Source organism: Monodelphis domestica, chromosome 4, assembly GCF_027887165.1.
Source record: "Monodelphis domestica isolate mMonDom1 chromosome 4, mMonDom1.pri, whole genome shotgun sequence".
Lineage (NCBI taxonomy): Eukaryota > Metazoa > Chordata > Mammalia > Didelphimorphia > Didelphidae > Monodelphis > Monodelphis domestica.
Window position 1 is genome coordinate 380,408,342 of NC_077230.1, and position 72,089 is coordinate 380,480,430.

Sequence of the window (72,089 nt, forward strand, 5' to 3'; positions counted from 1 at the left end):
ATACCTCAGAGTTGTTTTGATTTGCATCTCTCTGATTATAAGAGATTTAGAACACTTTTTCATGTGCTTATTAATAGTTTTGATTTCTTTATCTGAAAACTGCCTATTCATGTCCCTTGCCAATTTATCAATTGGAGTATGGCTTGTTTTTTTTTTTGTACAATTGATTTAGCTCTTTGTAAATTTGAGTAACTAAACCTTTGTCAGAGGTTTTTTAGACCTCTTTTATTAAATACACCCTGACTGAATTTCTGACAAATAGAATAGATGGAATTGTTTGCCATGGTAGTAATTCCTGGGGCTAACCACACTCTCTTTACAGTATCAACTGAAGCCTGAGTCCTAAAATGGCCTTAGTTGTGAATAGCCTGGCAAATATGATTGAAAAATACCTTTGGTAGTATTGGCTTTCCAATTGATAATACCCATATTCCATTCTCTTTCCTAGCTCCAAAATTATGCTGCCATTTCTGAGTCTAGGTATACTCTTTCAAGATCTTCAGATTCTATGACTCAGAAATTCATTATGTAGGCTGGGGCATTTTGTGCTGCATAATAAGCAGAAACATTAACATGATGGTTTCCTTGAGAAACTGGATCTCTGCCAAAGGAATGACCTCTGTAGTATATCACAGACAATTTGTTTAGTTTTATAATAGCAGCCAGTAACTCTGCGGTAATCTCCACCTGAACTATCTGCTTTCTCCCTGATGTAATAAAGCCTCTCTGTTTCCAGATGAAACCAGTTGCATGGCAGATAGAGAATGCATAATGGAAATCTGTATAGATATTAGTCCTTTTGCCTTCAGATTATAAACAGGCATATTTTAGACTACCAATTCTGCCCCTTGTGCACTCATATTCTTGGGTAATTAACCATACCACAGTGATTCAAATTCAGTGACCATTGTGGCCCCTGTAAAACAGATACCATTCTCTAAAAATGGAGATTTTGAACCTTTGACTTAATTCCCCAGAAGTCCTTAGTATTTCTCAAAATTCACTATAATCTCTCCTGTGTCTCCACATTGGCAGGATCACATTATTGGTATTTAACTGGAGGTAATTCCTCCCAGGCTCTCTTTTTTGGGCATGATACAGCAGTCAGCAGTGATGGTGCTGAGTGGGGATGGCTGAATATAGCTAACCAGCCATGGGCATGTGGTTTTTATTTTGTATCCTCTTTATTCCTTGATTTCTAATGATCATTTAATAAACCTCCTAAAATATAATATTTTTGTTATTTGAGATATAATTTTTAGATTTTACATCATAAAAGACAAAAAATCCATAAATAATACAAGTTCAGGATTATCCAGTGGTGTATCTTTCAAATCCTGCCTTGGTTTTTCTATCAACTGGACTACTTCAGTACAGTCATACAGTGGCTCTCCATTTGTAGGCAAATCAGGTAATAGTGTGGTTGGATTTAAAACACTACACCCCTTGATTTGTATGTTTTCATTCTCAAGAAGAACTATGTCATATTTGGCTATTTGTTAGTCAGAAAAAGCCTGAGTGTGATATTTCAACATAAGGACTTCAATTTGGCGTGGAAAAAATACTGTCAATGGATGTCTGAGAACTAAATCTGCAGACTTTTGCACTAACAATGCAGCAGAAGCCACTCCACTCAAACATGGAGCTATCCCAAATGCAATAGGATCTAGTTGTGCACTATAGTATGCAAGTGGGCGATAATTTGGCCCTAAAATCTGTGCAAGAACATCTGAAGCTTTCCCCTTCTGCTCATGAACAAATGGCACCAAAGGTTTTTCATAATCTGGGATACTAAGGGATGGAGCAGATAGAATTGCTTCCTTAAATTTTTTTATTGCCTATAGATGTTCTAGCTTCAATTTGAGTGGTTCATGTTCTATATCAATGGTCAAATCAGTAAGTATTTTAGTCAATTCACTGTACCCAGGGATCCATTGTCTGCAGATCCATACTGTTGTACCCAGTATGGCTTTTAGTTGTTTCTTAGTCTTTGGGGCACTTAGTTTCTGGATGTCTGCTATATATTTTTGGGAAATGTTTCTAGAATCTCCAGATAAAATAAATCCCAGATACTCAACTCTCAGTAAGCGCTATTGAAGTTTAGCCCTGTGATTTTTAAATTTCCTCCATCTTTCTTGGTCTAGCATCCAAGAATGTGCACACCCATACTACACGGGCATGTGCTAGCTAATGCCAAATCAGAAACAACTAACTGCCCCCTGGGCTGTCCTAAGCCAAGCTTGAGCCACCATTGGCACATGTGAGGCACAGGAAGTGACATAGAGAACAGCCTCTGGAGTTCACTCACTTCCTGTGGACAGGGCTAGATGCCGGTTTGATCCTGGAGCTTGAGCTGGGAGGAGGCCCGCAGATAGCTTTCCTTCAGATCAGTCACATGAGTGATAAGGACTGACTCTCTTCCCTGCCTTGGCCCTCCAAGGCCTAAAACTCCCTCTGGCTCTGCCAGAAGGTTGAGTTAACCTCTTTCCTTCTCTCTCTCTTCCCTTCTCCCTCCCCCCCCAATAATTTCTTACTCCTGTTGTAATTAAATTACCATAAAACTCTATTCTGACTTGAGTGTTTCATTCAGGATTTTCATTAGTGAAATCCTTGGTGACCTTTAATTAATATATTCAGTCTTTAATCCTAAAATTAACATCAACAGCCCTAGATTACTTATATCCCCTTTGATACAACCTACACAAAAGAAATTTGCTATCCCTCAAACATACTTTAGTACTGGGAGAAGCTAAAAGTATGTCAGCTACAAAATGAATACGTTTACTGTCTTTGAATCTGATTGTCTCTAAATCTTTACTAAGGATTTGTGAAAAGAGAGATGGGCTTTTGCAGAACCCTTGAGGCAAATGACTTCAACAGAAACTTCTTCCTTGCCAGGTGAAAGCAAATATCTTTTGTGAGTCTTTGTGTATTGGTATTGAAAAGAAAATGGAACATTTATAAGTCTACCTCCATGAAATATCTAGCACTGTTTTAAATTGATGAGATAATTGTAGCTAGACTTAAAACAAGTGGATGAGACTTGTTTTTAATCACATAGTCATTAATAGCCTTTAAATCTTGGACAAATCTATAACAAGGTCTTCCATTTTCATCTATTTTTGGCTTCTTTATTGGGAGTATGGGTATATTGAACTGTGAAATACATGATACTATAATTCCTTGTTCTAGTAATGGCTCTATGATAGGGTTATACCAGCTACTGCCTCTTTGCTTAGGGGATATTGTGCTATGCAAGGTGGAAGACCTCCTTTGATCTTAACTTTAACTGGAGTTGCAGATTTTAATAGACCCACATCTGTAGAATGAGTAGCCCATACCTATTCTAGTATATCATCAGTTTTGGATTAAACTTTCCCTTTTTCTGGTTCTGCCTCATGTATCTAAGAATAAAATTGGGGAAAGATGCAGAGCTCTTTCAGGAAGTTCTAAATTTATATCTCCTGTTGGTGTACATTGAATAGTAGCTCTTAATTTGCATAAAAGATTTCTATCAAGAAAATTCATAGGCAAATTGGGCATTATCAAGAAAGAGTGTTCTACAGATAAAGGACCCAATGATCTTGGGTTGCAACTTCTTTACCCTTTGTGGTCTTCCAGTTATTTCTACCACCTCCATAATTCCCATAACCTTACAATCTCCTAGAGATGTTTGCAGAACATTTATAAGCCCCCGTGTCCACAAGTGCAGATTTTAAAATTAATATTTAAAATACTCCAAGTATTATATTTAATAAGATTTATTAATAATACCTTGAAGCAAAAAGGATAATAAAAGGCTAGAGAAACAGAAAAATCTCACCCAGCCTCGTACCTGGGAAAAAAAGAGAAAGATGGAGGAGTTACAAAAACTTATATATAATAATGTAAGAATGCATGTAAACAGAAAGGGAAAAGCAATTTTGGGACAAGGAAAGAATTCTGGGAGATGGATTCAAAATTTTTCTAATTATACACAAGACAATCATAAATCTATTCCCCCACTTTCAGAGTAACATGAGGCTCTATGCCACTCTGTGGGGAATGGGTTTGAATAGTAGGAGCCAGCACATCTGGATCAGGAAACTGCAGCCCTAGTTTCTGTCCATCACCTTCCATTTCCTCATTTACTCTTGCATCCTTGTTTTCCTCTGGTCCTCCAGTATTATCATTTTTCCAGCATTTTTGTGACTTACTCCACCTTGGTCTCTACATTTCCATTGCTCACATTTACAATTAAATAATTATTATTTTCTACATTATTTCCTATATTATTTTCATTAATTATTTAATTTACTTCATTATTTAAATTATTTCCTCATTAATTTCATTATTTACATAAATTAATTAACTAATTTCATTAATCATCACATCATTTTTACATTCTTTTAATACATTATCATTAACAATATCTTTTCTACAATCATTTTCTAAAATTAATTTAATCATACCATCCTTTTGACACCTTCATGCTGAGCAGCCTCTCTTTAGTAACTCAACTTTCTGGGTATTCCCTCCTGCCACCTGGGAATACTGTAAACCTTAAAATTTCTTAGACTTATAAATGTTGGAAATTTCACCATTGGGAAATTTCATACTTGAAAAATTTCCTATTGAGAGTGGGAACTCTATTGGAATGTGAACCCCATTGGCATGGGAGGTTCCTCCTCCTCCCTTCTTAAGATTACTTTAGGACAGAAACCTTTTGCTGAACAATGGAAAGGGCTTTGACCTATGCTTAAGCATAGAACAGGAATTTCTTTGAGTCATGATTGATTTTAGAATTGATACAATGGAGATACTTGGAATGACAGAACCAGGTCTTGGAAACTGCAATCTCCACCCTACTCAGTCCTAACAGGATTTAGGAAGGGCTGCAGCATAGATCAAAATTTAATTATTCCAATCTCTACCCTACTCAGGGTAACAGGATTTAGGAAGGGCTGTAGCAAAAGATCAAGATTTAATTATTTGAGAATATGACCTTCAACAGACATGTGCAAAGCCACAGACCTCTGGGCGGTCCTGGGTTAAGCTAGAGCCACCATTGGCACAGGGAAAATGATGGACAGTGATTGGTAGATGTGAGAACTGAGGGGAGGGAACTTGGATGGTTTCCTTAAAGATAGAGGGGTCTGAGGACTGAGGGGTTGGTTGGAGAGTTTTGGCTCTGAGTGGTTGGAGAGGTGCTCTGAGAAGCTTGCTCTGAAGGAAGCTGGAGGTGGAGGTCCCTGAGACTGTTTCTCCATTTTGGTCACGTGAGTAATAGGGTCTGATCTCCTTTCTTTGCCTCAGCTATCTAAGGGCTTGGGCCTTTTGTCCCAGCCTAAACAGAAGGGGTATTTAAGCCCTATTCCCTTCTCTCCCCTTTCTCTCTCTCTCTCTCTCTCTCTCTCTCTCTCTCTCTCTCTCTCTCTCTCTATCTATCTATCTATCTGTCTCTAATTCCTTTCTTCTTCCTGCTGTTTGTAATTAAACTCTATAAAAGGTTGACGGCTGACTTGAGTTTTCATTTAGGAATTACATAGCTGAATTCCTTGGCGACCTTAAATTAATATATATCAGTCTTTTAAAGTGATTTCCTTGTCACAATACTTAGGTTTCTCTCCTGTCTGGATAAACTCTTGCATACTTTGTGAATCTGGAGCTTGCTGGGAAATATTGTTGCACATATGATTAAAACAACTACCATTATCATCATTGTTATTAAAGCCATTATTAAATCTATTTACAACATTAAAATGCTGCCTATAGCCATTATATCCATTATTATATCCATTTTCTCGGTTTCCCCTATTTTGAGCTGCAAATTGTCTCCTATATCTACATTCTCTGACCATGTGACCAAGTCGATTGCACAAAAAGTACCTGGGAGGATTTTGTCTGGTTTGCCTACAATTGTATTCCTGCCTTGGAGGTCTGTAAGTCTATATAGCTGCAATAGTCTCAACTTGCTGTATGCCATTCTCCTGGATCTTCTTATTAGTTTCTTTAAATTGCTTTTTTAGTTTCTTTTTATAACTTTGGTCTTATAATCCTCTTGTCTGTCTAATTCATCCTGATAGATGCAAGTTGTATTTCTCTTGAGCTCATCCAGGCCCATGGTAAACCAATTCAGGCAGTTACTCCTAAAATAGGTCTTTACCACTGGGGAGGATTTTTTTTTTGCAGACTGCCTCCAGATGTGACTTACGTTCTCATCAAAAATCAGATCCAGACCAAACCACTGTTCCTCATGGTCAATAATCTGATCTCGGAAGCTAGCTGGAGTCTCCCCTTTATCTTGCCTTAGTCTCTAAAACTTTGACACAAAGTGTCACAGCACTTTGAATTACTTTTCATGGTCTCCAATATAGACTTCCTTGCCATGTCTAGTTGCCAATAATTCTCCAAGGAATTAATCTCCAGATTGTTATACTCTGGCAACCATGGAGTGAGAGCAGTACCAGATTTTAAACTGTATTATAAAGCAGTAATTATTAAAACTATGAGGTATTTACTAAGAAATAGGAAGATAGGTCAGTCTAACAAAATAGACATACAACAAACAGTAGTTAAAGATTACAGTAACATTGTATTTGACAGTATAGATCTAAGTTTTAAGAATACTTACCCTACTTCTGCTTCCCCCCCCTACTTTTTGATGGTCACCCACCCTACTAGCCCAGCTACTTTAATTTGAGGGACTTAGCCAGGGACTCTTAGCAGAGAAGAGATAAGCCACTTCTCTCACCCATCTGCTTGAGTAGTGTTCCTCACTGCTACTTCTGGCATTACTGCTGCCAATCCATTCTCATGGGTTGTTCCAGTCATCCACCCCTGATCTCCTGATCCTCTGGCCCCAGTCCTGGTTCCCTTCCCCAGTCCTAGCTCTGGCTGATGTTGTTGTTCCTTTTGGTGCTGGTAGCTTCCGCTTGTCTTTGGAACTCACGAACTGGGAGTCCTTGAAGCTAATCTCCAGGCAGCTGGTAAAAGCCTGGTGTGTTTTCCTTAGGCAATAATTAGCCTCCTAACTCTCTGTCCATGTGGCAGAGGAAGCAAGCTGCTCCCTAGCATTTTACCCCATGGGGAAGGGAAAGGAAGGTTACTCCTCCAAACAGGAAGTAAAATTGTAAGCATGGCACACTCTATGAAAGAGCAGTACCTTGCCTATTTCAAACAGCTTCCAGTTTTAGGATGTTTTTTTCTTCCTACCATTCCTTGATGCACTGGTCCTTCAATTATCTTGCCTGAGATTCAGGGGAGAAATTCACCTCCTTAAAACCCCTTGCCATTTGATCCTGCAAGGGTTTTATAAAAATCTCTGTATCTCATTGTATTTTGCTGATTGTTTTGTTTAAGATTTAATTCTGTTGTTTTAAGTTTATACATTAATCTGATTAATACTAGTCTGTTACTCTGAATCATTTTAATCTACTGTGTTTTGGCTATTAGATATATTTTGTTACCTTTCCCCTATAACTATACTGAACAAAATATTTTAAACATTCAAAAAATATTTTAAAAGCCCATAAACAATCTTTTCTTCCATTTTGCCTTTGTAAATTGTCACATAGATGAAGGATGGATTCTGTCAACCTGGCTAAAAACCTTTGGAAAATTTAATGAGCTAAATATCTCAAACTGATTTTAAGGAGTCTTCAGACATGATTTTTAGATTTTTTTCAATAGCTCTGACTAATCATTTGCCTGCCTCTGAGTTATTTGTAACAAGAGGTAAAGGATCCATTTAGTAGCTGAAGTGAAGTACAATTATATTCCTATCTCCACATTTGTAAAAAGGGAAATGTATGGGTCATATCACAATCTCATACCAGAGTAACTGGAAGTTGTTCCTAGGGTGTGGTACCCCTGGATGGTTCTCAAGAGGGAGCATCTCTCATTTGTAACTTTTCAGTTTACTCTACCCTTCCACCAGAATTATCTAGATTCTCTGTGACATTTTTTAGATCCAAAATCAACAGTACAGAGGATTGTGTCTTTTCTAGCCTCCTCTGCCACATTTTTGTAATGATGGCAATAACAAATTTTTAAAAATATCTCAGTCAAGGTTGAAAGATTACTACACCTGAAAAACTTGTGACAAGTATCCATAAGTTCATAGTTTGTTTTTTTTAATGTCACACAGCAAATTATGTAAAATATGATAGTGGGTTTGTTTGCTATTGTCATTAAATGGGCTATTATAACTTTGGGAATTTTGATACTTCTTGAATGTGTATTACCTGTTGTACCTGTTCTTTACCTATTCTTTATAAACATTGGTTACTTTGTAAAAAAAATCATTTCACTCACACCGTGGATTATGTCCAAATTAAAAAGGAAATGGATCTCATTCTTTGGGTTAGAAACCTTTATATTCTACCTTTTCTTAGCTGATACAGTATGCCAATGATTGTAAGCTATGTGTTTTTATTTTTAAAACTTTCTTATTATTTTTTTGCTTGCATGTGCAATATAGTATTTGAGTTTTATTTTTCTCTCCTTTTTGTATTTGAAGCATATGCCACCAGTATTGAGAAGACTTTCTTTAACTTTTTTGATTTTGCAGTAATATAAGTTTAAAATACATTTGCCCTAATATCAATGCATACCCCAAAAGCTTTAGACTATAAAAATTACTTTTTTTTGTCTTTCAGAACTGTGCAGTGTTTGCCAATAAAAGCCTTAAAATCTAGCCTTTGGAGGAATAATGGTATTGGGGTTCAAGGAGGTGTCAAAAAGACACTCCCTGGAATGCAAACACTTTACATAGGGAAGAGAAGACAGATTGTAAGGAGGGTGTTTCCATCTTACAAAGTCTAATCTAATAAGCTTGCTCTAATTTTTCTCCCCCTGTAACGGGAAATTAATTTCAAAAGGACATCTGCATACTGAGAGGTAGTATGGTAGCTAGCGTCAGTCCAAGCCAGAAGGAAGCTCTTTTATACTTTGGGAAAGAAAGAAAACTAATGTTTATCATGCAAACTTGTCTTTACTAGTGTACCGAATTTTTAAAAAGTCTTTAAAATTTGAAGACCCTACCCCCCACCCCCAAGATTTTAAAAGGACTCCTTGCACAAAACAGGAAGTTTCCAATTGGTTTCCAAATGTGAAATGGAGCCAGTATGGACTCTTAACATGCAGATATGGTTTCCTCCTACTGTCACTTTCACTGGGATGATACTCACCCTGAAAAGAAATCCATAAAAATGGCTTCAAAGCCCCTCTGACATTTCAATAGTGCAGCAAAACCACAAGTAAACAAATGCCTGCTACCCTGTCATTTCAAATGTAGACTGAAAAGTCAACAGGCATATTTTGTGCAATTTTTAAACAAACTTTTAAAGTTGAAATATCAAATCTGCACAGTGCTGTCCCTTCACAGAAGGCAAGGAACTGCTAGTTCATCATGTAGGAGGTCGTCCTCGGTGCTGTAGTCTATAAAAGTGGGCCTCCTTCAGAATCTGGTTGATGTGGAAGTAAGGGCCTTGGCATAGTGCAGACTGCTCCTGTAAGGACTGAGGGGTATTAGAGCTGGATCTGGTAATTATCTGGTTTAAGCTGCTTTCTTGAACACTTCCCCTGCCTGGACTATTGATGCTGCTGCTGGTACTGCTGTTGCTGCTGCTGCTGCTACCACCACTGTCACTGCTTGAAGACTCTGTATCCCAGGAATCCTGAAAGACAGGGTTTCTGCTACTCCATTTGGGCTGAGGGAGGTGACTGTCTTCTTCATTGCCATTCCTTCTCCTTTTCCTGGGGTGGAGGCGTTGGCTCATGGCAGCTGATGGGGGGCGGGGGGGGGCGACAGCATGTCACCAGGCGGGGAGATCGGTGGGGAGGACTTCGGTTCAGGCAGCAGTAGCGGGGACAGCTGCCTCCACGCCCTCCCCCTCCAGTCTTACCCCCTCACTACCGCCCTCCTCGACGCCTTTGGAGTGGAGTACCCCTCCATTGGACCTGTACCACCACGACTTCCCTAGACTATAAAAATTATGCCATTGATTGTTTAAAAAAATGATAGGACTTTGCTTAATGATTCTGTCTGATTCCAAGAGAAGGGAATACAAAAAGAGCCATTGCAAAGTGCCAAAGAAGCACAAAACTAAACTGCATAGTGCCTATTGAGCACAAAATCAAAAAGACTGATTCCAGTGTGAATGATGTGATTTTGAGCCAAGACAAGAAGACTTGAACTTGTTTGATTGCAGCTGTTTTGATATATGTCAAAGGCAAGTCTTCTTTGTCCCACATTCTACCAAGTATCTCACAATATGGCTCCTACCTGGCTCTCATAAATCTAGTCCCTTTTCTGTCTTCCATAGTGTGGCAAACTTTCTGTAGTCCTGGCTACTGATTGGGTAAGTACATAATTGCTTAAATCATTTTAATTGGGTCCTGATTCAAGGACCTAGTATAGGTTTGTTTTTTCCTTTACTTAGAATTTTTAAACATAAGACTTTGATATTCTATCTTTCAACCAGAAGTTATTTTTTCTCTTTTATTTGGATTTTTTGCTGTTTTTGATTTCTCTTGGCAATCGATTCATATACCTCATGACTCAGCCATACATCCCTAAGTGATCCCTGTGTTTTTTTAACATCTTCATTGGGGAGAATGTATTATTACTCTAAAATGCAAAGTTTAAATTCTTTTGAGAGTAATTTTAGTGTAAGAAACATGCTACCTCTCTGAATCCAGAAAGTGAACTGTTTGTAGAAGGTGCCATGAAGATGCCTGCACAGACCACACACTGCACCAGAAGATCCAGAGTAAACTTTGGGATATGGTGATTTGAACTGTGTGGAGTTGAATGCATTTGTTGGTTTTTTTTTTAAGTATACTCTTATGCCAAAGAGGATTGCCCCCTAATTGGTTTTTTGTCAATATGCCTAGCAATCATCGGTTTGTTCTTTTTCCCTTTTATCTCCAAATTATTATAATTTAAAAGTTGATTATGTTAAATAGTCACTTGGGAAGACTAGTCTCCCAATGATCATCTAGGGGGGTATATGTTATTGGAAATTTGTTGCCCTAAAAACGGCATTTCCCAGGAGCCCCCTGACTGCCTGTCATTATGTACTTCCCATAGACAGGGGATAAAATTCAGTGGGCATTCCTGGTCTGGCCTCTTTACTTCCTTTTGGCGACTGTGGTGGTAAGTGGGGATTTTGAACAGGATGATTAGCCATGGGTTTTTTATTTTGTTACCTTTTTATTCCTTTACTTCTAATGATCATTAATAAATCTCTTAAAATATAATATTCTACATTACTGTAGATTAATTTTAATTTTTCCACTACTCAATAAACAAGTATAAATGCAAGGATCTAGGATCAAATATAAAGTCCTTTGATTTTTAAAGCTTGTCTAACCTGGCTCCATCCTCCCTTTCCAGTCTTCCTGCACCTTCCTCCCCTCCACAGATTCCATGATCCAGTGACACTGGCATAATGACTGCTCCTGACTTCTCAATCTCCTGACCCTGTGTCTTTTCACTGAACTGTTCTTCTATGTGCCTTGGCTTCTGCCAAATTTGCTTCTACAGGAAGCTTTTCCTAGTCTCCTTCAGTGTTAGTGCCTTCCCTCTGACAATACCTTTGTTAAAAGGGACTTTAAGAGAACCCATGGGAAAGAGGGATTGAGGTTAGCTTGATTGTGTTTTTGAATAAACTCCCCTCAAGGCCTTTCCCACTTATGAGGTAGAGAGCTAATGGCTGCCCTCTGTCCCCTTACTAATATGGTGAAGACACAGATAAGCAGAGGGCTCTACCAGATTTGGCTCACCACAGGAATGGAGATTGACTGGTGATTAGGAATTTTGTGAAACCTAATCTTCCTGGGAAATACCACTCTGATAAACCCCCTACTAGAGGAAGACCAATGGCAGTCGGATTAGGACTTTTGCTCAATGCCTAATTCTTTTAGAGAAGCTTCCTCTTAAGCCAATTTACACCCTTAAACTCTTTTCTTTACTTAAACAATATGACTGCTGTTATATGAAAAAAACACTGGAAAGGCTAAATATGATGGGGATAGCTGAGAGGTTAAACAGGAGTCCCTAGTCTAAATGTCCAGACTGTATATGAGTTCCCTGGCTTTGGCCAACAACTGGGACCAGTCTGGAAACCAATTCTTCCTTCTCTCTTATGCTATATTATCTTGAACTAAAGTTAAGGTATTCACTCAAGCCTTTAAGATATGCTTATATTCTTATATTCAGGACTAATGCACAGCCTGCCCTCCAGGGAAAATCACTCTTGGATCAACCTGAAATGTCCAGTCAGTCCACTAAGATCTTGATATGATAAGAATCAGGAACTGTTCACAGACACTCAGGGCATTGAGGTCAATTGGGAAATCTTCTGGGAAATTAGTGGGATTCAAAATCTAGAGCTCTGGGAAAGCTGTTTACCAACAAGGTTAAGAACTGAACCTCCTGTCTGTTGGTAAAACCCCCAGAAGTCCCCTCTCTCCAATATTCTGACTCCCTGCCTGTCAATCATGCCTCTTGCAGTGTTCCGTTTCCTTTCTGTATTACATTCCTCTCTTAACACCTCCCATCTCTCTCTGTCTCTCTCTCTCTGTCTGTCTCTGTCTCTGTCTCTGTCTCTGTCTCTCTCTCTGTATACACACACACACACACACACACACACACACAGAGGTTTGTTTGTTTTTTTTACATAATTGTTAGTCTGTTGTCTCCCCCTCCATAGACCATGATCTCCAATAGGGCAGGGATAATGTATTAGTTATTTCCCTTAGTACCTAGTTATATCCATGACCATTATTACCCTGGTGCTTAAGAAAAGCTGAATAAATGAATATGCTTAGTAGGCAGCTAGCTGTCCTTGGATAGAGCATGGAGTCAGAAAGACCTGAGTTCAAATCCAAATTCAGAGACTAGCTATATGTATCTGGGCAAGTCACTCAACTTCTGTTTGCCTCAGTTTCCTCAAATGTAAAATGGGGATAATAACAGCACTACCTTGAATGGTCATTGGGAGGATTGAATGAGATGATATTTATAAAGCACTTAGCAGAGTACCTGGCACACAGTAGGTGCTATCTAAATTCTTATTCCCTTTCTGAGGCACTTAATAGGTGTCAAGTATATAAATGAGCAAACTGGTTGAGATAAGAGCCAGGAGCAGGGTCCCTCTTCTATGTTTTTTTTGTCCTCCATCTTCCCCTTACCTTCTTTCTCCCTTCAATGACCATCAGGGGCATGTTAGTCTGGGGTAACTTCCCCTGAGGTGGAAGGAAACTGTCATTGCTCCAGAGAACCAGTATCTATTAGAGAAGAAGGAGGAAAAAAGAACTAAGAGTGGGGCAGGGAGAGCTCAAAGCTCTTCTAGGGATAGGGAAGGCAGACAAGAAGGGGATGTTATTGTTGTTATTATTATTATTCTGTAATGAATGAGTTTGCTATTTATTGACTCATAACAGAAGCTCTCTGCTCATTGGCCAAGGCTGTAACTAGAAATTTGATGACATAGCATCTGGAAGCACCTGAACCTAATAAGCAACTACTCTCATTTCCACCATTTACCTTGTTTCTGTCTTTAACTTCTCCTCTCCCAGTTGCCATTAACAATTATATTTTTGCATCATCATTTTCTTCTAAGCCTTAGAAGAACTTTAGAACCTAAAGTAACAGAAACTCACATATTAGAATTGGGAGGGACTTTGGAATGTAGAATGTTAGTGCCAGAAGAAACCCTAGAATATGGAATATAGGAGTTGAAAGGAACTAAATCATAACACACTAGAGACAAACCAGGTCTAGAACACAGAATGTTGACATTAAGAATGCCCTGGACTAGAAAAAAATGACAGCCAGAGTGGAACCAGAACATTAAAATGTTGGTGTTGAGAAAGACTTAATAAAACACTGGGGCTAAACCAGTTCTAGAACAGGGAAAGTTGGCATTGAACAGGTTCTAGATTATAAAACATGATCACCAGAATGGATCTTGAGCATGGAATGTTTGAGATGAAAGAGATCTAGATCATAAAACACTGGAGTTAGGCCAGCTCTAGAACATGGAATATTGGAGACAACAGTGGGGCTCATCTAGCTCTAGAAGGTGGAATGTTGGCATTAAAAGCAGGCCCTAGACCATAAAACACAATAGTGAGAATGGTTCTAGACCATGAATTGTTGAGACTCAGAGGAACCTCAATGGTAAACAATTGGCACTAGAGCATATCTAGAACATGGAATGTTGTAGTTGAGACTTAGATAATGTAATTGAAAGGTATCTTACAACAAAGAACATCAACTATCAGGGCTAAAAGGGACTGTCTAATGCAAATTCATTCCCTGACTCTTTTCCCTCAGTGAGAAGCAAGAGTTAGTCTTCCTGTTTTACAGATAGGAAAAAGAGGCCCAGAAGGAAGGGTGGAGGAAAGGAGCTGAGCTGTTCTAGTTCTCTACTCTGAGGGAACCACATGCTCTCCTTTCTCCTTTCAACCTCTTTCCCCCCTCCATGGTCTGGGTTGGGGAAGAGGCAGTCCTGGGCACAGTGCTGGGAGCCTGCCACCTCCTGGATCAGTTTCAGGGGGGGCTGGTCCAGGGCCCCCACCCAGATCAGGGCACTGAATTTCCCAGAGGGACGGGAGCCTATGGAGTGGAATGGAGATGGAGACATACTGTTAGGGAGCCAGAGCTTAGAGTTCAGAGGAGGTAATGGTGGTGCTGGGGGTGGGGGTGGGGGATGGGGGATAGAATGGGATCCCAGAAGGACAGAGGCACTTCCACAGTGATGAGCTACAGAGCTGATCTCTCTTTTCAGCTGTGAGGATCTTAAAAAGGAACTTTGGAAAATTTACTACCCTATAGATTACTCAATATATAGGTTTCTGCAGAATCCTCAGTAACAAGGTGGAGGGGGAGAGAGGAATGGAGGGTTTAGAGCTAGGGAAAAATCAAATCCAACCCCATCACATATTACAAAGAGAATTGGACCGAAAGTAGGGAAAGACCTGGGTCCAAATCCCACTGCAGAAACTTGCTGTGTGAACTTGAATAAATGCTTTCCTTTTCTGTCAGTTTCTTTTTCTGTAAAATGCAGATAATCCTTGCTATAACTATCTTATGTGAGGAACAAATGATCATATGTAAGCATTCTGAAAACCTTCAAGATGTATAAATGTCAGTTATTATTATTATTATTATCATGAAACAACTGGCATAAAGTTACACAGATTAGAAATCCTCAGAAAGACGGTCTCTGTGGGATCTAGCTATTGGTAATGGTGTGTGTGTATGTGTATGTGTGTGTGTGTAAATCCTGGGGATTAGACACCAGGTGGTTGCCTCTACAGGAATGGTCCGTATGGGATCATAATCAGAATGATAATACAGGGTTCTGGTGAGGGAAGCATTTTAAAATTCTTAGAATCCTATGGAATAATAATAAATAGTTCACATTTCTATAATACTTTACATTTTGTAAAACAGTTAATTTATATCATGTTACTGAAGCCTCATAACAATCCTGTGAGTTAGGGCTGTTATTATCCTCATCAAACAGATGAAGAAACTGACATTTGTATAAGTAAATGATTTGTTATGGGTTGCAACACTAGGAAGTGTCTCAGGCAAGATTCAAACTAAGGTCTTTCTGACTTCAAGTACATTAATTTAAATATAACTATCATGGTTATTAATATTATTATCATCACTATATATTATTAATTATAATATGTTGTTATAATCTAATATATGGTGTTGCATATTATAATAATATATTGTTGAATACTATATTCTGTAAAAGAGGAGGTAAATGGAGAGAAATGGAGGGAGGATTACTCTCCTCTCTTACTGATGGAGAGGGGTAAACAAGGTACTATCTCCACTGGAAGAATATGATTCCAGTGAGATGTAGGAAGGGAGAAGTTGGGGCCCCGCCCTGGCTCTGACATTGCCTGTTTTAAGGGCTCTCCCAACTATGACATTCTGTGTTCTAAGGGACCTGCCAGTTCTGAAATTTGTCTGTTTTAAGGTCCCTCCCAGCTCTGATATTCTGATGTCTGTAGACAGAATTAGGAGGGATGATATCCTGCTAAAATGGTTACATTCCCAAATCAATCTTTAAAATAATTATAATCCCATACATGTGAAACCCAGATTGAATCACTTGCCAGCTCTGGGAGAGGAAGGGAGAAAGGGAAGGAGACAATTTGGATCATATAACTTCAGAAAACTTATGTGAACGTTTGTTATTACATGTAATTGCTAAAAAATCTTTATAATAAAAAATGTAATATGGAAAAATTTTTTAAAAGAATGTTGTTTAAGTGTTAAATGATTGGCTTAATAACAAAAGAATAAATACCTTGAAAACACAATAAAATAATCATCATCTATGCTTTGCTCTTATCCATGCCAATGTGTTCCCCCATTAGCACAGATCATTGAGAATTAACTGAACCACAGAAGGGTAGACTTATAATCTTGGATATCATTTTAGAGAAGAGAAAACTGCAGCTGAGGGAAGAAAAATTACTTTTCCATACACAATAACAGGAGCTTCTTAGATTGGTCACTGAATTTGACCTGTAGTTACATGAGAATCCTGCTACAACCTACCTTACAAACAGTCATTTGGCTTTGCTTGGAGATTTTGGGTGGGGTGAAGAGCTCAGGGGCCAAACAGACCAAGGTCAACTCCTTTTCCATATTAAAACCCTTTAAGTACTTGAAAACCACTCCAATATGACCACCAAATCATCTCCTGGTAAAGTATTTCCAAGTTCTTTAATCCTGAATGTCCTCCTCTGGATACTTTCAGGCCAAACACCAGGCTTCTGAAAGTGGACTGCCCAGAATTAAACCCTTACCTGCCACTTCTGTGAGAAGAAGGGCCACATAATGATGAACTATACAAATTTCTTCCAGGCAATCAGAAATAATATCCATTGGAATAATAAATACAGAAATAATTATAGAATAATAATTACAATAATGATTTCAGGAACTCCAATTTTAGGACAGATGAAAATTCTAGGAATATAAATCAGGCAACTGATAACTCAAACAAAACGAACCCTAAAAAGTATATCTTTTTTTTTTTTAATAAAACCCTTACCTTCCATCTTGGAGTCAATATTGTGTATTGGCTCCAAGGCAGAAGAGTGGTAAGGGCTAGGAAATAGGGGTCAAGTGACTTGCCCAGGGTCACACAGCTGGGAAGTGTCTGAGGTCAGATTTAAACCTAGGCCTCCCGTCTGTAGGCCTGACTCTTAATCCACTGAGCTACCCAGCTACCCCCAACAGTATATTTTAAGTGGAGCTTATCCCCAAACTACTCAGGGGGGAGCCCAAGGAACTACCCAATGATTATGAATATGTACAGAGGGGAGGGGAGAGTTGGGACATAGGAATCAGACATAATCTTTGATTTTCCAGAACCTGATGTCTTACTGTCCATTGTCCCTATCCACTGGCACCCCCCACCCCATACTAATGAGCCTCATGAAACATTAAAGTTTTGTAACCCTTATTATGATTGTCTTTTGGACACTGGAGCCTCCAGGTCTGTATTGAGGAGAACACCTGATTCAGATTGCAATTCCATCGACTTAATCAATGCAGTAGAGGTATCAGGGAAACTCCAAAAGGTTCCAAAGCTTTCCCCTAAGATGGTTTCTGTAGGACCCCTGTCTGTGGAGCACTCGTTCCTCTTGATGCCTAGCTACCCTATTAATTTGCTGGGGAGAGATCTTTTATGCAAGCTTAGAGCCACAATAACTTGCTCTCCAGATGGCTCCATGTCACTGGAATTGCCTGAGGAATCCTTAATTTTGCTCTCTGTACTTCTTTCAGATAGTCATGAGATGAAGGAGTCTCCCATTTTTAAAATCCCAAATGATATACCTGAGTCTCTCTGGGCACATCATCTGCTGATGTTGGCCTACTTAAATAAGCTGTCCCTGTCCTAATTAAAACAAAATCTAGCCCACCTCCTTCCATTCCTCAGTGCCCTATCTTGAAGGAGGCATTGAGGGCATTACCCCAGTAATAAATTCACTAATTGATCGAGGCATCATAATTCCCTGTAAATCTGAATACAATATGGCCATTCTGCTTGTTAAAAAGACAAAACTGGGGTCCAATGGCAAACATCTCTATTGCTTTGTCCAAGGTTTGAGAGCTATGAACAATCACGTTATAAAGAGACACCCCGTAGTTTCCAACATAAACACTATTATTTCTTCTATTCCTAGTACAGTTATATACTTTACAGTAGTAGGACTTGTACTCTGCTTTCTTTTCTATACCCATGCATGAAGATTCCATGCATATCTTGGCTTTCACCTGGAAGGGTTTCCATGGACCTGGGCCTGTTTATCCCAAGGGTTTGTGGACAGCCCTCTGTTGTTTACACAATTCTTAACTGCTGTTACTGATGCCATTAAATTTAAATACAGCTGTTTAATACAATATATGGGTGATTTGCTCTTGGCTTCACCAAATGCTGAAACATGTCAAGAGGATAAGCAAGTATCTCCTTTTGGAGCTACATAAGAAAGGCCACAAGGTATCCAAAGACAAAGTTCAGTGGTGTCTCCCCAAAGTACAATATTTAGGTTTCATCTTAATTGCTGGGTCCCATTTAATTTCTCCTAAACATATTGAAAGTAACCAAATTAAGTGCTCCTACCACGAAAGCAACTGAGGGCGATTCTTGGAGCAATAGGACTTTGTTGGCAGTGGACCCCTTCCTATGGGGAAATCATTAAGCCCCTTATGTCACTCACTAAAAAAAGAAATTGGTCCCTGAACCCCTTAAATTGGAAATGGAACACCTGACAGCTCTTTCCAATCTCAAACAGGCTATCCTGTCTGTCCCTGCTCTAGGCATCCCAGATTACAGCAAGCCATTTACCTTATATGTCCATGAACAGAGAGGGATATCTTCAACTTTGGGGACCTGTTCAATGCACAATAGCCTATTATTCATCCCAGTTGGACCCAGTAGCGTCTGGAGCACCACCATGCCTTAGAGGAATAGCTGCCATAGCTTTATTAGTCACCAAATGTGCCAATCTAGTATTAGGATGCCTTCTGACCATAATGTGCCTGCATGAGGTTGAGGCATTTTTATTAAGACATAGGACACAGGCATTTACCAATCAAAGGATTATGAGATAACCCTATTGAGTAATGAACATATCACATTAATATGATGTAGAATTCTTAATCCTGCAACCTTGCTCCCCGATTTGCTAGCTTCCAGAGAACCTTTACATGATTGTACATCTTTAGTGTCCTTTGTTGATAAACCTCATAATAATTTACTGGATACCCCTTTGGATAATTCAGATTTAATATTATTTACAGATGGTTCTTTGTTTATGAGGGATGGCATGCACTATGCAGGAGCCACAGTAGTTACTGAATTTGCCACTCTGTGGTCAGCTTCCTTACCTTCAAATGTAAGCAAACAGGTGCAGAACTCACAGATTTGAAACCTGCCTGTATCATTGCAAAAGATAAGAGGGCCACGATTTACATGGATTCCTGCTATGCATTCAGCATATGCCACACCATTGGCATGCTATGGTTTCAGAGGGGATTTTTAACATCAGCTGGAAAATGTATTGCCAATGCAAACCTTATTACTGACCTTTTTTTTGCCCTCCATCTTCTTGTTGTTCACTGCTCTGTCCATACAGGGTACTGACCCTATCTCCAGGGGAAATGAATGAACAGATGCCCCAGCAATGCTAGCGGCCTTGGAAGGACCTGAATTAATTTTGACACTAACAATTACTGATGATTTGGATCTATCCCTTTCCTATAATGACAAAGAAGTGGGAAAATAGAAAAAAAAATCTAAAGACAAACAGATTAATGCATTATGGGTATCATCAGAAGGCAAACCCCTGCTCCCTAGAAATTTCTATAACCAAATTTGTTATTTGTTACATCCATAAAAATGGTCATTTCAGCACCCAAAGCATTGTAGACTCTGTTTTTAAAAGTATGGATACCACCTGGAATAACTACAATTGCCTCCAAAGTATGTACAGCTTGTCCTAGCTGCCAGTCCTTTTATCAACATGCTTTTCATGGAAGAGCCTTTGATGGATGTTCTCTCACTTACACACCATTTGAAAATTTATAAATTAATTTTATCTCTATGCCAAAATCTGGACAGTATAAATTTTGGTCATACTCGATCAGCTGACCAGGTGGCATGAATCATTTCCTACTGCTTGGGCCACATTGATTTTTGTTCCCAAAATTCTTTTGAAAGAAATTATTCCTCATTCCAGCCTACCAGCATGAATTGATTCAGATAGAGGAACCCATTTTACAGATTCAGTCTTATCACAAATTTATTCATCTTTGGGAATAACTCTTAAATTTCATACACCATACCATCCCCAGTGCTCTGGCCAAGTTGAAAGAATGAATAAAGAATTTAAATCTATGATTGGAAAATTGTACATGGAGACTCATTTAAAATGGCCCATGCACTAGGGATATAAATGAAAGAAAAGAAAATCAATGAAGACAAATAATCAATGAAAACATTTGCAGAAATGCAAGTTCAAAACATACAATTACAGAAATTTAAAATGCAAAATACAAAATGCAAACTTTTGAAACAATAAAATACAGTTACAACTAACATGTTTTACAAAAAAAACTAAAGTCTATCTAAAGTAATAACTATGGAAAACTCATGGAAGCTTCATTTTACAAATCTTATTTCAAGAATTCAAATGAAACTTTTTATTATGCTAAGACCTTATCCTATCACTAATACAGAAAACCAAAACTAACTACATTAAAACTCAAAATCAACTTATTATATTAATAAATCAAAACTTTGTAGTAATTTAACTATATACACAGATATATAAATATATAGATCTGTACAATTTCTATAACTATGTATATGTTATGTATAAACTATTTACATGTTGCAGGAGGAAAATAAATTTCCTCTCATAAGATAGACTAAGAAAAGTTTAAAGATTTTCTTTAGAAAATTATGTGTTTTTTTATTTTATCTCCTAGGAACAGATAAAGTCTTCCTGTGAGATGAGATCTTATTATTTTAATATGTACACTTATCATTATTTTCCCAAGGTGATTTATCTGTTTTTATTTATTTCTATGGATACTCATCACCTGGTTATGATGTTGTAAAGTTTGTGAGACATGTGTCCTATATGTGTACGTTATTTTGTATTGAATACTTACCAAATCTTTAAAGTCACCTCCTCTGTTACTGTCTTCTGTCTTCATGTTGTTTCTAGCTACTGTTTGTTTGCAACTACAGTGAAAGTGTATAATGTTAGAATGGTGCAAAAAACAAATCTTGGAGTTCATGTCCATAATCAATTCCTCTTCTCTGTGTTGATTTTTTCCTGCAATGTCTTTTTTACAGTTCAATCGTCCTTTCTGCTGTCATCTATGTTTCTTCTATGTTGTCCTCTCCTTTGTCTTGATCTTGATCTCTGTCTCCATTTCATTCTTCTTCTTGAATAATTTCTTCTTCTGATATCTTTGGAGCTGCTCTCCAGGCAGGAGCTGGTAAAAAACTGGGGTGTATTTTCCTTAGGCAAAAATTAGCCTCCTAACTCCCTCTTCAAATGGCAAGGGAAACAAACTGCTCCCTAGTGTTTGTACCTCAGGAGGGAAGGGAAAGAAGTTACTCTTCCAAACCAGAAGTAAAAATTGCGAGCATGGCATACTCTATGAAAGAGCAGTACCTTGCCTATTTCAAACAGCTTCCAGTTTTAGAATGAACCATTCATGAGTACACTGGTTCTTTCAATTATCTTTTTTTTTAAACCCTTACCTTCTGTCTTGGAATCAATACTGTATATTGGTCCCAAGGCAGAAAAGTGGTAAGGGCTAGGCAATGGCAATGGGGGTCAAGTGACTTGCCCAGGGTCACACAGCTGGGAAGTGTCTGAGGTCATATTTGAATCTAGGACCTCCAGTCTCTAGGTCTGGCTCTCAATCCACTGAGCTACCCAGCTTCCACCCTCTTCAATTATCTTGCCTGAGATTCAGGGGGGAAATTCATCTCCCTACAACCCTTTGCCATTTGGGACTGCCCAATCTCTAAGATTCATCCAGTTTGGGATTCCTCAAAACCATGTTCTCCTATGCTATGGGAAATCCCAGAACCCTGACAAAAGGCATCTGAATGGATAGATAAAGGAACTTTAAAGAGATTGGAGGTGAAGATTTTAAGCCTTGTCAGACTTCATTGTTTTATAAAGGTCTCTGTATTTTATTGTATTTTGCTGATTGTTTTGTTTAGGATTTAATTTTTTTGTTTTAAGTTCACATATTAATGTATTAAATACTATTCTGCTACACTGAATCAGTTTAATCTACTGTGCTTTAACTATTAGATATACTCTATTACCTTTCCCCTATAACTATACTGAACAAAATATTGTAAAGCCCATAAACAGCTTTTGCATTTGTTGTGTGTCACATAGATGATGGATGAACTCAACCTGGCTAGCAACCTTTGAAGAATTTAATGAGCTAAATATATCAAATTGATTTTAGTGGGTCTTTAGACATGATTTTTAGATATTTTTCAACAACTCTGACTGATCATTTTGCCTGCCTCTGAGTTATTTGTAACAAAAGGCAAAGAGTCCATTTTAGTAGCTGAAGTGAAGCATTATTATAATAGGCACCTCCTGCATTTGTAAAAATATGAATGGATGGGACATAACAGTCTGATACTCTCTTTTAGGAAATGCTTCTGGACCCCTCAAAGAGCACAAACCCTAAATATTCTACTTGAGGAAGACACCATTGAAGTTAAGTTTTTGATATTTTGTGTTCCCTCTTGTAGAGCTCACACAGAAGACATTATAGAGACCCCCCACAGGAGTCCTATAATATTTATCTGTGGGTAATAACCTGACGTGGAGAGAGGAGGCTAAGGAAATGGGAGAATAATAATGACTCAAAGGCTAAAGTTGAAACATATGGGGAGTAACGCAGATTCCAAGGAAATAAGAGGAATAAGAGAATAGGTGGGCAGTATCAACTCCTTGATACTCCTAGACAAGAGAGTATGCTTTGGGGGTGACAGTGTCACTAGAAAAGGTAAGGAGTCTCAACTCCTTGGTGCCCCCTATAGCAATAGGGGGTCCTGTGGGTGACAACATCATTAGAAAAGGGGGGAGTCACAACTCCCTGGTACCTCCTATATCAATAGGAAGCACTGGGGTGACCACATGCTATGAAAGAGATATAGTGAAGCAAGAGGGGAAAAGGAGAGGAGGGGAAGAGAGAGAAAGAGTAAAAGTGAGAGAGCTAGCAAGAGAGCTTGTAAGAGAGAGTTTCACACTAGGACCCCAGTATTTATTGAAGGTTTTTAGGAACGTGGATCAACGAATACTAACACAACAAAGGTTTTAACATTGGTTGAATTGACAATGACGAGATCAAAGAGTTGGAGATTAATTCAACCCATGCTTTGCAAATGGAGGTACTCCTCCCTGAGGGCTCTAATCTAACTGTGCTATGTAAATGAGGCAGCTCCAAGCTGAGGCAGCATGGCTGCCAAGGGGTCTGACCATGTGTCTGGTAATACAATAGCAATACACCAATCATACTTCCCAGATGCCAACATGCCTGGTATGCTACAGACATTTACTATCACATAGGCACACTTTTGCAGATGGTGATGCTAAGAGTAAATCATCTTCAAAGTGAATAAGTTTATTGTCCTTAAACTGAATATTTCTCAAATCTTTAAGATTTGAGAAAACAATGAAGGACTTTCACAGAATCCCTGTGGCAAACAAAACCATCAATATTTATTTGCCTGCCACTTGAATGCAAATATCTTTCATGAGTCTCTATGTATAGGTATTGAAAAAAATGCAAAACACAAGTAAAATATTTTGCATGACTTGGGATAAATAAAATGATGGTAGCAAGACTTGGGACAACTGGGTAAGATTTTACTACATGATCATTAACAGCTCTTAAATCTTGAACAAATCTATAGACTATTCCTCCTTCAGCATCTAGCTTGGGTTTTTTAATTGGTAAAATTTGGGGGTTATATTCAGAGATGCATGATATTATTATGCCTTGCTGCAATAACAAATGTATTTTCAGAGTAATCCCATCAATGGCCTCTTTGCTAAGTAGGTATTGTGGAATGCATGGTGGTGGACCTCCTTTAGTAAGCACTTTAACAGTGGTTGCTGCTTTTAATAAACTTACAGTCTGTAGCCCATAAGCCTTTTGGAATATCATCTGGTATCTTATAGATGTTTTTCCCTTCCCCTTCTGATTCTACTGTATCTAGGAATAATACAGGTAAAAGGTTTAGGGATTCTTCTGGGAGCTTTAAAGAAATATCTCCTGTTGGTGTACATACTATCATTGCTCTTAATTTACAAAGAAGATCCTTACCCACTAGATTCATTGGGAAATTTGGCATTAAAATAAAAGAGTGTTCTACACTTAGAGGTCCAAATGAAACCATTCTTGGTTCTAGCTTTTTGATTTTTTGAGATCTTCCTGTCACACCCACAACTTCCATTGAACCCACTGCTTTGCACTCCTCAAGGGATTTCTGCAACACAGATTTGGCAGTACCTGTGTCTAAGAGACAATCATAAACTTGTGATCCTATTTTTAGGGTTACATGGGGTTCTGTGTTATTTTATGGAGAATGGGCAGGTATCATAGGAGTTAACACAATAGGATCAAGAAAATTCAACACTTGTTTCTCTTCCTCATTTTCTAATTCTTCATTGATTTCTCCTGCACTAATTTGCCATGTTTTAAAAATCTCTTTGTCATTTTCATTAATTCTTATTCCATTGCCCATACTTCCTAGTCCATTTTCTATACTATATTTTTCATATACTATATTTCATATACTATATTTTTAACTGCATAGGCCTTGGCACACCGTCATAATGAAATTGCACCTTTTTGTATATCAAGTTTCTGGGGATTCCCACCAATTACTTGGGAATATTTTGGATAAGTACCTGTTTTGATATATTCTTGCATGGCATTCAGGTCTGTGGTTTGTTGTGAATTATGGTAGCATCCAGTATCAAAATAATTTGGGTAGTTTGGTCTCCCATACTAGAATGCATTATTAAATCCATTATTGAACCCATAATTTCTATATCCATTTTTTTTCTGAATCCATTAAAGCGATTAAATCTATTGCCTCTGTTTCTCCTGAAGCTTTGTTCAAAGAATTGTCCCCTAAATCTGCACTCTCTCATAAGATGACCAGGTCTGTTACAGAGAAAACATCTTGGGGTTTGTCTGTATTGTCTGGGGTTGTAAATATTTCTGGGTTGTCTATAAGTTCTTAGTGCAACTACTGTTTTTTCCTGCACTTCACTGGATAAGCTCTCTGATTTCTTTGGTTAAGTTATCAATTATATAGTTTTCCTCTTCTGATTGCCTGTCTTTCTCATCTCAGAAAACATAGTTAGCAGTGCTACTAATTTTGTCAAGACTCGTGTCAAACCAATTTGAACAGTTACTCCAAAAATAATTGTGGACTACAGGGCACGCATTTTTCATAGACTGTCTGCAAATGTGATTTACATTCTCATCTGTTCAAGTATCCAACCCAATCCATTCTTATGCATAGTCAATAATTCTATCGAGGAAAGTGGAAGGAGTCTCTCCCACTCCCTGCTTTAGGCACTCAAATTTAGACAAGTGTGGGGTGTTCCTTAAGGATATCCCTGACCAGCAGGGTCCCACAAGGGAAGGGGCTCACCTTTGTGATGGGACCCGAGGAGAGATAGAGAACTGAGAACCAGGGTGAAGAATGAAAGACACGGGACAAGTCAGTGTTTGAATAGGCAGGCAGACCTATGATATTCTCCTTGATAGGAAAATATGAGTATAAAGGAACACGAGGTGGATGAGGAGATTAAGATAAGGAATGTAAGCTGACAAGGCCATAGCCTCGGGAGAGGCTTTAGAGAGGGAGAGAGACAGAGAGATTGCTAGAGAAGACTGAAGATCCAAGAGAAATATTCATGGTCACCTCCTCTGTATTTATTGCCTTAGTCTGTTTAGGGAAGTATTCTCAAGCATGTAGTAACCCTATTACAAAGTATGGACAATGAGGATTGGATGGTGAGGTGAGAGTAACACCTTTTTGGGCGTGTAGATTACAAACCGTGCTTTCCCGCTTTCCCGGGCAATTGTGGCTCCGATCATGTTAATGAGTCTGCCCTAGGCAAGGGCCACATGGCCATTTCAAAGTTACATTCACAAACCTTATTGGTAAAACCTTGTGCTTGGAGATACAGTAATCATACAGTCATTTATGAATTCATAGATGTGAATATGCTTGGGATGCTACAACAAGGTTCCTGGATGTCTGGAATTTTGCCTCATAGTTTCAATTATTGTCTTCCTTGCTGTAGTTAAATCTCTTTAACCCACAAAAGAGTTAACTTCCCAATTAGGATCCTGAGTTGGCCAATCAGCAAGTCAGAGGTTATTATTAGTGTCCTGTATAATCTTCTGTTTCTCCCTTTTTGCTAATAATTCATCCATAAGGATGTCAAAGTCCAAATAAGGAGGATTGCAAAGTTTAACTAAGTGCTTGAACTGCTTTAAAACTCCCTTTGGTTCTTTTTCATATGTTGGAGTATTTTTCTTAAAACTGCCTATATCAGCTTGTGTAAACTTTTTTTTTTTTGTGGCACATGAGATTCACTCTACCACACTCTGGGGACACAACAGGTACATCCCTTAAAGGGAAAATATGAGCTGGTTTTTATCCTAATGCTTCAGTTTCCATTTCTAATTTAGTTGGTTTATCTGAATCAGTTGCACCCTCTAATTTAGTTGCTTCATGTTCTTTAGTTTCTGCCATTGTCCTTTTAGCCTTGAGTAATTCCTCATATTGAGTTTTCATTCTATCAAGTTCAGTCTCTAGATAGTTCACTTTTAACATTAGATCACTCTTTGCAGTAGCTTGCTTGATGCTTGCTTTTACATGTTTAAACACAACTGTCAAAGATTTGATCATCATGTAAAAGCACATGATAAACAATAGTAGCTCAGGAACATAAGAGATTAGTTGTAGGAGTGTCAATGAAAGTAATGGCATTACAAAGTCATAGGAAAGTATATTTTGTATATATTCTGGTACAATAGTGAAAATTAGAGATGTCATATCTAACAGAGAAAATCTCATGGTGATGTCATGTAGCTAATTCACCAGGTTTTCTGAGAGTACAGGGTCTTTGTATCAAGCTGACTGGGAGCTGGATTTTGTTGTCAACTAGAGTTCAGCTCACTGTTACCACAGCTCACAATGAAACTATCAGCTCTAGCTGCTTCCACCGACCCCCTGCTGAGGTAATGGTTCCAACTGCCCAAGTTGTCAATTGGACCCTTAAAATCAGACAGGTTCTTTGTCCTATTTAGCTCATCAAACTATAAAAATAAATAAGAATGACCTACATAAAAATATAAATGTAAAACTTGCCAATATAGGTTCAAAACTGTTCAGATACTTTTGATATAGGTAATCAAAAGTATGTTCAGTGATAAGTGAAGCTCAAATGTGAACTTCCCTTCAGGGCCAAGTGCAAGGATGCTAAAGAGACTCTTATTATAAAAATAAAATATTTATTAAAATATATAAGGATAAAAAAGGATTTCTAATTCTAAGGGATTCTAAATCCACCCAAATAAACTCCCTGGTTCTACAAGGAACTGCTTCTCCTGTGTTTCACAGGCTACATTACTCCTCCCTAATCCGACTTAACTCACATTTATACTATATAAATTAAAACTACCATGATTATCCTTTTAATTCTTAACCGCCTTCAAATGATAAAATAACAAAAGCTAACTGTCTGAGTCTCAATAAGAATCAAGTTAGGACTCTGAGTTTTAACAGACTCAAAACCCCAACCAAAGACCAGGTTTTTCTTTGGTCTTCTCAGAGTTTAATCAATCTATATAAACCACAATAGTCAATAGTATTTCCCAAGTTGGGAAAGGAAAACACTAAGCTCCTTCAGGTCTTTCCCTCAGACAGAGAGAGAGGCAAAGATGTTACCTCCTCCAGCCCTAAGAGAGAGTTGATATGTGTGTGACTCTGCCAACTGCCAGAGACCAACTCCCAGCTGCCAGAAGGAGTAATTGACACAGAATAATGGTTATAACTATCAACAATTGAAATTAACATGCTCTCTCAGCTCTGCTTCAAACTCCAATTCTTTTCTCAAGCCAGCCACTTTACTTCTTATCTCTAAACTAATAAAAACAATACTTATTTTCTAATATTATCTTTACACCAGGAAAAGGTCACAGTTATTATCATCATTTCACAAGCAACCAAATGAGCTCCAGAGGGAAGACAAGCAGGGGCAGAGCCCAGATTAGGAGGTGGAGCTCTTCTCAGGGCTGACTGGAGCCTGAGCCATCCCTCAAATGCCTCATTATTTTCATCCTTATGGAGTTTTCCTTTTCTAGAGTCACCTTGAATAAATCACTTCCCTTACTCAGATCTCAGTTTCTTCATGTGTAAAATGAGAGCACTGGACTAGAACTCTAAAGCCCTTCTAAACCCGACATTCTACAGTTTAATGCACTTGTGCTGAAACTTTCCATTGCCTCATACCACACCTAAAGAGGAATACAAGGCAGTAAGAAAGAAGTATTATCCCCATTCTATAAAGAAAGTGGGAAGAAAAACTGAGGCCTATGGGGGGGGGTAGGAAGGTGGGAAAGAGGGAATAAGCATTTCTCTAGCACCTACTATATATCAGATACTGTTGTTAATGCTGGACAATTATTAATTTATTATTAAAGTTGTATGATTAATATTAATGCTGTACAAATCTTATTTGATCTCCACAGCAGCCTGGTGAGGCTGATACTATTATCCACAATGGCCTGAAGAGTCAGGAATATAAAAGTTTCCATTGGATCTCACTGCCTCTTCTAGCCTAAGATGTATGAAGATGGCACCATATCCTTCCTTAGGGAGAATGGGAGCTTTGAAGTGAGTTGTTTTCTTCCCAGCTGTAGCAATATAGTTTGATGAACCATCCCTACTTCTCCCCTGGCCTCATTTGTGACCAACACTATATGTTTATAGTTTGTGTATGTGAAGGATACATCGGCCTATAGTTCTGGGATGAGTTTTTCTGGAGTTGGATAATGCCAACAGACACTGGATCCAAGGCCTCTGGATTCCATGAGCCCTAATTATTAAATGCTAGGTTTCAGGGGGCAGCTGGGTGGTTCAGTGGATTGAGAGCCAGTCCTAGAGACAGAGATCCTGGGTTCAAGCCTGGACACAGACACTTTCTAGCTGGGTGACCCTGGCAAGTCACTGTGACAAGGAGCTTTCTCTGTATTCCTGGCTTATCCACTAAGCAGGCCCCCTGGAACATTAAACTCTCAGTCAACAAAGTTTTGTTCTTTAGCAATCTTAGAGACCTCCTAGGTCTTCCAATTCATCAAATATTTATTAAAGGGGAAGAGATGAGGCAGAAATACAAAGATAACATGTACTAGTACCTGGCCTCAAGTAGCTTAGAGTCTAGTGGGGGGGAAAGGGAATGGGGGAGTCATTTATTCAAACATTTATTAAATGCTTCTGATGTTCCAGTGCTAAGTGCTGAAGACACAGACAAAAGAGCCCCTTCCTTTCATCCTTCCTTCCTGGCTTAACTTCCATTCAGTTATAAACATCTATACTTCTGATACAAGCGATGCCACAAGTAAGTAAGAGTTGCTTATCATTCTCCCCAGTTTCCAAGCATTCTTTAGGTTCCCCCATTTCAAGAAGTCTTCAGCACCTTGCCCATTCTGAAATGGGAAGAAATTCCTCTCTCCCTAAGCCCTCTAAATCCTCTCAAGGGTCCTCACAATTGGCCCCTGCAGAAGGGTAACCACCCTATGTGTAAGAAGCACGAGGATGAGAAAATCAACATTTACGGCCTGACCTGTGAGGTGCCCACCTGCTCCATGTGCAAGGTGTTTGGGGCCCCCTGCGAGGTGGCCCCACTGCAGAATGTCTTCCAGGGCCAGAAGGTAAGAAGGAGCCTTGCCCATGACCCTGGGGAGGGAAGGGCTTTCCAGCTCCTGCTTCGAGTTGCAGATTGGAGCTCAAGGGATGTGCTGAGGTGGACCTTTCAGGAATAGCCTTGGAGGGATTTCCCAGGGTGCTGGGAGAAGCAAGTCTCCCTACCCCCTCAGGTCTGAGGTGGGAGGCACTCACATTTACTGTCACCTGAGAGGTACAGGGTGTGGCCACTAGGGGAAAGCCAGACCCCAAGGGATAGGGCCTCCTGCCTTGTGCTTCTCCCCATGGGCCATCTCAGGTCATGGGGCTATTGCTATAGTAGCAGGTAGAGGGGATGTTCTCTCCTCTAAACCACCCACTCCTACCTCTAGGACTACAAATTCCCCTCCAAACCTTTCCTTGACTCCATAGGACTTAAGGAGATTCCATTTTCTTATTCCCAAGGCAAGCTGGGATACAAAGGGGGCTTGAGAAGGAATCCTTTACTCACTGCCCACCAGTGACACCTTCCTTTTCTCTTCCTCTCTCACATCCCCTCTTGGACTCCCACATTATCATTCTTTTTCTCTATCCTTCCTGATTGTAACCCTGGTTGTGCTTCCTACTAGTCATGAAATCCTAGTCACAGGATTTCAGAGCTGGAGGAGACCTCCCTTTGCCTCTATTTCCTCATCTGTAAAATGGAGAGTATTAACTGGCCATTGAGGTCCCTTCTAACTCTATGTGTTCTAAGGTCCATTTCTGCTTTAATAGTCCATATTATTTTTTCCTTTTTTTATTCTTTGTTGTAAGAGATGACTCTGGTGAGGCAGGAGGGATATAGCTGTAAATGAAGGTGATAGAAAGATAACATGCAGAAATACAAATAGAAACCTACTATATTCTAAGGGCTTAACAGCTCTTATTTGAACATTCCATGATTCTGTGATTCCCTTTCCAGGCTTTAAAAGCCTGCCACAGATCCCTAGAAATAGAAAGGTTCCCAATCCCTACAGGGAACTCTCCCTAGAGGAAAACTTTGGAGATCTGTGACAAGGGTGTCCCTGCTTCCCTTTGCCTCATGGAAGAACAGAGATTAAATCTATTTTGGGCTCTCTTCCTCCCTCCTTATCCAGACTGAGCTGAGCAACTACATCTCCATGCTGCTGGCTGGGAATGACCGAGTTCAGATGATCATCACCCAACTGGAAGACTCTTATAGAGTTACCAAGGTGAGGAATGGGAGAAAGGGCCCAAGCTGGGGAAATTGGAGCCACCCACCATAACCCTCCCTCCCCCTCTCCAGTCTAAATGACCCCTAATGGTCCCTCCAGATGTCATACTTAGAGGCCCAGTGTTAGTACTGGTTGGGCAGGTGTAATAGATGTGGGTAGAAGAGGGAGGGAGAGAGAACTTGGGATCTAGAATTGGAAAGGAGCCTTCATATCATAGATGAGAGAACTGAAACCCAGCGAGGTTCACTGATTTGTCTAAGATTACAAGGGCAGAGATTTACAAATTTCAGATTGGAACCCAGGTCCCTTGGATTCTAAACATGCTGTTCTTTCATTCTGATAGACTATAATTCTGTGAATTCTTTTTCTCTGTCTACTAACTCCTTGAAAATATTTAGTCCTAGCACTGGCTTTTCTGAATGAAATTGAACTAGCTATAAATGAAGTGGCAAAGGAAAAACAAAATATAACAAAATAAAACATTGGTCCAGAAAGGTTTCCAGGTGAATTTTTTTTAAACCCTTACCTTCCATCTTGCAATCAATACTGTGTAGTGGTTCCAAGGCAGAAGAATGGTAAGAGCTAGGCAATGGGGTTAAATGACTTGCCCAAGGTCACACAGCTGGGAAGTGTCTGAGGCCAGATTTGAACCTAGGATCTCCCGTCTCTAGACCTGGCTTCTCAATCCACTGAGCTTCCCAGCTGCCCTGGAAGGTAAAGATTTTTAAAAGAAAGGAGAGAGAGAGAGAGAGAGAGAGAGAGAGAGAGAGAGAGAGAGAGAGAGAGAGAGAGAGAGAGAGAGAGAGAGAAAGAAAGAGGAAGGAAGGAAGGAAGGAAGGAAGGAAGGGGAGAGAGAGAGAGAGAGAGAGAGAGAGAGAGAGAGAGAGAGAGAGAGAGAGAGAGAGAGAGAGAGAGGAAGGGAGGGAGGGAGGGAGGGAGTGTAGGAATGGGATTATAGAGAGTTGAATTTTGATAAGAAGAAGTTTGAGAGGATTGGAAATTATATCCAAAGTGCTGGGCTCAAGCCAGGAACCCTGGAGAGAATTCTGGAGTGCAAAGAGCTGAGGAGGAAGGAGTTTGAGGGGGAAACTGCCACTTCCTGTTCCCGAGCTGGGACAGGAAGGTGTAGCTTTCTGGGCTACCTTACCTTAACCAGTCTGTGGAAGTTTGGAGGTTCCTTTTCAACTGGAGAGCACCTTAAGGAAGATCTAGTCATAACTGCTGTGTTTACCACATTGCCTGAAGTTTTATCTGAAGATTCTGTCTGTTGGGCTCTGGGTTTTACTTCAGGGTCAGATCCAGTTTTGGGTGGACTCAGCCATCTTGAGGCCATTCTTAATAGATTTTGGAAACAACTTCTTAGAGAAACAACTTAACTAAAGACTGAGGATTATAGCCAGGTAGATTGGTGAGCTTTTGGGGAAAACCTAGTTAGAAACAGGGAGCTGGTAACGTAGCCAGAAGAACAGAAGAATCCTTCCTGATAGGGACTTTGGTTGGGTGAAGTACAAGAAATTAGAATCAGGGTATCCTTTTGTTTAATCCTCACAGTCTACCTTGATTTCTAATAAATATAGATACTGTTTTCTTATAACATAGTCTCCAAGGCTTTTATGTGCACTGGTCAAGTAGAGGGAAGTGAACTTTGCTTCCTTTCACCAAAAGGGAATTGTGAAATTTATCAACAGCCAAATAAGTATCCAAACCAGTTCCTTAGTGTGGATAACACCACCTATCCACATTGTTTCTTCAATTAGGGGCATTATCTCTTCAATAGGGAGGGAGGGAGAAAAAGAAGGGAGAGAAGTAAGGAGAGAGGGAGGGAGGAAGTAAGAGGACTTGAAAGCAATATTACTCATGAATATTTTTTTTAATTTACTGAAATGTTATCAAAAAGATTACAGTAAAATATTCCCAAAATTATACTTACCAAGTTGGATTTATCCCAGAGATAAAAAGATGGTTCAGAATTGGGGAAACCATGAGCATAAATGTATAAAAACAAAACCACCCCAAATATCTGCTTTTCTGAATCTCATTAGGGTAGGAATCCATAGAAGAGAGGGAATTAGTTAAAACTTGGCCTGCCCTAGAATACCTACCTAGGCAGCAAGAATCCTGAGTTAAGTGATAATCACAGCTGACATTTCTATGCATCTTATAGTTTACAAAACATTTTCCTCAAGAAAACTCTCATGGGACAATGTAGGCTTTTTCTGGCTCTAAACTTAGGATGAAAAGACTATAGAAATGTGAATTAAGAAGCAGCATAAGGAAGGAATTTCTGAGTAAGGGAATTCAGTCCTTTGACCCGGAATCTTATTCTGTTTCTCCAGGTGAATAGCCACCAAGTAAAGGAGGAACTGAGCGAAAAGTTTGATGTCTTATATGCCATCTTAGACGAGAAGAAGATTGAGTTGCTTCAGCGAATCACTCGGGAACAAGAGGAAAAGATCAGCTTCATTGAGGCCCTGATACAGCAGTACCAGGAGCAGTTGGAAAGGGTCACCAAACTAGTGGAAACAACCATCCAGGCCATGAATGAGCCAGGTGGAGCCACATTCCTGATGGTAAGAAGCCAGTTTCTCATGTCCCCAGCCAACCCTTGTTTTACAAAAGATAAAAAAGAAGGAAGGGAAGTATCCCCGAGGGAGGTCTGGGCTTTTGGTATGAGAGAAAGGGGAAGAGAGGAGAACCCCCCCTTTCCACAAGCGGGGTCCAGTGGAGATAGCAGATATAATGGGTTGGCTCAGAGAGAGGAGAGGGGGTTTGAAGATTTTCCCCCTTCTGCCTTCCTTCCTTAGCTAAAGCTGCTCTCCCCAATTTGCTCTTGTCACTCTTGTCCCCCCTCCACTACTCAAGACTGAAAGGTCTCCCCTTGATCCATTCACTCACACTTAGCTTGGGGAACAGATAACTTTAATGTTAACTCAGTCAGGTAATACAAAAGGAATAATGAGCAGGGAAGAATGGGAAAAAGGAAAGTAGGGAAAGGGGGTCCTTGTCTCTATCCAAACCCTTTCCCCTCCCTCCTTGAGTTTGTGGGGAACTCAGGCCTTGGCATCCTGAGCCCCATGAGAGAAAGTCAGGTTGACTCACCCCTGGGCAACAGGAGCTGAGGTAAAGTCTGCTCAGGTTTCTCTTCAGAAAGTCCCTTCAATTGGGAAGTGTTGGGAGGAAAGAGTTCCAGTCACCAGCAGGAAAAGTGGGTAACCCTCAGGAAAAAGTCTTTATCTACCTTTTCTCTTTGACGTCTCAAGATAGAGAGACCCTCACTGTTCTCCAGCCAGAGTCCTCTCTCCTCCGGAAATTCACTCCTGGGGTCCCTCCCCCTTAGAGGTGGTCAATTTCACATACTCTTCAGCCTGGCACTTTTTATCTAGTGCCAGCCTCTATCACAAATCCTCCATTTCCTGTTGTTTGTGTGGTGCCACCCTGGCCCACACCAGTTACTTATCTTCTATGTCTATTCTAATCTATCTAAGCTACTCATTATTCCCATCTAACCTCCCCCCTCCCAAAATAATAAATTTTATCCTAATCTCCCTATTTGCTAATCTAAATTCCTATCTTATGCTAAGACTGAGTTGTGGGAAGAGGGTTAGGATTTTAACTCTCCTTTCTATCTATATTAGTGAGTTAGATAATTATTATGTTTTATATATATATATATACATACATGTCTACTATTTTTATATATTTAAATATGTCATGTTATTTAAATACATATATACATATATATCTTCAGGTAGTAGAGCTCTAGTTACAAATATACAATTCATGGGCTGTCCTTATTTATGGCACAGTCCCTAATGTCAGTGTGAAATTTGTTTGTCTTCTAAACATGTCGTGGTGGATGCATATTTATTCCAATGTATATGTGGATGTACTTCCCTATGTGTGAAGTTAACATGATCGGCGATTAATCTTACATGACCCATTTTCCTGAATTTCATTTCCCATAATGTCTTTGATTCAAAGTTCTTTCCAGTTGTCTGTGTATCTTCCATCCTTTGGTGTTGCTTGAAGTTTGGCACAGGTCTGGGGTGCCTTCTCCTTTACAGGATACATATTTGCCTGTCGTCTCACCTTGAAAGATGATCTCAGGTAACCAGAACTACAAGATTATGCATATGTGTAAGATTAACGTGTGCATGTATGTAAGAGTGAATATTTTGATGCATATGGGTGAAACTTTATACAGGATGTTTGTGCCATCCTCATGTGTGCAAGTGAGATTATTTTTTATGTAATGAATGTAGGTATCTTTCTTAATGTGTGATTATAAGGCAATTATTCTATTCCTATGTGGTTGATTATAGAGGTTAATGATATTTTAGTCTAGGCTTGAGATTGAAATTCGTATATAGGTTTAATAATTCTAATGGATTCTAAATCCACCCAAATGAACTCCCAGGTTCCGCAAGGAAGCGCTTCTCCTGTGTTTCACAGGTTACACTAATCCTCCCTTATCTAACTAACCCAAATTTATACTATCTGTCTTAGGCATTTTTCTATTTCGGTTTCACTGTCTCTGTTCAGTATCTCTAAGTTCATTAAGTGAGATGGTGTCAAACTTAGGGCAATAGTTCCTGAAGAAATTCCTCAAGTGATTATCACAGCCCTTGAGAAACTGTCTCCTCACGTATACTTCTGAATCTTTTGAATCAGGGCTAAAACCTGACAGTCCCTCAGTTTTTTCGATAAGGCGATCAATAAATGAGCTTGGGTGTTCATTTTTTTCTTTGGATAACCTGTCAATTCTTCCCCATGCATTGGGTCTTTCTGACAATTGCTTCATTCCCTGCAATCGATCCTCACAGCATTTCCTTAGATAAGCCATTGATCTTGGATTAGAAAAATTCAGATCCTCAAAACCTTCTGGCCAGCTTGTGAGTGAAGAATCTTTTCTAGTCTGCTCAATAAAATTTTTCTGTTCCTGGGGTGTAAAAAGTTCAGATAAAAGAATTTCTACATCCTCAAAATCTGGTTCATGGGGGCAGCTGGGTAGCTCAGTGGATTGAGAGCCAGATCTAGAGATGGAAGGTCCTAGGTTCAAATCTGGCCTCAGACACTTCCCAGCTGTGTGACCCTGGGCAAGTCACTTGACCCCCATTGCCTAGCCCTTACCACTCTTCTGCCTTGGAGCCAATATGCAGTATTGACTCCAAGACAGAAGGTAAGGATTTAAAAAAAAAATCTGGTTCATATAGGCGAAATGCTTTTTTTAGTTCTTTAATTGCAAGATGAGGCTCTAATAAAAATTTAGGCATATGGTTGGTTACCTAAAGACTCTAAGTCATGGGTGGAAAATTACTTACGAACCTTTGCATGTAAAATGCCAGAGTTATCAGTGACCTTAGCTATATCTCACAAAGTCATAATCTTTTGAGCCTTTGATGCATTCGCAAGATTGTTAGCAGATGCATTAATTGGTGCCTGTATGTTATTGGCAAGGTCATTTCTCCCTACTGCACCTAATGGTGTCCCAGTATTAGTATTAGTAACTACCTCGTCCTTATTAGTCTGTCTCATCATGTCCCCAGTCTCCTCACTGGTTCTCTTACCCATGCTTTGTTTTCTCTGCATGTAATCCTGGTACATCTCAGTTATAAAAGGGATCTGACCAAACAATGTCTCTAATCTTTTATCAATGACTAGAGCATGTACAGTTTTCTTTTGGAAAATCAAGTTGGCACCAGCTTTGATATTCTTTAAGATGTTAGTCACTGCTACGAACACAACATAGACTTGGGGTATGATTTGCCAGAGGTAATTCACATCTGGATAATTCATTGGCAACTGTGTCCATCCCTTAGTCATATTGGTTAATGTCTCCAGAACATTGGCTATCATCCCTGCCACAGTATTATAAATGATACAGTAGCCCCAATAAATGGCAATTATTCCTAGCACAGAAGACTAAAGTATCAGTTGTAACATGTTCCCCATTAGATCTTTTCTAGGCTATAACTGTCAGGGGTTAACAATTAGAAAATGGTTGTAGTCCCCACAAGCTTTGCTTCTAGCTAGATAGGATCCAAGATGGCTAGATCCTATAAGCTGACAGCTCTAGTACAGCCTCCCTTTTACAATAGCCTCTCTCAGTATTGCAACTGACCAGAGGGGCAGTTGGTAACTGACTAGTTCTCCCCACACACACAAGGAATCAAGATGTTTTTGATCCTGTAGAGATCTGCTAGGCAGAGTCAGTGACAAAGGCTGCTCAGCCTCAGGAGTTGTAATTGACCAACTTCACAACTGACAGGTGATGGCAGTTGGTGACAGTTAGTCACTAAAGCTTTTTTTTTTTAAACAAATGGGGTCCTTTAAAATCTGGGGTGCCAACTGTTTTAAAAAAAATAAAAAAGAAGGAAGGGAAGTATCCCCGAGGGAGGTCTGGGCTTTTGGTATGAGAGAAAGGGGAAGGGAGGAGAACCCCCCACTTCCCACAAAGCAGGGTTCAATGGAGACAGCAGATATGGTTGGCTCAGAGAGAGGAGAGGAGGTTTGAAGATTTTCCTCCTTCTGCCTTCCTTCCTTAGCTAAAGCTGCTCTCCCCAATTTGCTCTTGTCCCTCTTGTTCCCCCTCCACTACTCAAGACCAAAAGGTCTCGCCTTGATCCATTCACTCACACTTAGCTTAGCGAACAAATAACTTTAATGTTAACTCAGTCAGGTAATATAAAAGGGAATAACGGGCAGGGAAGAGCGGGAAAAGGAAAGTGGGAAAAGGGGGTCCTTGTCTCTATCCAAACCCTTTCCCCTCCCCTCCTTGAGTTTGTGGGGAACTCAGGCCTTGGCATCCTGAGCCCCATGAGAGAAAGTCAGGCTGACTCACCCGTGGGCAACAGGAGCTGAGGAAAAGTCTGCTCAGGTTTCTCTTCAGAAAGTCCCTTCAATTGGGAAGTGTTGGGGGGAAAGAGTTCCAGTCACCAGCAGGAAAAGTGGGTAACCCTCAGGAGAAAGTCTTTATCTACCTTTTCTCTTTGACGCCTCAAGATGGAGAGACCCTCGCTGTTCTCCAGCCAGAGTCTTCTCTCCTCCGGAAATTCACTCCTGGGGCTCCTCCCCTTCAAGGTGATCAATGTCACATACTCTTCAGTCTGGCCCTTTTTCTCTAGTGCCAGCCTCTATCACACCCTTAGAAAAAGAATAGGCTGTCAGAGCAGTACAGAATCTTCTGGTATCAAATGTCAGCTAGAAGGTTGGTAGAACATGGAATTCCAGAGCTGGAGGATTTCTGTGAATACAGAATGGCAGAGCTGGGAAGGGACTTACAACAGAGACTGTCAGAACTAGGAGGGCCAGTCCTTAGAGATCATCTTCTCCCATTCATCCTTTACTGATGAAGAGATGTAGGTCAGAGAAATAAAACAACTTGCTTAAGTTCACACCATGAGTTAGGAAAAGGACTAGTATGCAAAGCCCAATCTCCAGAGTCTCTGTCCAGGACTCTTTGCCCCAAGCTTCCTTATGCCTTTGGGGTAAGAAGAAGCACTGTGGATGGCAGAAAGGATAGATGACCTGTGTGATGGGACTCTGGTGGGTTTCCTTTCTGCCAGGAACCATGGTTGTAGGGGCTGATCAAAGATCCCTCCAGGAGTTGGACCAATTTAGGACTTTGTATCAGGGAATGGGGAAGGTGCCAAGCAAATGGTCTTTGACCACAAATGGGAAAAATCCAAGAGGCTGGAGATATTCTAAAACTCTGGTGCCATGGCTGGCCCAGGGAAATCCAAACTGGCAGGAAGTTTTTGGCTTATGAGTACCCATGCTTGGAGCATCTGAGTGCCCAATCCAATAGCCAAACCTCCATACAGACTTAACCCTATTCATTCTCTTTCTTCCAACAGAATGCCAAGCCATGATAAAAGTTTAAGTCTTTCCAAGGGATAGAAAGTTCAGGTTTTGGAACAATTGTCCAATCCCCCAACCAGACTAAAGGGAATTCCCATTATTTTCTATCCTCTCCTTTCCTGATGAATTTTATCTGCTGGGATGTTCTGTAACTCCAAAGCCCTAGAATACTTTGCTTCCTTCTCCCTGAGCATTAACCCTCTGGTTTGTCTCCATTGCAGTCTCCAGCAATAGAGGAGTAGGACATTCTATAACAGAAACTCAGAACTTGGAAGGAACTGTAATAGAAAAATACAAAGTGAGAACTGGGAAGTCAGGAATCCACATAACCTTAGAACTTAGAATGTTAAGGCAGTAGGGTGGGGGTCGGTCAATGATCAATTATTGAACAAGCAATTATTAAGTGCCTACATGGTTTATACCATCACTGGGTGAGGTTTCTAAGTACCATAATGGATACCATAATGGACTTGAAGGCATGAAGACCTGTCTTGGAATCCTGCCTCAGATTCTTATTAGAGGTGTAACCCTGGGCAAGTCTGAAACCTCTTTCAGCCTCAGTAATATCTACCTCAAAGAGTTGTTTATGGATAAAATGATATATGAAAAGTGCTGAAATGCTATCTAGATAGGTATTAACTATATGCTTATTTAGCCCAAAGAGCTTACATTCTAATCTTGAGGTTTAGAATGTCAAGAGTTGAAGGGACTCTTGAGAATACAATATCTAATATCCCCATTTTCAGTTAAGAAAACTGAGGTCCAGAGAGGTAAGGTCACTTATCCAAGGTCACACAACAAGAAAGTCCCAAAGCCAAAGCTAGAGCCCAGGGCTCCAGATTTTCAGCAGACTTGGCTGGCTATTTTCACCACTGCCTCACTCTCAAGCTTTATGTAGCCCAAGGCCATGTCCCCTGGGGGATGGAACAGTACCCTCATCTGGAGGTGGAGTGTGGCAAAAGACAGAGGGAACAGTCAGGCACAGGGGGACAAGCAACTCTCAAATCTGAGACAGGTTCAAAGGGAACTCCTTTCACTGGGCTCTAAAGTAATAGGAGATGAGATCTCAGCCCATTTTGCCTTCCCTTTTCCAGCATTGTGGAAGCATCCAAGGGCTGCCATCTGGGCAAGACAGAGCAAGGCTTTGAGAACATGGATTATTTCACCCTGGACCTGGAACACTTGGCAGACACCTTGAGGGCCATTGACTTTGGGTCAGGTAAGACTTGGTTGGGAAGGCCTGGACCTATTTCCCTATCTGCCTGCAGGAAACCTGGCGTAGCACTAGACAGATCTGGGATGATGGCAAAGGAGAGTCTAGGAAAGAAGGAGAGACTTCCATGCAGAGATATGCCTATATTCAGAGAATCAGGAAACCTAAAAAATGGAGGGACTTCAGCCCCAATTCAGTTCACTCCAATTCAGAACTGATGCCAGATGGACACTGTTATTAGGAAAAGAGGGTTATAGCAAGAGATGATGGTCTGCAGGACAGAGGCATGAGAAATGATTTTGGAGTGTTGAAATGGAGGTTGAGCTGGAAACTCAGGAGCTGTTAAGAGTCTCTCTGGGAGTTTGCTGACTGCAAGCACCTGGAAGGATTTTCTGCCAAATACTTGGTGGAGTTCCTGTACCTGTCCTTGCTGTTGATACCCGTGTTTCCCTTGGAAGACGATCTTTGAACCTAAAGCTAGCCTTTAAATCCCTCCAGGTGCTTGCAGTCAGCAAATTCCCAGAGAGACTACCAGCTTCTGAGTTTCCAGCTCAACCCCCCTTTCAACACTCCAGAATCGTTTCTCATGCCTCTGTCCTGCAGACCATCATCTCTTGCTATAACCCTCTGTTCCTTATAACCACACCTAGACCCTGTCTGAGATAGAACAGATCAAAGCTCTGGGCTAAGAATCAGAAGAACTCAGTGCTAGTCCAGGCTCTCCCACAACTAGGTGTGTGACCCAGGATAAGTCTCTTCCCCTCTCTGGTCCCCACTTTATTCTTCTGTAATATGAGGGAGTTGAGACCATCATCCCTTTCAGCTTTATTTTTGAGTTTAAGAGGAACAATTCCCATTTCTAAAGGGCTATAAAGTAAACAAATTTCCTAATAATAACCCCATAGTCTGGATTAACCCTGGTTTACAGAGGAGGAGACTGAGCATTACCAATATATCCATGTGAACTAGAATGCTATTTTGACAGTAAGAACAGAGTGATTGTGTTGGCTGGTATAAGAAAGATGGTTTGGGATTTTGACATATTCAGATTTGTCTGATGATTAGTTTAAATGACCTGTCCATGGCCACAGTCTGCAAGGCTTAGAGCTAGTCTTGAACTTAGTCCCCTAACACAAAATCTAGAGCTCTATTCACTATACCACATGTCCATTCTATATTCTAAGGTCTTGGCTAGCTGGTATTCTCTATGGACATTCTCCAGCTCTAAAGTTTTACCTCCTGAAGTTCCTCCCACCTCTGACATTCTGTATTCTAAGGTCCCTCCCAGCTCTGAAATTCTGTATTCTAAGTTTCCTCCCAGCTCTGACATTCTGTGTTCTAAGGTTCCTTCCAGCTCTGACATTCTGTATTCTAAGGTAGGTTCCTTCTGGTTCCTACATCCTGTGTTCTAAGGTCTCTCAGGCTCTGACATTCTGGGTTTCTAAGGTTCCTCCTCATTCTGATAATTCTAAATCCCTGCTGCCTGGAACACTTTATGATTCCTTTCCATTGGAGGGGGGGTACTTAATCTGTAATTTACAGGCATTCCAACGACCTTAATTGCCTTCATTTCCCTGTTCAATCCACCATTGAGCCCCTTGGGGAAAAGTCTTTATCCTTTGGAAATACACTGACTTTATCCTTACAGGCCTGGGAATTCCTACCCAGAGGTCTGGAGCTTTAACTCCTAGTATTCCCCAAAATCCCTTTTAGTAGGATCTGGAGTGACTTAGATTTAGCCTTGGGAGACACTTCACACCTTATCCCAGCCAAGCTCCTTATGGGCCCTGTGCTCAGCAGGTTGTAAACCCTGATTTTTTTTTTCATTCATTTTTTCCCAAATGAGGGAAAGAAGGCCCTAAAATGTTAAGGGGTGCCTTAAAATGCCAGAGATCACACAGGTTCTAAGCAAGAGAGCTGGGATGTGAGCAGTCTCTGATAACTCAGTAGATTCTTTCATTTGTTTAGATATTTTACTTTTTCCTAACTACATGCAAAAACAAATTTCACACTTTTAAAATCTTCCCCCTCCCTCACTTCCCTGAAACATAAGCAATATGTTATAGACGTTATCATGTAAAACATTTTTCATATCAATCATTAGTTTTAAATTAAATATATTTTAACTTTTATTGATTATTTACACAGCCCGAGTTCCCATCTCTAACTCAGTAGATTCTTTTTTAATCAAGTTTAATTATTTAATGAGTTAATTTAGAACATTTTTCCATGTTTACAAGATTCTTGTTCTTTCCCTCCTTCCCTCCCATAGCCAAGGACCAATCCCACTGGGTTTACATGTGTCATTGATCAAGACCTATTTGCATGTTATTGATATTTGCACATCTTAGTCTATCAGCAGATTCTTAATCAATGTCTGTTCCATTGAATTGGTTGAAATGAATTCAGTTACCTCCCAGGTAAAATGTTTCCAATCTTTCAGTCTGGTTAGTAAACTACCAGCTGCTTCAGAGTCCAGTCAAGGAGGATGATCATGGAGATTAAGGGATTTGTTCCCTGTCTTCAGATCTGCAGGAGAGTCTTTTCAAAGGAAAGAATCCAAGGAGGTGGAACAAATGAGGTGACCTGAGTGGAAGCCGATTTTAGAAGTCATCTGGCTCAGCCCCCTCATTTTTCAGATGAGAAAATTGAGGCTTCCAGAGGGGAAGGGCTCTTCTGGCTCCTTCTAAGATGAGCCAGAGCTGAGAAACTGGTGCAGAGCCCAAAAGTCCCCCCACCCCCCTCCCCAGCTTCAAAGGAGTTACTGAGGAGATACTCTAGTACAGGACATTGGAGGAACAGGGAGAGCAGGACAAGGAGTGCCAGGCAGGGAGGGTGCTTCCAGGACTCTTCAGAGACACAGAGATGAGTTTCCAGGGAGGACCTTGACCTCTGAGTACAGAGAGCCTTCTGCTTGCTCTTGCCAGACCACAGCTATCTCTCCCTTGGTTTCAAGGAGATGCAGACAAACTATCTTACTCCAAGTCCCCCCTCCAGGCCCCAGCAAGATCAGCTGATAGGCAGTGGGTGGCTCTGAAACAAAGGAATGTCTTTGTATCAGCCCAGATTGGGCTTGGGGGGCAGGGAAGGGAGGAGGGGGGAACAGGGAAGACTCATTCATTCTGCAGGTGGGCTGGCACTTGCTGTTCCCCTTGGGCCTTACTCAACAAGCCTCTCATCCTCTCCTTGCTTCTGGCCTCCCCTCTGAAAAGGAGGCCTTGGATGAATGGACAAGGAGTAAATGCCTCCACTCTAGAACTTCTGGGGGTGAGGAGGATTGCTGCAAGGACCCCAGCCTATTATAAAGCTGCTGTTTGCTTTTCATTTGCAGATGAGGAAGAAGAAGAGTTCATTGAGGCAGAGGGAGATGAGGATGAACAAGAGGAAGAAGATCCCTCTGGAGGGGAAGATGGGAGGTGAGGAAGTCTATCCCATCTCTGGATTTGTGGAGATTACATTGAAAGACAAAGCATAGGTTAGGAGACATCCTCACAGCAATCCGGTTCTCTTGTGTCTGACTCATGACCCCATAGACCAGAGCTATCTATGGAGTTTCCTTGGCTAGGATACTGGAGTGGTTTGCCATTTCCTTCTCCAGTAGATCCTTTGGTCAGGCAATCAAAAGGTAAATGATTTGCCCAGGCAATTTGGAACTATGCCCAAAGGGCATTAAGGGACTGCCCTTTGATCCAGCCATAGCACTGCTGGGTTTGTACTCCAAGAGATAATGAGGAAAAAGACTTGTCCAAGAATATTCAAAGCTGCACTGTTTGTGGTAGCAAAAAATTGGAAAATGAGGGGGTGTCCCTCGATTGGGGAATGGCTGAACAAATTGTGGTATATGTTGGTGATGGAATACTGTTGTTCCAAAAGGAATAATGAACTTGAGGAATTCCATGTGAACTGGAACAACCTCCCAGAAGTGATGCAGTGAAAGGAGCAGAACCAGGAGAACACTGTACACAGAGACGGATACACTGTGGCACAATCGAATGTAATGGACTTCTCTACTAGCAGCATTTCAATGACCCAGGACAGTTCTGAGGGACTTATGAGAAAGATGCTATCCACATTGTGAGATTAGAACACAGAGAAAAAACAACTTCTTGATCACATGGGTTGATATGATCAATAACACATGTTAAACCCAGTAGAATTGCACATCAGATACAGGAATGGGCTATGAGAGGGGAGGGAAAGAATATGAGTCTTGTAACCATAGAAAAATAATAAACAATAAATTATTTGCCCAGGTTCATATAGGTAGGAAGTGTCTGAGGCTGGATTAGAACTCAGGTCTTCCTGACTCCAGGACCAGTATTCCATCCACTGACCCCCCCCCCCCAGCTGCCTTACTCTCAAAGAAAAGCACAGAACTTAAAAGCCAAAGGAACATTAAATACCACCCCCAGCCAACTTCCTGTTCATAAAAAAATACCTTATCCTCTATAGCTGTTACCCAGGAAACTGGCAGCTTCTCCTAACTTAACACACTGAGGCAAGAGCCATAAGATTGATGATGAGAGCACTCAAAACAATGTCCTGGGAGAGCAGCAGTCAAAGGAAAGAGAAACTGAACAGGATCTTAGATTCAGGGTTGAAAGGAACCTCAATGGCCACTAAATTCAACCCCCTCTGTTTAGAGATGAGGAAATTGAAGACTAGTCAGTTGAAATGATTTGGCCAAAGTCACACAAGTAATAAATAAGGAGCAAGGTCAACATTTGAATCCAGATCCTCTGATTTCAAGTCCACCAAGCTCCCCAATGCACCACACTGTTTGTTGAATTGTTGGGTTTAGCCTAGAGAAGAGAAGACTCCAAAGAAAGTTGATTTTCATCACTTCCTTCAAATATTTTAAAAGTTGTCTGAAAAAGGTATAACAAGGGACTGCCCAATGGAAGTCCCATCTCTTCAACAGGCAGATGTTTTGCCTGCTGTAGATCCCCAACTAGGATAAGCCTTGGTGGGGTTGGCCCATTCCCAGCATGCTCTGAAGTGGAGGATGCAGCCTTCTGCTATGTGACCCTAAAATTAGGTGTATACTAGAGCCAGTGAACACTTCAGAGAGGAAGGTTTCAACTCAATTTAAGAAAACACTTTCTTATGATTTGAGTTGTCCCAGTGTGGCCTGGGCTGGCCATAAGGGAAGAAGGTATTCATGAAGATATCTATGACCATGTCATGGATGTTGTAGGGGGCATTTCTCTATTAACCTCTAGCACTTGATCTCTAAAGCCCCTTTCCTTCTGACCCTCTATGGTCTAAGGTTCCTTTCACTTCTGCTATTCTGTGTTCTAAGGTCCCTTCCAGCTCTGGCATTCTGTGTTGTAACATTCGTATACTTCTATCTCTTGAGGTCACCTGTTTTATTGTTAGACACTTTTAGCTGTTACATTTCTAGCACTTGGTCAAAATCTGCTTCTTTGTAACATACACAACTCAATTCTGGTGTCCTTCTGGGACTCCAAAAAGTCCAATACTAAATTTTTATTATTATTATAACTATTGCTGACATTCATGTAGCATTACATGGTACAACGAAAGTCACATTTGATCCCCATGACCTATGAGTTGGGTGAAGCAAATACTGTTTCCATTTTTCAGATGGGGAAACAAACCCAGAAATGAGATGTGAGTTGCTACATAGATAGGGGCAGGATTCAAACCCAAGTCTCCTTTCTCCAGGTCCAGCTTTCTTTTCTCCCTCACTGTTTGAGCCCAACAAGATATAAAAAACCTTAAGAGTTTGTTGTAATAGGGTGTGACCCATACTTTGGGGCTATGTTGGATCATGTTTTTAAAAAAGGTAGTGGGGGGGAATAAAAAGAGGAATTTAGGGCACAAAGAATCATGGTAAGAGGACTGGGAAATCTGAAGTCAGAGGACTTTCTAGTTCTAAGACCATGACTCTCATACTTACTCACTGGGTGACTTAAAGGCAAGTCATTTGTCTTCTCTGTTCATCCACTATAAAATGATGGTGTTGCATTTGATGTTTTCTAAGATCTCTTCCTGATCTAGATCATATGACAAAAGCACCATTACCCTCTTCCCAATCACCTACTCTTCTCCAAATCTCCCTTGGGCCCCTATTCACCAGTTTCTTGCCCTTTTTCTTCCAGGAGTACAGGAAGGAGACAGGAAGAAGACCTACAATGAGAAAATCCCCCAAGCCAAGAGAGAAACCAAGGGAGAGACAAGGCCCCACCCAGGAGAGGAGTTTCTGTGATAAGCCTCAGGTTGAGAGGGGAGGAGAATCCCACCTCTGCCATGTAGCAGAGACTGGACACATCCCATGGCCTAGCAAGTGGCCACGAGACTTGTTGAAACAAAAGACACAGGACACTTTTCTACATTGGTGCAAAATGGTTTTATGATTTCTTTGTATGATTTCTTTTTTAATGTATTTTTTTTATATAACTGTAAATGTCTATGGAACTGGTGCTTTCCAGAAAAAGACTTTGCATATTGTGCAGAGGAGGGGAAGTTTTTATTTGGAAGGGTTTGAAGTGGTCAGAGATGCTGAGGGACTGGGCACCTGGCAGCTGTCCTGGCCCCTCCCTGAGCCACTTTCTGGGCCTAGAAAGAAAGTGTACTGTACTTTAATGCATATTCCTGTCACACCGGGTATTGACTAAATTTATGTTGCACATTGTTCAAATAAATATGCAATTCTAGCAGGTGTTTCTAAAATGGGGATGGGGAGGAAGGTGTTCACTTTGGACCCCTGAATAAAAGGTCTAATGATGTGCAGAGTGGACAGAGAGGCATATGGGAGCAAATCTATCATGGAGGATGGGAGCAGGAGATAGGAGGGGGCCTTCATCTATCACTTTGCAGGCTGGATGCCTCTTTGAGATGGGAGAGATTATTAGCTTTGGCTCTGGCATCAGGAAAACTTGGGTTCAGATCTGGGTTCTTATCATCCCATGTAAGACTTACTTATGTGCCTCAGGAAACCACCTAGGACTTCATTTATGAAGGGGAATCTAAGGTCTATGGAGCCTGGTCCTTGGGGGAGAACTATCATCTCACTCCATTCTCACAACAGTCCCTTGAAATGGGTGGTATCCATATCATTACCTTATTTGCGAGGAAGGAAAGGAAGGAAGGAAAGGCTCTAGGCTAAAAGATAAAGGGAAAATGTGAGTAGTCAAAGATCACAATAGTAGCAGCAGAGCAGGGATACTAATAATGTTAACTGTAGCATACCAGGTATATTAGCAAGTCTATACCATGCATCCTGATATGTTATTATGTCATGTTTGTTAACATCCCAGATTTCATATACTTCCTGATGGATATATATAGAAGTGTAAAGTGGCTAAAGATGGAAATGGACAGGGAAATATCATATGTGCCAATGCTGTTGGTGTTATTCTTCACTCTCCTAAAGATCTATTATACTGGAAAGCTGGTTTTTGGCAAAACATTAGGGGAAAGGGCTGTGGGAAAAGATGGCAATGATTTAAAAGTGATGATTTTTGATGAAAGAAAGCATGGAAAAGATGGAAAAGAAACTAATTGGGGAAATTGAGGCACTGAAAACTAATAAGGCAGAATAAAAAGATAATTATACCCAGTTAAAAGCTGATGAAGATCAGGGTATTAACAGAACTGCTACTGCTGCTGCTGTTCCATTGCTCCATTTGTTCCATGCTCCATAACTTGCCTCCAGTCGGAAGCAGGAATCGTGCATATAAAAACTCATAAGCCTTTTAGTACCTCAGATTTGGACCACCTGAGAGAGAGAATTCCAAAGTTGCATGATGAACCACTGAGATGCATGAAAGAGTTCAAGAGAGCAATAAAGTTATATGATCCAACCTTTGAAGATACAGAACTTGCTTTCTGAACTTTTTACAAAAAGAGAAAAAAGAACAAAGGAAACCAAGGACAACCCCAATCTAACATCATGGCCAGAGACCACTAAGGATTTGGAATTATCTAATATGGATAATCTGAAATGTTTGGGTCAGGCTAGAAATTCATTTCTGGAAGCAATGAGAATTCATTCAAAAAAGACCAGATACCTAGGGAAATTTTGAGAGATTAAAGCAGGAATCAGGGGAGAATCCTTACATGTTTCTGGATAAAATAATAGAAATGGGGGGAAATTTATTAGAATGTGGATATCTGTCAGAACAGAATTTGCAACAGAAAGGCAGCTATCTACCTATCAGAAATTATTTTAGCTTACAATGTCCACAATAGGAATCTCTTGGATTAGAGGAGCTAAGGAAGAATGTTGTTTATATATTTTCAGTAGAAAAGGAACAGAAAAATAAGGAAAGGGATGAATTAGTCCAAGAGTTAAGAAATCAGTTGAAAGAGGCAAATAAAAAATGGAAGGAGAAAGAAATTGAAGAGGTTAAGATGATGGAAATATTTTTTTTAATTAGAAACCCTTACGTTCTCTCTTGGAATCAATACTGTGTATTGGTACCAAGGCAGAAGAGTGGTAAGGGCTAGGCAATGGGGGTCAAGTGACTTGCCCAGGGTCACACAGCTGGGAGGTGTCTGAGGCCAGATTTGAACCTAGGACCTCCTGTCTCTAGACCTAGCTCTCAATTCACTGAGCCAACCAGATGCCTCCAAGATGATGGTAATATTAAAAGCTTCTCAGCCTACACAAGAGTATGCAGGGAGAAGACAAAGAAATAGTCAATTGAAATGTTTCCTGTGCAACAAGTGAGAGCACTTTTTAAGAGACTACCAATTAAGAGCTCAGTTGAATAACAGCAATAATTCATATAATAGCAACAGGAATACAAGGAGAGGTTGGGAACAGAATAGACCACTCTATCAAAATAACAGAGAGGACCATGGGCAATGTTGTTCTCATGCCCAAATTCAGCAATGCAAGCACCTAATCTCAGTACAGTGCAAGAGTATATAAAATCAGGAGCTCGTCTGAAATATTCAACAATAGCTACAGCAGGCGTGAAACAGGGAGTCCAGTAATGAAGCCATATTTTGGGGAATGCAGGAATAAAAAGCCATGCCAAAAGAAATAGAGGACGTGAAAATAATACCAGAGATAGAGAAAATAAGAATAATTGGAATTAACAGAGCAAGAAAATAATAGTGCTGAAACCTGTGAGCAAAAAGAAACAGAGCTAAGTGATAGTGAAAATGGGAACAGTGCTAATAAAAGAACTGTGCTTTTTTTTACAGTAACTAGTGAGCAAGCAGAAAGTTTACTAGTGAGCAATACAGTAGCAGTAAAAGAATTTAAGGATTAAAGAAACAGAACAATGACCATAAAGGAAAACTATCTATGAGCAAATTTGGATCAAAAGCTGAAGGATCATGTGGGATGGATACTAAGTCTTTGGGGGAATGTAAAGAATATACTGCTAGTGCAAATACAGAAAGTGATTGGGATATTAATAAAATTGAGTTAGTAGCACCAATGGTAGAAAAGTTTGCTCCTCCCAATACAAATGAGTCACATGTAGGAATTAAAGTTGGGGATGAGATTTACACTATATTGGTGGATACAGGCACAAGCAAATCTGTGTTGAAAACACCTCCTGAGAATAGCAAGGTGATTGACTCCGGGAGGTTGTGGGAGCAACAGGGAGACCACAAAGAGTTCCAAAACTGCAATCTAAAATGGTCTCTGTAGATTTCCTGTCTGTAGATCACACTTTCTTGCTTATTCCAGAATGCCCAGCAAAGTTGATGGGAAGGATTTGCTTTGCAAACTAGGTGCTACTATTCACTGTGATCCTTCTGGGGAAATTATGTTACATCTTCCAAAGGATTCATTGAAAGCTTATCTATTGTTATTTCTGGGTAACATGGTAGGAGAGGAAAAAATAAACTCAATATATGGGATCCCTAAAGAAATTCCAGATGGGATTTGGACTAAGAATTCCACAGATATAGGTTTGTTAATATCAGTAACCCTACTTAAAGTAAGAACTATAAAGAGGGACCTCCACCAATAATTCCCCAATATAAACTTAGTAGCAAAGCCAAAGAGGGGATCCATCTGATTATCTAGTCTCTCCTTGAGCAGAAAATAATTATCCCAACAATTTCAGAATACAATATACCCATTCTACCAATTAGAAAAGCAAAACTGGATAGTCAAGGCAGACCACCATGGAGATTTATGCAGGATTTAAGAGCTATCAATTATTTCATAATAAAATCCCATCCTGTGGTCCCAAGCCCTTCAAGTATAATTTCTTCAATTCCAAAGATCGCTAAATATTACATGGTGGTAGATTTGTGCTCTGCTTATTTTTCCATTCCAATTTACAAAGATAGTCAGAAGATGTTTGTATTCACTTGGGAAGGGAATCAATTCTGTTGGCAAAGACTGCTCCAAGGTTATTCTGAAAGTCCTTCCCAGTTCTGCCAAATTTTAAAGCAAGATATAGTGTTTAAAGAAAGTAAATTGGTTAGTTTTGTAGACAATATCTTACTTGCTTTCCCAAATGCAAAAATCTGTCTTTGGAACAGTGCAAGACTGCTTTGTGAGTTGCATAAGAGAGAGCATAAAGTTTCCAAATCCAAATTGCAGTGGTGTTTGCCTAGAGTAGAATATTTAGGTTTTATATTAGCAAATGGTTCAAGGAGCATATCCCAGAAAAGAATACCTACTATATAAAAACTCAGTGCTCCACAGACCAAAAAACAGCTGAGAGCAGTTCTAGGAATGATGGGGTTCTGTTGCCAATGGATCCCCAGGATGTAGTGAAATACAAAGTATCTGACAAATGTGACAAGGAATGATGTAATAGAACCATTAGGCTAAATGAAAACCATTGGCAAGCTCTGGCAAAATTTAAAGAGGCAATTTTAATAGCCCCAGGCTTGGGCATATTTGACTATAGCAAAGAATTCCATCTCATTGTGCACAAAGAAAAAGGGGTAGCTTCAGGGGTCTTAGCACAAAGCTTTAGATCCATAGCTTATTACAACTCACAATTGGATTCTGTTGCTAGAGGGATGGTTCTATGTCTCAGGAGAATTAGCTGCTGCTCTATTGATCCAGAAATCAATAGATTTAGTTTTGGGATCAAAACTTAGTGTATACTGTGCTCACCAAATAGAAGCATTATTTTGTAGATGTAATTCCCAAGCAATTACACAGCAGAGACTGTCTCAGTGTGAGGTAGTACTGCTCAGCAATGAGTACATCACTTTGAAACAGTGCAACACTGCTTCCAGATCTACCAATGCATGGTGAGCCAATCCACAAGTGTGTGGACGTGGAAAAGTTGATTGAAAAGACTAGGTTGGTTTTAAAAGATACTAAGATTGCAAATCCTGACCTGGTGCTTTTTACCATTGGATCCTGTTACATGCATAATGGGGTGAGATACATAGGAGCAGCTGTAGTGACAGAAATAAAGACATTGAGGTATTGATTGTTGCCCAGCAATGTCAGTGCTGTAGGGGCAGAGGTGGTGGCTCTTAAGCAAGTGTGCGTAATTGGGAAAGGCATGAGAGTGAATATTTACACAGACTCAAAATATGCATTTTTGGGAATTCATGCAATGGGAGAAATCTGGAGAAACAGGGGTTAACATCTGCAGGGAAACAGATAGCCTATGCAAAAGTGATTATAGAATTACTAGAGGCAATCCAACTGCCTAAAGAAATTGCTGTAATACATTGCTGAGCTCATGGCTATGGGAAGGACTCTGTGTCTAGGGGAAATTATAGGGCAAATGTGACAGCCAAATATGCTGCCCAAAGGGCTCCTGTCCATGTCATGAACCTCTCAGTCATTGAAGAATCAGATCTAACCAAAGCTTACAATGACTCTGAAGTTCAGACATGGATAAAGAAATTTGGTGCTAAGGAAGTTAGTAGGATATGCTTCTCAGCACAGGGAAGCTCATCTTACCAAAGCAGTTCTTTTATCATGTGTGCAATTCTATTCATGATAAAGGACACTTTGGAACCCAAGCTATGGTGGATACAGTGAGGAGATTTTGGTTGGTCCCTGGAATTAAATCCGTTGCTAGTAAAGTCTATGGAAAGTATGCTATTTGTATGAGATTTAATCAAGGAGTATATAAGAAGAAGTATATAAGGGTAGCCATTGGGTCGTCGTCAACCCCTGGTGAACTAGGGCTTTGCTCACCCAGCATGTGAAGACTGTTTCGGCAGAACAGGTGGAAGAAACCAACAAGAAGGTTCAACGGCTGAGATGGCAATACAGCAAGGCACTGTGGAATGCTTAGGGCGTGTTGGAGCACAAAGGACAACACGACCACCGAATGCAGCTGAGGAAGTCTCCAGGTGTAATGATTTTTCATGCCACTGGACCCAGGCTTCCAACGCCAAGAGAATGGGACTGTCTCTGTGCATCAACTTTTCTACTTAAATCTCTTTCACACACAAGTATCTTTGATCGTCATTCTCGGCTTCCGAGAGACTACTACTACTACTACTACTATATAAGAAGAAAGTTTTAGGGGGTAGACCTTTAGCATTTGAGAGCATACAAATAGATTTCATTAACATGCCTAAAGCTGGTGAATTTAAATACTGTCTAGTCATAGTAGACAGATTGACAAGATGGCCAGAAGCATTTCCATCAAATAAAAACATTGCAGGCAGAGGTTGTAGTAAAAGTGCTATTGAAGGAAATAGAACCTAGTTTTGGGGCACCTAATTTTTTGGACTCAGTCCAGGGAAGTCATTTTTTCACAAGCCATTTTGAAATAGGTTTATGAGAATTTGGGAATCAAAGCCAGTTTTCATACTTCTTATCATCCCCAGAGCTCTGGACAAGTAGAAAGGTTAAACAGAGACTTGAAGACAATGATTGGCAAGGTCTGTACGGAGACTCGTTTAAAATGGCCTGAAATCCTTCCAATAGTGCTTTTTTAAAATCTCTGTATTCAACCTAGTGGAGATCTGCATATTTCTGCCTTTGAGATGTTGTATGGTCATGTCCTGTTACAAGCTATGTGAAAAATAGACTCGAATACAGGACTACAATCCCCAAGAGCCTTTGCTCCACTTCCCCAGAATGCCTTGTAATCTCACCTGGGCCGAGATCGAGAGGGTATTTAAGTGGATTCAAAGGCTGTTGAAGGGGGCTTGGTTTTTTTTGGACTTCCGTTTTGGAGCAGAGGCGTCTCTTCCATGATGTGAGATTATTTTGTCTAGGCCTCTGGCCTAGGCACATGTTTCTTACTTGTATATTCTTAATCTTTAACCTTTAATAAACCTCTAAAAATATAATACTCCTTGCAGAGAGAAACTAATTTCTATTTGCCTCAGTCTCCCCATATTCCATAAATTTTAATCTTTACAGTTGGCGACCTAATGGAAAAAAGAACTTTCAGTCTTCTGATTTCTTTTCTGATCTTAAATTCAGTTTTAATAGCTAGTACCTAGAAATTTTTTTTTTTGAGCCATATCTCTCTGGCCAAGGTTTTCTATCCTCGCAAAGCTGCTACAGGCTCCGGACCTGCTGCCCACCCCACCTGGCTCGGTCCCGCCGCTTCCTGCCTCAGCCTGCAGCCCTGATTGTCCTCACCTGGTACCTGGTCCCGGCCTTGCCCACCCCCGCAGCCGCTCCAGCTCCTGGCCTCTCACTGGCCCGCTGCCTGCCTATTTCTGCGCCCCAGACCCAAGAGCGTGACCCTAGCCGGCTCATCACCCAGATCCTTGGAGCAGATCACTCAGGACTCATTGCGACCAGCTGGTAACAGTATTGGCCACGTGGGCGGAGGGGAGAGACAAGAGGGAAAGGAGAAAGGGCAATTTTCCCTTAGGCTAAGCCTCCACGTGGCTGGGGGTATTGGCCACAGGGGGATCAGAGAGGGGAAAGACAGAAAAGACTAGAGAGAAGAAACAGATCTTTTCAAACAGAAACCTAAAAAGCAATGGGCTGTTTAAAAGGATTTTTGACTCTTCTGGCAGTTTCATTGATTTTACCTGCCTGTCTGGGAGCAGACTCAGCCCAAAGATTCAACTTTAACTTTGGGGAGGAAAATGGGTGGCCCAGCGAACTGGAAGCCAGGCCCAGAGAAGGGAGGTCTCTAGCTAAAATCTGGCCTCCGATGCTTCCCAGCTATGGGGCCCTGGACGGATCCCTTGAACCCCGTAGCCTAGCCTTTACTACTCTACCTTCGGACAATAGACATTTAAATGGATAATTAAAAACAAACAAACAAGAAAAAACAACCCAAGGAACTTTGAAGAGACTAAAGGCTCTAAGGCATTTCAGACTCCAATGGTTTATTAAAAAATCTCTGTATTCTATTGCATTTTTTGTTTAAGGTTTAACTTTGTGATTTTAAGTTCATATATTACTGGATTCAGTATTATTCTGCTTGAACTGAAGGTTGATTGAATTTATTTTGAATGTACTGAGTTTTGAAATTCTGTTGTTTTCCCCCTATAACTGTGTTGAACAAATATTGTTGTGAATAAGCCCATATATGAAAAAACAGCTTTTTTCTATTTTGCTGAGGATAGATGGACTTCAGAACTGGTTATAATTGTATTAACAACCTTTGGAATTTTAATGTGCTAAATACCTCAAATGATTTGATTTTAAGGGTTTTTTAAATATGATTTTGGAATTTTTTTTTAACAGTCTGGTTATTTTTGCCTGCCCCTACCACGAGGTAAGGCCCATTCTAGTAGCTGAAGTGAAATGTATTTTATAACCCCCAACCTTCCCACATGTGAATGGAAGTTGGGCAGTTAATTTCAGGGCATTTGTACCCTTGGGAAAAGCCTCCAAAAGGAGCATCCCTTTATTTATACTCTTCAGCTCACTACTTTACTTGCACCAGAATGATATATAGATTTCTTGATTATGTTCTAAACCCAAGATGAGTTTTACTTTGTTTAAAAAAAAATATGTTTATTACCAAGGTTGAAGGATTGCTATGTTTGTAAAAATTGTGACAAATGTCCATCAATTCATAGGTTTTAAAAATGTCACACAGCAACTTATGTGAAATATGAAAGTGTGTTTGTTTGCTATTGTAATTAATTGGGCTATTGAGAATTTTGGGGATTTTGATATCTACATATTTGTACTACTGTATTTTTAAAGATGAAAAAATTGTTAACCTTGTTCAATTCATTTGCCTTCTACTCACAGTGATCATGGCCAGATACAAAGAGGAAATGGATCTCATTTTTTGGTGAGAAAGCCTTGTATTTTATATTTTCTTAACTGACACAGAGTGTCAATGGTTATAAGCTATATTTTTGAATTTTTTAAAGCTCTTTTATTATTATATTTTTCTTGCATGTGCAATATACTTTTTCAGTTTTTTAATTATTTTTTCTTTCCTTTTTATATTTGAAGCACATGTCACCAGTATTAAGATTTTCTTTAACCTTTTGATTTTCAGTGCTACAAGTTTAAGATACATTTTCTAATGCATGCCCTAAAAAGCTTGTGACTATGAAAATGATGCCACTAATTATTTAAATAAATTATGGGACTTTACTTAATGATTCTGTCTGATTCCAGGACAAGATATACACAAAAGAGCCACTGCATAGTGCCAATAGAGCATAAGGTCAAAGAGACCAACCAATCCTGGTGAAATTGATTTCACTTTGAGCCTAGACAAAGAAGGCTTGAACGTGTTTGGGGTTCGAGGTTGCGGCTGTTTAACATGCGTTAAAAGCAGGTCTTCCTTGTTCCACATTCTACCAAGTACCTCAAACTTGGCTCCCGGAACCTTGGTTTATATACTCTGGTCCCCTTTTCTGCCTCTCATAGTGTGGTACCTTTCTGTAGTCCTGGCACTGACTGGGTAAATGCATCATTACTTAGATCATTTTGATTGGGCCCTGATTGAAGGACCTGTTATAGATTTATTTTTCTTCTACTTGGAATTTTTACACATAAGACTTTGATAGTCTATATTTTCATCCAGAAATTTTTCTTTTCTTTTGGATTTTCTGATGGCTTTTTAATATCTCTTGCCAATTGATTCATATACCTCATACCTCAGCCATGCATCCCTAACTGATTCTGAATCTTTCAATCACCCACAACACGGGGGAATGTAAAAAAATATCATTATTTAAATTGCAAAGTTTAAATTCTTTTTGAGAAGAATTTTAGGTAAAGAAGATGCTACTTCCCTGAATTCAGAAACTGAACTGTTGGAGAAGCCACCATGAAGAGGCCTCCAGACCACAAGTTGCACAAAATTGAACTTTGGGTGTGGTTGATTGAACATTTATTTGTATGTATACTTTTATGCCAAAGGGGACTGCCCCCTAACGGCTTTTTGTCAATGTTTTCAGAAATTATTGGTTTTATTCTTTTTTCTCTTATCCTCACACTATTGTAATCTTTTAAGTTGATTTTGTTTTCATGATCCTTTGGAAAAAAATTAATTTTTTTGCAAATGATCACACGGGGGAATGTGAAAAATAGACTCGAATACAGGACTACAATCCCCAAGAGCCTTTGCTCCACTTCCCCAGAATGCCTTGTAATCTCACCTGGGCCGAGATCGAGAGGGTATTTAAGTGGATTCAAAGGCTGTTGAAGGGGGCTTGGTTTTTTTTGGACTTCCGTTTTGGAGCAGAGGCGTCTCTTCCATGATGTGAGATTATTTTGTCTAGGCCTCTGGCCTAGGCACATGTTTCTTACTTGTATATTCTTAATCTTTAACCTTTAATAAACCTCTAAAAATATAATACTCCTTGCAGAGAGAAACTAATTTCTATTTGCCTCAGTCTCCCCATATTCCATAAATTTTAATCTTTACAGCTAAAATATTTTGTTTCCATGTTGAGGGGTAATTGTCAAATTGCAAATTATATAACAGTATTGCAAAGCAGTTTAAAAGAGCTACATGACATGGGTGTGATTCAACAGCTGGGCCACTTAATTATTCCCTACATAGCATAAAACCCAGAGACTCAGTTGTTAAGAACTTTAATAGGAAGTCAGCAACAGAAGAGAAGTGGAAAGGTCCTCATGAAGTTATTTTATGTAGTCCTTCAGCTGTGAAAGTTCTAGGCAAAGATTCTTGGGTGCAATTTGCATGTGAAAATTAGCAAAGCTCACAGAAATAGCCAAAATGCGAGTAAAAAGAGTAATGAGGATGAAAATGAAGATAGAATTCAGTCAGAAATAGAGTTAGGAGACAGAAGAGAATGTAAATGAATGTTTAGAAGAAGAAGAAAGCTGAGAATTTCATCAGGCAAGTTTAGACAACTGGCAGAAAGTTCATAAAGGGACATTTCCAGTGGAAGAGAAGAAGCAGTTGAGAAGGAAAGCTAAAGATCAATACGTAACAGCAGAAGGAAGCAGAAAGAGAAAAGAGGGGGCAGCTGGGTAGCTCAGTAGATTGAGAGCCAGACCTAGAGATGGGAGGTCCTATGTTCAAATTTGGCTTCAGACACTTCCCAGCTATGTGACCTTGGGCAAGTCACTTGACCCCCATTACTTAGCCTTTACCATTCTTCTGCCTTGGAGCCAATACACAGTATTGACTCCAAGACAGAAGGTAAAGGTTTTAAAAAAAAGAAAGAGAAAAGAGACTGTATAGCTGAAAAGACAGCAAAGACTATGATATTTGTTAATAGAGGAGAAGAACAGCATGGACTTCAGGATATGTAAGATAAAGTGCTGTAAGACACAAACATATGTTCAAATTTAGTGCATGCAACACATACATATATGGAAGACAGAGGAGAAAGCTTCAGTCAACTTGAGAAAAGGAATTTGGAAGTTAGGGAGTAAGTACATGCATCCAACAGAATATATAAATAGGTTACATGTTCCACAAATGATGCACATATATTTTGCAGACCCTATATAGATGAATAGAGGTCTTTGTGATGGAAAAGATAATGATAAAATAAGTGAATAGTATTAGACCCATAAGGTATTAAGTGAATAGAAATATCTGTAAATTTCCTATTTGGTTAATATCAGGGCATAGATAAGATTAAAAATAATGAATGCAGTATATAATATGCAGATATATGTAAATATATCTGTACATACTTATACATACTTATAACAGAATTATTATAATTACATACTATTTATAGTTGACATATCATATGTATAAAGACCATGTATAGAATAAGATAGGGAGTTTAGTTCTCAGGTTAATGTAACAGTTTAGGTAAAAGTTTCAGCGATAGTATAGAAAATAGATAAATGGTGTTTGATTGTTCAGGTAAGAGTTTGTTTTTTAAACTGCACATTACAGAAGGTTTTTAGTTATTCAGAATGTGTTTAGTGTGAAAGCTAAGGATAAAATTGTGTTTATTATAAAATTTTGTAATGTTTTCTTTTTATACAAGTTTGAGTTTGACAATAGAATTGTTGTATTAGCTTAGTATTAGAAGAGTTTGATAGAAAATTGATTGAGAAATAGATTATGATAGTATTTAGGTTTTGAAGTTGTTTGCATTTTGTAGAAGTGATAGGATCTGTATGGTATGAAATGTGCAAATGTTGTGTTGTGTGTTTAAGCTTTGTAATAATTTTGCAAACCCTGATCCTTACCCTTCTTTTCCTTGGTTGAGAGCCCAAGATCAGGTATGGTTGTAAATAGGGTATAGCATAGAAAGAGTAGGGGTTATTTATATTTGGGGGGTGGTTACTGTAGAATAAGTAACTAAGTATACATTAAGGCAAGTATTAAGGTTCACAGAATGGTGGGTTCCATTGTGTGAAAGGGGAGGAATGAAAGGAAGGAATGAAGGAATTTGGGGAAAAGGCAAATTGGCAGAGTGAAGATACAGGAGTGCAGGATTGCAGAAGACAGAATGTTCAGGAGGGAGTGTCAGAATTCTCAGAGAGGGTTCTGAAGGATTGACTGTCAGCAGTAAGGGGGAAGTGAAAAAGCAGTGAGGAGGTCATGACTTTTGGACTTGGCTCCCCCTCTCATCTAGTTTGTGATCCTTGCTAATCTCCTACTTTGGTTCCTGATCATCCCTGTGAGATGCCAGCCAGCAATTTCCTCATTCTAGTGACATCTATTGAACATCTAAGAAGATAAAATAGCATCTTGACTGATTTGGTCTGCTAAGTTACCTCTGCAGACTCAGCCTGTACTATTTGGTGACTAGATCAGTTCTGTCACCAGACTCCTGATCCAGCTACTAGATCTGTAACCTTATCAAAGACTATTTTGGACAGGCTCAGACTAGGCAGCTGGATAGGGAGGTTGGGGAAATTAGACAGAGAGGGAGACAGAGTAGCTCCAACATTGTTGGAGGCTGAAGAGACCTTTGTGGGTCAGAGGGCTCTGGGATTGAGACAGTCTTACTAGCCTAGGGAAACCCCTTAGCCCTCCATTCCTTATCCAATCGTAGTTATTAACTTTAATAAACTTTTTTTGTTGTTAAGATAAAGAAGTCAGACTTGCGTTTCTCAGATCTTCACGCCTGAGGGTAGCCATCTTGCCCTTGGGCCAGGGAGAAGCAGCTACAACAAACTGCTACATAACCAACCTTATTTACTGGTCAATCTCCAATATTTTAACCCAAAGCAAAGAAGGCCAATGTATACATAACCTCTGCTCTCAATTGGAAGCCTTGCTCATAATTCTATGGAACTGTAAGGTTTACAAAGAGCTTCCCTTATGACAACCTTGTAATGGAGAGAGTGTAAAAATGTTATTTTCATTCCTATTTTACTGATGGAAAAATTGGTGTTGAGAGAGGGAAAGTGACTTGCTCAGGATCATACAACCAGTAAGTGTCATAGGGCAGAGCTTGAACACAGGTCTTCTTGTTGAAACATTGTTCTCTCTTCCCTTCAGAATAGGCTTCTCCTCCAGGAACTTCTAGGTCAGGGGTAAGATTAAGAGCAGCTCCCATTCCTGGAGTCCTCTTCAGGCTTCACTATATCCATGTTCTCATTAATCCTCACATCAAGCTAGGTAAAGGAATGTTGTCATGATAGATAAATAGAATTCTCCAAGTTGGGAGGGACCTCAGAAGCCATTTAGTTTAACCTTTGCCCCGCCTCTGAGGCTTACTTACTTGGGTGAGATTTAACCTTTATGAGACTCAGTTTCTCCTTCTGTTAAAAGAGGCAATCAGACTAGATGGTCTTGGGGCTTTAGGTCATTGATGCTATAAACAAAGTTTCCTGCAACACTATCCCTGGCAAGTGATCTTTTGTTTCTGTTTGAAGTTTACCTGTGACAGGAATCTACCTGGGTGGCCCATTCTGTTTTTAGACTGCTCTGATAGTTAGCAATAATACCTAGCTAGCATTTATATAGGGCTTTAAGGCTCACAAAGTTTATTTTTTACAAATGTTATCTCATTTTTTTTACATTATCTCATTTGATGTCCATAACAATCCTGTGGGGTAAATGCTATTATATCCCCCATTTTACTAGAGACAGACATTGAGAGGCTAAGTGACTTGCCCAGAGTCTCACAGACAGTAAGCATCAGATGGAAGAATTGAACTCTGGTCTTCCTGGCTCTAAGTTCAATACTCTTAACCACTGATCCACATTTTCTCTCCTATATTGATTGACCAGAATGAACTCTGCCTCTCAGCAATTTCCACTGACTGCCCCCAGTGCAGTCCTCTGGGGCCAGGAAGCACAAATCTAATCTCTCTTTCACATGACAGCCCCTTAGATAACAACTTCTATTGTTTTGTTTTGTTTTCATCTTCAATCAAACAAAAACTTTACTACAGAAGCTTGAGAAGTTACAGGTGAAAGAAGGAGGACATAAACAACTTCCACTTGTCTCCATGTATTGTATAGTGGAAATATACACTGAATCATGGAAAACTGTGCACTGTCAGTATAATGAACTGACAGAAGAGTTATGTCAAAGGATGAGACAGAAACTATCAATTCTTCAAAACTATAAAGCAATAGGACCAGATAAGCTACACAATCATTAGCTCAAATACTTCACAGTGGCACACGGATTATGAGCAAAACACTTTCCCAGTTTCCTCTCAAGCATAAGCCTGATCTCATCCTTCTTAACAGAAGGCATGACATTTCTACTAACAAAAGATAAGAATAACACTCAAAATACAGATTATGTCCTTTATACAAAGCATTCACAGTTTGTCTCACAGAAAAAAAGTCTATAAACATTTACAAGAAAATAATATATTATCTGAGGAACAAAAGGGTGTGTTGAGATCCCAGGAGTATAAAGAGCAACTTCTTTATTATCCAGTTGGTAATTATTGAACATCCCACAAAAGTACTGAGATGCTTATTCTGTCTTTATTAATGATCATTAGTCCTTTGATTTAGTTATTCATATGTGGCTGGTTTGGGTATTGCATGTTTACAAAAATAGACCCAAGTATTGTGTTAGTGCTAGAGTAATTTGGTGTTCACATGGAAAACTCTTCTCTAAAACATGCCACTGACACAATACTATGAATGGACCAATATAAAACATGGTATTTTTTAGGGAGATCGTTTAAGTCCATTATGGACTGTCCATCCTTGAATCCATTGAGATCTGTACTAAATAGAACTAAAAATCACCTTCAAGTTAAAAGGGAGTTAAACCAAAACATCTTATTACTTACTTGATGCCAGTGAATGATATCAAGCTATATGGTTTCACCAAAAAGCATATTAACACATCTTTCAGCATGTATAATGCTCCAGTGAGATAGCAACATGACTTTTGGTTGACCTCGATAAGTGTACAATTATTTTAGTTTATCATGACATTCTTATTTGTTTTTGAGGAAGTTCAGATAGAGACAGTCTGGAACAAGTTGGTATCTTGCTATTTCACTTTTCTATCTGCTGTTTTACAGACTACTTCACAGATAACTGCTCATTACAGTTGAATAAAAGTATTGGAGGTAGGCTCATCTTGGTACAACTCTTATAGCAGATGGCGATGGCCTCAGAGATAATTTGTTTCTCATCCTGTCCCTGCATGATTTTAATCTCCTTTGCTATAGGCTTTCCTATTTTAAAAAGTTTTATTTCATGGAGTTTGGAGATTATGAACATTTGGGGTAACTAACAATAAAAATATTGTTCTTACATGATTGTTATGTCTAGTGTAATACATAGGCAGTTGTGGGCAACAGATTTGTTCATAATGATCTAGTTCTAATATGTTTTATTAGTTGAATTCTCCAATATATTTGAGGTCTGTAATGGTGGAATGGACGAGTATCTAGGCATATGTATTATTGCTATTATTATTGTTGTTCCATAAAATATTAGTGTTTTTAAAAACCTAGTTATCAATATTCTACTCATAAATTGTATCCACTAGTCTTCACTGCAGAAATGCTAGAGGACTTTGGTGCAGATCTTCCTCTGGATTGGTTGTTGTCGTCATTGTTTCCTAATTGAAATCTTTCTTCTTTCTCCTTTTTGGGCTTTTCTAGGCTTGAGAACCTTCTTTGACAGTCATTTTTCTGATGAAAACTCCATTTCAAATAGGTCAGTGTATAATACCTCCCAACTCTAGCCCAGGGCAGATAGCACCACAGCTCCTGAAGACCTCCAGTGAACCTCACATTCTTTCCTTTCCTAGAATTCTAATTCATAGAAGATACTATACAGGCTGTAGCAATGTACTTCCTGCCATTTCCATAGGTCACCTTGTCCCAGGTATAGGTTTGGATAGCCAGGGGGTACCCACTTAGGCTCAAATGACACACACCGCCAGGCCTGCTGATGAAGCACAAGGAATAGAGAGCAAACACAAACTCAAACTCCAGACTACTGCCAATGAAAGCCAATCCCACTTCTTTGAAGTAGCCGTCCAGTTGAATTGCATTCCTAGCACATCAGGATAAGAGTCCCACAGTCCATCATAGTTGTGGCTATAATAGTCAACCAGACCCTCCTTCTCCTGTAGGTAGAAGCGGATCCAGTTATGGAATCCTGACACTTTTCCCTTTTTCACTTCATCAGAGAAAACATGTTCAAAGCCACTGGAGTCACCCTCATCATGGCCCAGGGAATACAACTCAAACCACATCTTCTTCAGGTCACTGACAAATTCTTGCTCTGAGCTGTATCTGTTTTTTTGATGGAGGAAGCCATAGAGTTCCTTCATGACTGCTGTCTTCATTATCTCTTGAAGAAAAGTGTCCTGTTCCTCAAGTTGCTAAGAATTGAAGTGTCAACAACGTCTATTGTTAAAGGCAGTTTAAGGTTTGTAAAGTACAGAATCCCCTCCACATCTCCTTCCCCATCATGGTTCTGATACAGCTTCAAGTAATTAAATTAGAATTTTGAAGGAGTTTTACAGAAGCTGCAGATGGCACTTGAAGGCCAGCAGATGACAAAGAAAAGCTTAGAGAGTTAGAAATGCATAAAAATACATAGGATGTTATAGAATATCAACATATTTCATCTTTGAATACCATAAATAAAATCAGTAAATATTCCATGAAAGAAAAGATTCAGAATTCTTCTCTGGTACAAAGGCAAGGTCCAAAAATTTTACACAGATTTTTCAGATCATGAGGTTGCCACCTCTTTACACCTGCAAAATAGAAAGGATACCTTTACTTCTCTCAACAAATTGAGTGAGACGGGCCATATTAGTATCATTATCCCCACTTTACATTTGAGGAAATTGAAGCCCAGAGAGATTAAAAGATTTATCCTTCATATTCATGAAGTTTCTGATTGTCAGAGCCAAGTCAAACCCAGGAATTACAGGATCATAGATTAATAAAAAGAAGGAACTTTAGAAGTCAGAAATTCCAAATCCTTAAAAAGTGTTTCTACATGTAATTGAAAAAAAAACCCAAAACTAAAACAACAATAACAAAAAGAAATCCCAAACTCTTCATTTTGCAGATGAGGAAATTGAGATCTGAAGAAATTAAATGACTCAACCAAGGAGACCACACGAGTGGATTTGAACCCAGATCCTCTAAATTCAGCATCTTTTTTGCTGAACCAGGTTGCATCCTCAAGTCTTCAGACTCCAACACTTTTTCTACTCAAGGGAGAATGGGCCTAATCACTGGAGTGCCAGACTTTGAGCAAGGAGACCTGGGTCAAATGCCTTCCTGGCTGAGTGACAATGGACAAGTCAACTAATTGAGCCTTAGCTTCCTCATCTGTGAAATGGTAATATTACCTGTACTACCCTCTCCAAGTTGTATTTTTAAAAATCTTTACTGAACAATAAAAATCAATAAATGCTACTGATATATTTGTAATTGTTTTACATCATCAAAGTTTTTCCCACTATTCCTCCCCAGGCCCACAGAACCATCCCAATATGTGCATAGGATTTAACAAATTTAAATATCTTAAAAATGCAAGCAATTACTACAATATATTGTGTATCAAACTCAACTGCCTCTGTGGGAAATAGAATTTATAAACATAACTCCATGCTGTTATGAAAAAGATTCTTATGGCCAGGTCCCACAGTTATCATTATCCTCCTTTTTCAAATGAGGGAACTAGCTTTTGGAGGGGGTGGAGTCAAGATGGCAGCTTAGAAGCAGCAAAAATTCAGACCTCTGAAAACCCTTCCTTACCTATCACAAACTGAATGCTCCTGGAAACTGAAATTCAAACTTAACAACAGGACAGAAGCAGGGAACCCTCCTTCTGGACTCAAATCAAAAGGTATGCCTCCCAAAAGCCAGAATCCGAGAACACTCGGGTCTAAAGGGATAGGCAGAGGGAAGGTCCCAGGACCCCTCCCCCCCCCAATCCAGAGGGCTGAGCCCCCAGCGGCAGCGGGAAACTCTGGGTGGGCAAAGGCGCTGGTTTGGAGGGTCTACCTTGTGAGCAGCGGGGCGCCGGGCTCGGAGCATCCAGGGTGGACAGAGGGGAGGAAGCCAGTGAGAGACCAGGGCCCATGGCTGGATCCTTCCATCTGGCTCCAGTCTCACCGTCGCGTTGGGGCACATCCAGACCAATCCAGTTGAACCTAATCCCATCAGGACTCCTCAGAGCTCAGGGAGACCAGGACTCCCCTCCCCCTAGAGTGCAGGGCCTCCAGCAAGGACAGGAACCTGGGGTGGGCAAAGGCATTGGGGAACCTTGCAGACAGCAGAGAAGCAGCTGGAGAGAACTGGAGAGAGCCTGGGCAGCCCAGCCTTCCAGGAGTCTTTGGCCTCAGAGCACATACAGCCCAACCCAGTTGAACTCAATCCAATCAAAAGCCTCCAGAGGACAGGGAAGCTAACGTTCCTCCCCTAGAGACTGTACCAAGAGATCTGACAAAGCTCCAAGAGGGGAGATGGACAGCCCCAAAACCAAAAAAAATGAGAGGAGCAAGAGCACAGACAAATACAGGGAGCAAAGAAGGGGTAAACTCGAGAAAACAACAGAAAAAGAAGAAAGAAATTACAATAGACAGCTTCTGCACAGGTAATGAGCAAAGAGAAAACAAAACAGAGGGGGAGGGATCAGCAAAGGAAAAATCAGAAATCCCAGTGAATTGGATACAGGCTTTGGAAGAACTCAAAATGCAATTCAAAGAGGATGAAAGATAACCTCCAAAGAAAATCAGACCAAAAGGAAAAGGATGACCAAAAAGCTAAGGATGAAATCCAGTCTTTAAGAATCAGAATACAACTATAATCAAGTGACCTCACAAGGCAGTGGGACACTATAAAACAAAACCAAAAGAATGAAAAAATTGAGGAAATTATGAAGCATCTCACTCACAAAACAGAGGATTTAGAAAATCGTTCAAGGAGAGACAATTTAAGAATCATTGGTCTACCAGAAGACCATGACAAAAGAAAAATCCTGGACATTATATTACTGGAAATTATTAAAGAAAACTGCCCTGATATCCTAGAACAAGAGGGAAAAGTGGAGATTGAAAGAATCCACAGATCACCTCCTGTACTTAATCCCTAACTGACAACACCCGGGAATGTTATAGCCAAATTTAAGAACTATCAGACCAAAAAAAAAAAAAGATATTACAAGCTGCCAAGAAGAAGTCATTCAGATACCAAGGAACCACAGTAAGGATAACTCAGGGTCTGGCATCCAAATTTCTAAAGGAGAAACTAGAGGAGCTCAAGGATGAAATAGATAGAAAAACTATACTAGTGGGAGACCTGAACCTTCCTCTATCCAAACTAGATAAATCAAACCAAAAAATAAATAAGAAAGAGGTAAGAGAAGTGAATGAAATCTTAGAAAAATTAGAGTTAGTAGACATGTGGAGAAAAATAAATAGGGACAAATAGGGACATGCAGCACATGGCACATTCACAAAAATTGACCATGTATTAGGGCATAAAAACATTGCAAACAAGTGCAAAAGAGCAGAAATAATAAATGCAACTTTCTCAGATCACAATGCAATGAAAATAATAATTAGTAAGGGAACATGGAGAGGTAAATAGAAAATTAATTGGAAATTAAACAATACAATTCTCCAAAACCAGTTAGTTAAAGAACAAATCATAGAAACAATTAATAACTTCATTGAAGAAAATGACAATGATGAGACATCCTTTCAAAACCTATGGGATGCAGCCAAAGCAGTACTCAGGGGGAAATTTATATCCTTGAGTTCATATATTAACAAATTAAGAAGGGCAGAGGTCAATGAATTGGGCATGCAAATTAAAAAATTAGAAAGAGAACAAATTAAAAATCCTCAGATGAAGAATAAATTAGAGATCCTAAAACTCAAAGGAGAAATTAATAAAATTGAAAGTCAAAGAACTATTGATTTAATAAATATGACTAGAAGCTGGTACTTTGAAAAAACAAATAAAATAGAAAAAGTACTGGTCAGTCTAATTGAAAAAAGGAAAGAAATAAACCAAATTGACAGTATCCAAGATGAAAAAGGAGACCTCACCTCTAATGAAGAGGAAATTAAGGCAATCATTAAAAACTGCTATGCCTAATTATATGACAACAAATATGGCAATCTAGGTGATATGGATGAATACTTACAAAAATATAAATTGCCTAGACTAAAAGAGGAAGAAATAAATTACATTTACAACCCCATATCAGAAAAAGAAATTGAACAAGCCCTCAAAGAACTCCCTAAGAAAAAATCCCCAGGTCCAGATAGATTCACAAATGAATTCTATCAAACATTCAAAGAACAACTAATCCCAATATTAAGCAACTATTTGACAGAATAAGCCCAGAAGGAGTTCTACCAAATTCATTTTACAACACAAACATGGTACTGATCCCAAAGCCAGGCAAGTCAAAAACAGAGAAAGAAAACTATAGACCAATCTCCCTAATGAATATAGATGCAAAAATCGTAAATAGGATACTAGCAAAAAGACTCCAGCAAGTCATCACAAGGGTCATCCACTATGACCAGGCAGGATTCATACCAGGAATGCAAGGATGGTTCAATATTAGGAAAACCATCCACATAATTGACCATATTAACAAGCAAACTGACAAAAATCACATGATTATCTCAATAGATGCAGAAAAAGCCTTTGATAAAATACAACACCGATTCCTATTGAAAACACTAGAAAGTATAGAAATAGAAGGGCCTTTTCTAAAAATAATAAACAGTATATATCTAAAACCATCAGCAAACATCATCTGCAATGGGGATAAACTAGAAGCCTTCCTAATAAGATCAGGAGTAAAACAAAGATGCCCATTATCACCTCTATTATTTAACATTGCACTAGAAACACTAGCAGTAGCAATTAGAGAAGAAAAAGAAATTGAAGGTATTAAAATTGGCAATGAGGAGACCAAACTATCACTCTTTGAGGATGATATGATGGTATACTTAAGGAATCCTAGAGAATCAACCAAAAAGTTACTTGAAATAATCAACAACTTTAGCAAATTTGCAGGATACAAAATAAAGCCACATAAGTCATCAGCATTTCTATATATCTCCAACCCATTTCAGCAGCAAGAATTAGAAAGAGAAATTCCATTTAAAATCACCCTAGACAAAATAAAATACTTGGGAATCTATCTGCCGAGACAAACACAGGAACTATATGAACACAACTACAAAACACTTTCCACACAGTTAAAACTAGATCTAAACAATTGGAAAAACATTGATTGCTCATGGGTGGGACAAGCTAACATAATAAAAATGACAATCCTACCCAAACTAATTTACTTATTTAGTGCCATACCCATTGAACTACCAAAAAATTTCTTTACTGAATTAGAAAAAAACATAACTAAGTTCATTTAGAAGAACAAAAGATGAAGGATATCCAGGGAAATCATGAAAAAAAAATGCAAAGGAAGGAGGACTTGTAGTCCCAGATCTCAAACTATACTATAAAGCAGTGGTTATCAAAACAATTTGGTACTGGCTAAGAGACAGAAAGGAGGATGAGTGGAATAGACTTGGCGTAAATAATCTCAGCAAGATAGTTTATGACAAACCCAAAGACCCCAGCTTTTGGGAAAAAAATCCATTGTTTGATAAAAACTGCTGGAAAAATTGGAAGACAGTGTGGGAGAGATTAGGTTTGGATCAACACCTCACACCCTACACCAAGATAAATTCAAAATGGGTGAATGACTTGAACATAAAGAAGGAAACTATAAGTAAATTAGGTGAATAAAGAATAGTATTCATGTCAGATCTTTGGGAAGGGAAAGATTTTAAAACCAAGCAAGACTTAGAAAGAGTCACAAAATGTAAAATAAATAATTTTGACTACATCAAATTAAAAAATTTTTGTACAAACAAAACCAATGTAACTAAAATCAGAAGGGAAGCAACAAATTGGGAAACAATCTTCATAACAAAAACCTCTGACAAAGGTTTAATTACTCAAATTTACAAAGAGCTAAATCAATCATACAAAAAATCAAGCCATTCTCCAATTGATAAATGGGCAAGGGACATGAACAGGCAGTTCGCAGCCAAAGAAATCAAAACTATTAATAAGCACATGAAAAAGTGTTCTATATCTCTTATAATCAGAGAGATGCAAATCAAAACAACTCTGATGTATCACCTCACACCTAGCAGATTGGCTAACATGACAGCTATGGAAAGTAATGAATGCTGGAGGGGATGTGGCAAAGTAGGGACACTAATTCATTGCTGCTGGAGTTGTGAATTAATGCAACCATTCTGGAGGGCAATTTGGAACTATGCCCAAAGGGTGATAAAAGACTGTCTGCCCTTTGATCCAGCCATAGCATTGCTGGGTTTGTACCCCAAAGAGATAATAAGGAAAAAGACTTGTACAAGAATATTCATAGCTGCACTCTTTGTAGTGGCCAAAAATTGGAAAATGAGGGGATGCCCTTCAATTGGGGAATGGCTGAACAAATTGTGGTATATGTTGGTGATGGAATATTATTGTGCTAAAAGGAATAATAAAGTGGAGAAATTCCATGGAGACTGGAACAACCTCCAGGAAGTGATGCAAAGCAAAAGGAGCAGAACCAGGAAAACATTGTACACAGAGACTGATACACTGTAGTACAATTGAACGAAATGGATTTATCCATTAGTGTTGATGCAATGTCCCTGAACAATCTGCAGGGATGTAAAAAACACTATCCACAAGCAGAGGATAAACTGTGGGAGTTAAAACACCGATGAAAAGCAACTGCTTGACTACAGGGGTTCAGGGGATATGACTGAGGAGAGACTCTAAATGAACATTCTAATGCAAATACCAACAACATGGAAATGGGTTCGAATCAAGGACACATGTGATACCCAGTGGAATTGTGCATCGACTGTGGGAGAGGTGGGGGGGGGGCGAGAAAATGATCTTCGTTTCCAATGAATAATGTTTGGAAATGACCAAATAAAATAATGTTAAAAAAATTTTTTTAAATCAAATGAGGAAACTAAATATCAGAAATCTCAGAAAGAGCCTTGCCCTTTTTGTAAGTGTCAGGAACAGGATTTGAACCCAGATTTCTCCTGATTCCACAGTGTGACACTCTGATACACTTCATGGCATGGACTTAAGGAATCTTCCAAATTCTCATAATATAATATTCTCACCTGCTATCAGTCAGAAATCCTGGTGGTGGGCGTGGTGATAAAACCATTCAAGCTGTGATTTTATGTCTGGAGGAGAAGGAAAGTTGAGAAGGAAGAAAGAGGAAACAGAGGGATTTTGCCCAGATGGTTGAGAGGTTACAGGTCTTCACCCATTTCTCCTAAATCCCTTCCCCCCACTGCTACTTCCCTACCTGTCTCTTGGTGGTCTCAATGGGTGAATGACAGGAAGATGCCAGTGGTGTCCAAGGATAACAGAGTAGGGGGTCCTGGGGTCTTTTCCATGCTGAGCAGGAGGGAGCTAGCCCTTAGCTGCCCAGCCCATCAGCACTGTATTCTGTTCCAAGTCCACATTCCAGCCCTGAAGGACCATTGGCTTAAAATAGTCCAGGCTCAAACTTAGGAGCAGCTCGGCCCAATGGACTTGTAGAGGATCAAGGCTGTAGCATTTTTTCTCTCATGCTCTCCAGAGCAGTTGGCTCACAAGGCTTGGCCTCAACTGTTCGTGGACAGGCTGGCTGAGCTCCCCAGCTAGGTCCCGACACTCCCAGTTCCGCATGTTCTTGCAGTATTTTTCCCCCAGCCCGCCTCTCCCACACCTAACTCCCCCATAAGCTCTCTTCTACGGACCTCATGGATTCCAGCGGAGGGCCCGATGTGGTCCCTTCTTTAGCTCCTGTTCCTGATGAGCTTACTAAGAGGTAGGATATAAAATCTGCGGTCTTATGTTCCCACATGGGCCACTAAAAGGAAGGTGCTACCACCCCCAGAAGCAGATGCCTAGGCTGCAAGGGCAGTCCTACTCCTTGTAGCTAGGTACAAGGATAGGTGAGACAGTCCGCAGGAGTCATTGGGAGGGGTGGGAGCAATTGATATGAGCAGGGAGACCCAAGTGTTGCCTTTCTGTGATGGGGGTGGCATGACCCGTACTTCAAGGACCCCACCACCCCCTGGCCTGGGTGAGAGGAATTGCCAATCGGAGTTCTAGCTTCCCCTCCCCCTCCCCCCAACAACCCCCCTCCTCCGCCTCCCCCGCCTTCCCGCCCCGGGGAAAAAACCAAAAACAATTCAAAGTACTTTTTGGTGGACCCACCTAGAGTGGGGAAACGGGAGTATCTGGCGATCTGGGCCTGCTATGGGCAGGGGTCTTTCAGTTTTGTCAACGCCCCTGGTCAGAACTGTTCCATTCCTTTCCCAGGCCTTCCCCTAGGTAGTGCCGGGAGCCCACTAGCCTTTCTCTCATTCCCCCATCTGAGGCTTCGCCTCTAGGCGCCAGGGGTCCCCCTCTCAGGCCTAAGTTCTTTCTGTCACTCTCTCTTCGGAGGCCGGCTTTGATCTAGGTGAACCCGGGAGAGGCTCGCTCCCTTGCCCCGCCCCGCACCCCCCCACCCCATCCCTCTTCCAGTTCTCTTCCTTTCCTCCCCCACCTCCTCTCTGCTGCTTCCAGGGCTACAGGTACTGGCCCTTGAGTGGTGCACACGGCGGTCCAGGGGCGGTCAAGGCGGTCTTTGCAGCCGGTGCCCCTACACCTCAGGTCCCCCATTCCACCCACACCCCTCCCGCGGGTCTTTGCACACGACCCGCCCGCTGCAGAGGTTTTCACTAGCATTAGCCCTCAGGCGCAAAAGTACAGCGGGCGCAGGACGAGGGAGGCAGCAGTTCGGACGCGAGGAGAGTCCCAAGAACACTGGCTCCCTCAGGATCCGGCCCGGGGACGAGGGGCACGCACGCGCACGGCGACATTCTCCAATAGGGTTTCTAAGGGACACGTGTGGGGCGCCCGGGGCGCATGGAGACCACGGAGAAGCACTACCTGTTGGATGTCAAACCTGGAGTTCGGTAAATCAGTCAGAGAGGTGCGCCCGG

At 40.1% G+C, this 72,089-nt stretch overlaps 2 protein-coding genes and 2 pseudogenes across 3 annotated transcripts in view; 2 read left to right on the forward strand and 2 right to left on the reverse strand.

Annotated features, from left to right (window-relative positions):
* Positions 1 to 9,015: 9,015 nt before the first annotated feature.
* Positions 9,016 to 9,771, reverse strand: LOC130453877 (protein FAM104A-like). The gene has a single exon (XM_056795502.1). The coding sequence runs from the start codon at positions 9,759 to 9,761 to the stop codon at positions 9,390 to 9,392; it is 372 nt and encodes a 123-aa protein (XP_056651480.1). The 5' UTR covers positions 9,762 to 9,771; the 3' UTR covers positions 9,016 to 9,389.
* A 23-nt stretch (positions 9,772 to 9,794) lies between these two features.
* Positions 9,795 to 47,510, forward strand: LOC100015255 (E3 ubiquitin-protein ligase TRIM63-like; annotated as a pseudogene).
* Positions 47,511 to 62,591: 15,081 nt separating this feature from the next.
* LOC100617736 (uridylate-specific endoribonuclease-like) lies at positions 62,592 to 63,413 on the reverse strand (annotated as a pseudogene).
* Positions 63,414 to 70,684: 7,271 nt separating this feature from the next.
* LOC100015082 (proton-coupled zinc antiporter SLC30A2-like) overlaps positions 70,685 to 72,089 on the forward strand; it is an 18,151-nt gene continuing 16,746 nt past the window's right edge. Inside the window, exon 1 of one of the 2 annotated variants that reach the window (XM_056795505.1) lies at positions 70,685 to 70,924. In XM_056795505.1, the coding sequence (XP_056651483.1) occupies positions 70,857 to 70,924 (68 nt within the window). In that variant the 5' untranslated portion in view covers positions 70,685 to 70,856. Of the gene's footprint in view, positions 70,925 to 71,880; positions 72,063 to 72,089 lie in introns of those variants that run through there. The other variant, XM_056795506.1, reaches the window with a different exon arrangement.

Excerpts from the sequence above, each read along its gene's own strand:
- LOC130453877 (XM_056795502.1), bottom strand. The coding sequence starts at position 9,761 with ATGAGCCAACGCCTCCACCCCAGGAAAAGGAGAAGGAATGGCAATGAA.